Here is a 72,089-nt window from a genome sequence, read left to right as displayed (position 1 = left end):
AATCCTGATGAAGCCTTCCCTGGGTCATTCTGGGGACAGGTTTAGTGGACCCTTTGGGACTTGGATTTGAACTCAAAGCTAGGATATTCTAATTTTGTCACTGTATTTGGGACATTACTGAGAAAGAACCTATAGATGTCTCTTGCGAGAGTAGTTTTAAGGCCAGTTGGAAATACTTCAATATGTATTGAAAAGGTCTCTTCTTCCAAAGAGTTCAAGGTAGTCTTTGTTCAGGCATTTCATTCCTCTGCACGGTTTTCTTCATCCATAAAGCGTTCGTAAATATTTTGACAAGACAAATTGAATAGTGTCTGGAAAGTATATTAATTATTTCTGAATACACGTATTCATTCAGAAATAACATATGCGCTTTATACATATTTATAGCGCGTCTCTCAGAAAAGAGGAAGTGACCACGTCTCCCATTGGAAGCCCAATCTCGCGGGATCTCGTGCGTTCCACAGGCTGGCTGCGGAGTCCTGGGATGAGAAACGCCTGCGTGCAGCGCGTGGTAGCGGCTTCGCTTTCCAGGCTTGTCCGTAAAGAGTTTGGCTTTTGCCACCTGTCTAGCAACCCGCAACGCCTGGCGCCAGCCGCCTCGCCTCAGGAGCCCTGCCAAGGGTGGGAACGGGCTCTGCCCAACGGCTTTGAGTGACTCCTCAAACCAGAGTCGGCGAGTGAACTGCGCGTTTGCGGCCGCAAATCCATAGCCTTCACGGAGGCCGAAGGGGCAGCGCCGCGGACTTCTGGTGAGGAACCCCTGGGGCCCAAGCCGATGTCTGCCAGGTCCAAGGCAACAGCAACCCAAACTATTATCCTTGGGGACAGCTGTTTTTCCGGGCGGCTGTGAGGGGTCTAGAATTCTTCCCAGGAGACTGTGGCTGTCGGTCCCTGAGGAGAAGCCTCAGGACTTTGCTCTCCCTTTCCGACTCAGCCCAAGGCCGGCAGCCTGTGATGGGAGAGCTGGCCCCTTCACCTAAGCCCTTGTCAGGAAATGTTCTCTTTTGAATACCCTGGGGGACGCCCGAGGGCTGGGGCCAAGCTGCGGCCAGAGCTGCTGCAGGGGCCGGGGCCTGGGCCGGATGGATGGAGTGTTGAGTCTCCCAGGAAGGCAAATAGGACGCACGTGGAGCCTGCAGAGTGTGCTCTGTGGCTTGGCTGTAGTGTCTTTATCACGTACTTAATTATTAGTAATAAAATTTGTGGGAGAGATAAGGATGACCTTATAAAGTTAGATAAGATCAAGAGTTGTAGGATGGAAACAAGAAAACAAGATATTAAGAAGTAAGATTATAAAAGATGTTTCAGAACACTTCTCAGTCTCATGACAAACTAAGCTAATACATATTTAGCTCTGCCTCTACAGTACATTACTCTAGTCAAGCTTAAAAGAAATAATGGGCAATTCACGGGGGCTAGAAATAAAAAACAAACTCAGAGCCAGAAAGCCCAGTGTGTTAGTTGGTACTGTGACAGACCAAGATGGCACCTGTGGTCTACCTAAAGGGTAAAGTCCAGGGACTAGGGATTTAACACTAAGGAATGTGGTCCTGGCTAACAAGAGTTGGGGAGTTGCAACTAAAACCCTAGTGTAAAGCCGGAACCATAAAGGGCTTTGCACTTTTAAAAGGTCCCTAAAAAAACTCCTCAGTGGAACAGAGAAATAAGGATGAGGAGAAAATAATTCTTCTGTAAATAATCGAAACCCCAAGCATTATCCACAGATAAAGCCCACGTTCACACTACTTGCGTTGTATGGCAGTTTCAAGCTGAGAAATTAGCATTCTTTCCTTGACCAGTGAAACTCCCGAGATTAATAGCTGAGTTAAATACAAAATGGAAACGTTTGTACAACTCAGAATCGCAAGACTCATAGAAAAGGTAATATGGATTAAGATGAGTTCATAACAACAACAACAAAATACAAGCCACACAAGGAAACAGTTTACTGTAAAGTAGATTCAGTAGAAACACAAATAGGAAGATTACCACCTCAAAGAACTTAAGGAAATGTAAGAATTCGAAGAGATTTGGAAATAAAATCCAAGAGAGAAAGACAGGATGGAAACTACAGTGAGGTAATAGGATCTATATATCTATATCTATATATTTATATCTATATAAAGAACTGGCAGATTTGATAAAGAACCACATAGAACTTCTAGAAATAGTTTTTGAAATTTAAGTTAAAATACACCCTCAAAAATAATTATATAGCAGATCAGACAAAACTAGGACAAGAATTAAGAGAACTGAAAATAAGTTTGAGGAGCTTACCAGAATGCACAGAAAGAGAGAAAAAGGATAGATTGAGATACAAAGGATACAAGAAAAGATTGAGAAGAATTAATGGCAGAAAGGAGATTTTTGAAAAACTGGCTGAGAATTTTCCAGTGTTAAAGAAAGTCATCAGATTGAGGAAGTACACTGAGTCTCAAGCAGGATTTTTAATATGTATATTAGATATATAATATGTGTAAATTTTATGTATAACATCCATCACCAAGAACAGTAAGCATCTTCAACTGAGCAGAGACAGGTTACCTACAAAAGAACAATTATACTCAGTTTGGAACACTCATAAGCAGCAAAAGAAGCTGAAAGAAAATGGAGTAATATCTCCAAATGTTTAAAATTCTGTGCACAGCTGAACTTATATAGGAATAGTGCAGCAATAGAGACATTTTCAGATAAAGTCTAAGAGATTTGACCACTAACAGGCTGTCACTGAAATAACTGATAAAACATCTGATTCAGGACAAATAGAGAAAAAGCAAGAAGATACAAGAAGCATGTGAGTCGATAGAAAGATGCATTGATAAAAATAACAATAGTGATGGGTAATTTTGTGAAGTTTAAAAAGACTTTGAAACCAAATATATATACTAGAAAAAAATGTAATAACATGTCTAGTGGTAAAGTTTTAAGTTTCTTATTCAGGAGAAAGAAAATAATGACAGTTAGATATTGTTAAAGGAAATATGCAGATTAAAATTTAAACCTAAATATTGTGAGGAAAGGACTAAAACCATTTTTAAATAAGAAAGAGTAAAACAAATGACTACACAAAATGTAATCACAGCAACTGAAGGTGGAAAGGAGACAAAAGTCAAGCAAAGAAAAAGTTTGGTAAATTAAAAACAAAAAATGATAGTATAAACAAATGCAAAATAATAGTAATTACAGTAAAAAATAAATAGATTAAATTCACTCAAGACATTTTCACATAGACGTCCTTTCTGAAATCTCAGGGCATAGACTGGACAAGAGCTCTACTTATACTTAGACAAACTCATGTTTGTAGAATGAGTTTATATTACTCAATTTGAGGAACACCATCCTAGTCACTACAGGCTAGGGGTTTCATCTTTTAGAAAGACCAGTGAAAATGGATTGATAATTACTCTTTTTAAACTCTCTGTTAGTGAGTTTGGTTTTGTAAACCAAAATTTGTATCTTCTTAAAAGATAAGGCCACAAGTAATTGATTTCTTTATATGCTAAGGAAGAGATATTGGAAGTAGATAGTTACAACCTATATTTGCAGTAAAGATTTGGAGGCACAGATGAGGTAAGTAATGCCTGTTATAATATGAGGCTGAATTAAGGCCACTGTGTGTGTGTGTGTGTGTGTGTGTGTGTGCGCGCCCATGTGCGCGCACACACACACTCTGAACTACCTTGAATAAAAGCTTTTAAGAATATTCAGTAGAATGAACTTACATGTACTGTTCCCATCATACACATTTATTTTTCTTTTCTAAGATACTTGAATTTAAAACTTGAATTTAGAATTTTCCAGGTTCAGTAATATCTCAGGTATTTATTACTCAGGAAATTCCAAGCAGTTTGGGCTCATTTTCCTACTAAATAAATTTTCCCTCATTGAGTATCTAGGTCTGAGCTATGTTCTGTTATTAACAAAATTTGTTGAGAGCTTACTTTTTTTTTTTTCTTCAAATAATACAACCTTACACCAAGGTCAGATCATGCTAGATTGTTTAAAATATTATGCAAATGTAACTGTCTTCTTTTTCACTTGAAAAATTTTCTTTTCTCTCTCTGGTATCTGATGTGATATCCTTAGATGTAGATCCTAAAAAGCCCTGGAGAACTAGGGCTTTATCCATAGTCCTTTTCAGCTTTCCACTACAAATATTCTCTCTTACTGTGAGCTGAGATTATATGGACTTCAAAAGGGATTTTGCTTGAAGTTTATTTTAACTTCGAGAAACACAGTCTTATTTAGAATATTGTGCAAAATTTGCTCCTTTAATTCAGAGGTTGCAGTTGGATTAACAAAATGTATATTACACAATTTTCTTTTGCTACCACAAACATTTTCTTTGTGGTTATGCAAGTGTGACTTTATATTTTCTTAATGAGATGGAGGAAGGAACTAATGTTTACTGAATATTGGTTATTTTACCAGACTATAACAGGCATATTACATAAACACTTTAACAGTTTCAATTCCATGAGTTAGTTTTAATTTTCCCCATAGTCTAGAGGAGGAAAACAAGTATTTGCTGAAGTCACAATGTTTTTGTCCTCCACATCCTAGTCTAAAAGGTATGACACTGATTTCATTTGTGGAATATTCTGAATAAAATTGTTTTTTCTTTTCTTGCCATAAGTGCCTTTACAGGTGCTTGACTTTAAAGGCAAAGAGTTTATTTTTATAAGGCATTGGTAGTTTAGAGTATTTTCATATTTCTATATCCTGTTCTACTTTCTATAAACATTTAGTTTTGTACATGACATTTTCTATTTTGAGATAGTTTGCCCTGTAATGACTTCTTTTAAGACCTTAAAATTGTATTTATTTATTTACTTTTTTATAAATTTATTTTATTTTTTGGTTGAGTTGGGTGTTCGTTGTTGTGCACGGGCTTTCTCTAGTTGCGGTGAGCAGGGGCTACTCTTCTTGCGGTGCGCGTGCTTCACATTGCGGTGGCTTCTCGTTGCGGAGCATGGGCTCTAGAGCGCAGGCTCAGTAGTTGTGGCGCATGGGCTTAGTTGCTCCGCGGCATGTGGGATCTTCCCGGACCAGAGCTCGAACCCGGGTCCCCTGCATTGGCAGGCGGATTCTTAACTACTGTGCCATGAAGGAAGTCCCTAAAATGGTATTTTAAATAGTTACAACTATGTATTATTTTAGAGAACATAAATGTAAACTCCATAAATGTAGACTCCATTTGTTGGTGTGTGTGTATATGTATAAAATTTGGGCAAAGTTGTCATACAAAAGACTGCAAGAAATTTTTTAAAAAATAAATTTATTTATTTATTTATGACTGCAAGAATTTAAAGTGTACAATTTGATAAGTTCTGGCATATGAACATATCTGTAAAACCATAGTCACAGTCAAGATAGAGAACATATACATCCCCCCGACCCCAGTTTTCTCCTGTATCTTTGTAATATCTTTCTTCAATCCCCTCTCTTCTTTCCTCTCCAGGAAAAAACTGACCTGCTTTCTGTCATCACAGATTAGTTTCCATTTTCTAGAGTTTATGTGAATGGATTATACAGCATGTACTTATTTTGGGGTTGGAGGGATAGCTTCTAGATTCTTTCACAAAACATAATTATTTTGAGATTAATTCATGCTGTAGTATGTATCAATAATGTATTCCTTTTTACTGCTGATTAATATTCCATTATATGAATATACCACAGTTTATCTACTTATCTGTTGTTAATTGGCATTTGGTTTGTTTCCAGTTTTGGGCTATTACTAATGGAATTTCTTTTTTTTTTTTTTTAATTTTATTTATTTATTTATTTATTTATTTATTTTTGGCTGTGTTGGGTCTTCGTTTCTGTGCGAGGGCTTTCTCCAGTTGTGGTGAGCGGGGGCCACTCTTCATCGCGGTGCGCGGGCCTCTCACTATCGCGGCCTCCGCTGTTGCGGAGCACAAGCTCCAGACGCACAGGCTCAGCAGTTGTGGCTCACGGGCCCAGTTGCTCCGCGGCATGTGGGATCCTCCCAGACCAGGGCTCGAACCCGTGTCCCCTGCATTGGCAGGCAGACCCCCAACCACTGCGCCACCAGGGAAGCCCACTAATGGAATTTCTATAGCTGTTCATGTACAAGACTTTGTATGGACATATGTTTTCTCTTGATCACGTACCTAGGAGTGGAATGGCTGGATCATATGGTATGTGTATCTTGAACTTTTTAAGAAACTATCAAAGTGGTTTCCAAAGTAGTTGTGCCATTTTACATTCTCACAAGAAGTGTATGAAAATTCTAGTTTTTCAACATCATTGCTAAACTTGGTATGTTGAGTCTTTTTCATTTTACCCATTCCATTAGGCATGTAGTGATATCTAATTGTGGTTTTAGTTGGGATTCCCCTCATGGCATGTTGAGCATCTTTTCATGTGTTTATTACCATCTACACATCTTACTTAATGAACCATCTGTTCAGATCATTTGCCCATTTTTTATTGGATTATTTGACTTCTCACTGATTTTTGATATTCTTTATTTATTCTGGATACAAGTCCTTTATCAAGTGTACACTTTGCATATTTTCTCCAAGCCAGTGGTTGGGTCTTTTCATTCTTTTAACAAAGTCTTTTGAAGTGTGGGCCTTTTTAATTTTGATGAAGTATAATTTGTCTTGAAATCAAGTAGATATTACCACAATTTTGTTCTTTTTACTCAAAGCTATCTTGGCTCCTTTAGTTCCTTTACATTTTCGTATGAACTTTTGAGTCAATTTGGTGATTTCTACAAGAAGGCATACTGGGATTGTGTTGAATATATATAGATCACCTTGGAGAGAATTGACATTTTAATAACGTTGAGTGTTTTGAGTGACAAACCTGGCTTATGAACCTTTATTTTTCAGACACTCTTTAATTTCTCACAGCAAATGTTTCATATTTTTCAAGTGTACACGTCTTTCATATTTTTGTCAGATTTCCCCCTAAGTAGTTAATATTTTTGATTCTTTTAAAATTATTTTATTAAATTTCAATTTCTGATTATTTATTGCAAGTTTGTAGAAATACAATTGATTTTGTGTATTGATTCTGTATCCTACAACCTTGTTACACTTCCTTGTTAATTCTAGTAACCTTTTTGTAGATTCCATTGGGTTTTCTCCACAGATGATCTTGTTCTCTGTGAATAGACAGTTTTGCTTCTTCCTTTCAGATCTGGAGGCCCTTTCTTTCTTCCCTCCCACTCTTTTTTTGCTTGATTACGCTGGCTAAAATTCCCAGTACATTGCTGAATGGTAGTGTCTTGTTCCCGATCTTAGGAAGAAAATATTCAATGTTTCACCATTATGTTGTTACCTGTAGATGTCCTTTATCATTTTGAGGAGGTTTCTTCTAATCCTAATTTCTTGAATAGTTTTTATTAGAAATGGATGTTGACATTTGCCAAATATTTTATTCTGCTTCTGTTGAGATAATCATGTTTTTTTCTTTTTTAATTTGTTAATGTATGATTTTGGTTGATTTTGGAATGTTAAACCACTACTGCATTTCTAGGATAAATCTCACTTAATATATTATCCTTTTTATATATTTTTGGTTTTGATTTGCCAGACTTTTACTTAAAATTTTTGCATGTATGTTCATGAGGGCTATTAGTCTATAGTTTCTTTTTTTATTGTGATGTTTTTGTCTGGTTTGGATATTAGGACAGTGCTGATTTCAAGGGATGAGTACAAAAAAAAATTATTCTTCAGCTTTCTGGAAGTGTTTGTATAGGATTATCTTTGTCTTAAATATTTGGTGGAATTAACCAGTTATGCCATCTGTTCCTGCTCAGATGTTCTCTTATTATCCTTTTAATATCTGTAGAATCTGGCGTGATATTGATCTTCTCAAAGAATCAGCATTTAATTTCAGTAATTTTCTGTGTTGTTTTTACTTTTCTATTTAATTGATTCCCTTTTTGATCTTTATTATTTCCTTTCTCCTGCTTATTTGAGTTTAATCTTGTCTTCCTTTTGTAGATTCTTAAGGTAGTATCTGAAGTCATTTATTTCTTGTTTTCTAATATTGGCATTTAGTGCTATAAATTTTCCTCCTAAGTACTGTGTTGATGACATCCTACAAATTATGATATGTTATGTTTTCATTTTCATTTGGGTTAAAATATTTAAAAATTTCTCTGTTTAAGTGTTCTTTGACCAATGAGTTATTTAGAAGTGTATTAATTTTTTCCAAAATATTTGGAGATCTTCCAGGTATCTTTCTATTATTGATTTCTAATTAAATTCCATTGTAGGCAGAGATCATATGTTGTATGACATGAATACTTTTACATTTTAAGACTTATTTTATGGCACAGAATATGGTCTAATTGATAAAGCCCCATGTGCACTTGCAAAGAATGTGAATTCTGCTGTTATTAGGCAGAGTGTTCATGTTGGTTGATAGCATCATTTAAGTCCACTATATTATCACTGATTTTCTGTCTACTTCTAATGATTTTGAAGGAAGGGGCATAGACATCTCTAATTCTATTTGTAGACTTGTTTGTTTCTCCTTGCTGTTCTATTAGATTTGGTTCATATACTTATATATTTAGGTATCAGATATATAAATATTTAGTATTATGTCTTGATTAGTTGACCCTTTTATCATTATGCAATGATGTTTAGTTATATAATGATATTCTCTGCAGCAGTGTGGGTGAATCTTAACAGCAGTGATAGGTAAAAGAAACCAGACATAAAAGGCTACATACTGTGTGTGCTGATTTACATCACATTCTGAAAATGGTAAAATTATAGGGATTTTAACCAGATAATTGGTTGCCAGATATTAAGGATGAGGTTAGGGCATTGACTGCAAAGAACCATGAGGGAAATTTTTGAGTCAGTCAAAATGCTCCATATTTGGATTCTGGTGGTGACAGGTACACAACACTGTATACATTTATCAAAACTTATTGACTTGTACACTAACAAATAGTACATTTTACCTCATCTTTATCCTTGAGAAGCTTGCAGCTTATTAATGTTTCAAAGAAAGAGTTCAGACACTTTGGTGTACTTTTTATACTTCAATAAGCTTGACAAAATAAATATCAAGAAGATACAACCACTTTTTCTTCTCATTTGTTCCAATATAAACACAAATATTCACTTCAGTTTCCTAAGTAATTTCCTGATGAACAGTCAGTGGACTATGTGACATATACAGTCGTGTACTCTCATGTAGAGATGCAGCTTTGGGAGAAAGTTTGAGCATGTGAGACCAAGGTCAAGATGAAGTTCCAAAGTTCAGAAAGCACCAAAAATGCCACACCTTGAATATCTCATACCTGAAAGCCCCACTGAGGGCGTAGTGCCACAAAGACAAACGCAGGACACAGTCCTCATTCTAACTGGAAGAAAGGCTGGACATCTAGCAGTGTCTTGGCTCTTTCTCTGACAAACCTCATTTCTTGGAGCAAGAAAGGCTCCGTGTCTCAGGGTTTTTCCTTGTTGGTTTCCAGAAAGGATATATTACACTCTTTCCACAAGTCATCTTGAGTTAGGAGAGTAGCTCTGCCTTACATATGCACTTCCAGTCATACTTATAAGTTCATATCCCTGTAGAATGCAATAAATAAGCAAGCAGTTGTATTTGTGATTAGCCTGAATTGTTAAGAAATGTTTCCATATACTTTGTTGAATTTCCCACTTTGCAAATGTCCCCCAAAGTGGTACAGAATATATGATCTATTTTTTTAGCTCTCTGAAGAAACTCAGTAGGTCCCAAGCAAGCCTTTATAATCTTACTCTCAAATATAATTAGCTCAGTTCAACGATTATTTATTGAGCCTTTATGATGTTCCAGACAGTAGGAATGAAAGGGCAGGAGTTCAAAAGTTGAAAGACTTGGCCCCTATCCTCAAGAAGCTCGGAGTTATTAATATGCATGAAAGGAAATTGTGAGATACTTTCATGTACTTTGTATGGATATGATTATATATGTGAGAGTTTCTTGTTTCACCTCTATCCCTTTGCCTTCTCTTGTTTTTACAGATAAGGGAATAGAGACATTTCTTACATTCCATCTTTGATTCCTTTCCTAACTTTTCTAAATTTTGTTTACATTTTTCAATAAAATATCCATTAACTATTTCTGGAATGGCCAGTATTCATTAAAGGAGAGCCTTATTCCATGTCCTCACATTTCCATTGAGGGAAAGTAATTTCTGATCCAGTCCCCACAGGTGGAAGAACTGGAACGAATACTTTCAAATGATCTATCCACTCATTTAATCTTTTTCCGCCTTAGAAATATGAGTAACTTCTCTGGTTAAATTGGCAAGACCTTGGTATCTTTTGGGTGATGTATCATAGTGGGTAGAATTAGTCCATTGAAAGGCAGTATAGGGTGGAGGCAGGTTCATCCCTTATCTCTGGCTTTATAAGATCTAGTTGCACTCAGGTGAAGCAAGAACTTGTGCTTCAATAAACTATGTTGTAAGTCTTCTAGATCTGGGTCCTCTGTATTGGAAGTGAACCATACTCCAGAATCTCTTCCAGAAACTGAAAAAGTATGTCAGATCATACTTGTTTTATAGCCTGTTATCTTCAATTTAAGACATGAGAGTGCATTCACCAAAGGAGGTACATTCACCGATTTAGCTCTAGGAGGGGGCTTTATGTTTTGGGAGTAATTGCCCCACCATTAATAAAATAAGTAAGTTTATCTTTATTTGATTTTTTGTTACTTTTATCTTTATTTGATTTATTTAGTAAACTTTTATTGAGCATCTACTATGTGCTAAGTGGTGAAAATACAGTGGTGAATGAGACAGGTTTTCTAAAATGGCTTAAAAAAGGAAAAAAGTGAAGAAAATATAAAATATTGAAAATAAAAGGGAGCTATGTGATAGAGAGTGGCCGGGGAGCTCTTTAAATTGCATAGTTAGAAAAGTCCTCTTTGAAAAATGACATTAGCTGCTTAAGATGCAGCTTAATGTGAGGAAACAACTACATATGGGGGAAACACATGAGGGAAGATCTAGAGGAAGAGTGTCACTGGTGGAGAAAACAGACTCTATCAAAACCCATGAGCTTAATACAATAGAAGGATAGAAAAAAACCAAGGATGACTAGAGAGCATTTAGCTGAGGGAAAAAGATAAATGACACCCCATAAAATAATTGGTACTGTCACCACTGACTCTCTTTTTTGTCCCCTTCTTTACTTCATCCTTACTCATTTCCTGTCAATACTTCCAGCTACTCTTTCTTCTGAGCCTCAATTTCTTCATGTAATATTCTAGAATGCTCTGATACAACTTTTTTTTTTTTTTTCAGAATATAACAACTTCACATGAATTCGCAGTGAGTAATATTTTTCTTTTCTGAAAGATTCTAACTGGAGTACAAAAGTGTGTATTTTTTTGAAGTCTTTTTTTGGAAGCCTTTACTTAATATTCATCTGTATCACTGAATCCAAAATTATCTCTGATATTTGAACACAAAATATCCTCTGTTTTAAATTGTTTTTTACAAGGAACCTTTAAAATAGTTACACATTAAACAAAATCTATAGGCTATTTTATGAAACTTTTGCTCTTTGTATTTTCTGTTTTATATACTTAGTGTTTTTGGTTTTTTTTCTTTTTTGTGTCTGTAGGTTTTTCTGGATTTTATTTGAGTTCTACCAATAGTTATTCTTCTCAGCATTCTATTATACAATTATAGTAAGCGACCCTTAACATACTCATAACATTTACAGAATAAATGGTTCTTTATCCAATGATTTCTCAGAAAAAACTAATCCTTGGGTGTGGAAGTGGGAATCCTTGGCTAAATGCATGTTTGACATAGCCAGGTACCTAAATAGACAGTTGTTCCACTACTGAAAATTGTCTGAGTGGAATGCCTAGGCACTCATGGTGGTCTTAAAAGAAAGTAAGAGGCATCTGACAGGATCCTCCAAGCAGTTCAGCTTTCTAATCGGACCATCTGAATTCCTTAGTGAAAGATAAGAAAAAACCCTGCCTACCCATTAGGGCGGTCACTCAATTGTAATAAAGCAGATGTTTAAACAAGGTACGCATAGCTATGTCTGTCAGTCTGTCATGTAGTGAAGAGGTGGAGGTGCACCGGAGGGGGGGGGGGAGGAGGGACAGATGAGGGAGAGGAAGCAAAGAATCCTGCTAGACTTGAGTGTATGAGCAGTAGAGGCAATAGCTTAAAATAACAAGGTGGCAGCGCAAGACACTGTTGCAAGTCTGAAACAGTAGCTGCCATTTGCTGATTTTGAAAGATATCCAGAGAGAAAGACGGGGTCAGTGCTAGTGAACCATGACTGAGAGAGACAACATATTTGACACTCCCTGTCTTTCACATGCCTTATTTTTGTGAGCACTAGGAGCATTTGGCCAGGATATATAAGTTTTTGTGGTGCGTATTGAGAGAATACTTTTCCTAAGGAGCTATTTTTGTTTGTTTGTTTGGCTGTGATGTAATGGAAAGTATGTGTTTTATGTTTGGTACTGGGCATAACATTCGGTCTCTCTGAGGTCTGATTTCCTCAGCTGTAAAATGATGACAGTAATACTTTGAAGAACTAGAAGAACTAGAAATTACGTATGTAAAATGCATGACAGATAGAGCCATCATTAGTTTTGATGGTGTTTTCTCTTGGTAGTTGTTGGGATTGTTGTTGGGATGACCTACTTTGTGGTTAGTGTGGGACTCCAAAGAGAGAACTCTTCCTGACAATTTAATAGGAATACCTAAAAACACGAAAATGGACTCAACCCAGTGTCTTTGGAAGAAGAGATTGTAACTACAGAACAACTGGAGTGTCTACTAAGGGATATTTGCATTTAGGGATATCTAAGCAATGTGCTAGACTGCCTCACAGTCCATTCTACCAGAGGGATGCTCTGGGAGGAGTTAACATACAGACTCACGTGGGTGCACACATGAATGTTTTGTAGGTTGATGGATGTCCATGGGGAGGGGGCTACATCTGGCCTTGTGCAGGCATCTGTTCCATGCAAACTACTTACCTGCTTATGGGAAAATATAAATCTTAAAGTAATAGGACAACTTTCAGGTATATTGTTATATTCAAAATCTGCTTACAGTACAGCCCTAGAGAATCCATAGATGGGCTTGAGAGGGTCCTTGGAACCTATGAACACTGAAATTTTTTGTGTGCATTTTCCTGGCCTGAATTTTCATAGTTTCTATTTTCAGAAAGTTTTCTGATCATAAGAAAGTTAAGAATTTCTGTTCTATGGTATCAAATAAGATAAGATAAAGAAAACTGACTGATCTTAAAAGCTTTTGGATATCTGATATTTAGTAGACAGGTGGTCTCTTTCAATTGGATCTATTTATCCTTTGAATTACCATCACCAGCAAGTGAATAGCAGTAAAACAGGTTGTAAAATATCAACTTGAAATATTCCCTACTGTTCCCATCTAGCATTTTTCTTTCAAGCTCTCTTCCTGTTTGGTTCCTCTTTGGTTTCTAAATTTTCTAAATTGAATTATAATCAGTTTTCAGGTACTGAAACTGATAAAGATGAGTTGTATCAGAGAAAATAGAATAAAAAGATAGCTAGCTGGCTGAAAAGGACTGTAGAGAGTTTTGTGGGAGTTGACAAAGAAATCTGTAACATTAGGCATAAAATAGTTTGAGGACTGATGAAATAAAGGCTGACTCACAGAAGTTCCTGCAAGACAAATTGTGTGCCAGTTCATTACTTTGAAGAATCAAAAGCAGTAATTCCTACATTATGATTTTGGGGTAAATATCTCTTTAAGAATTCAGCACCGAGTGTAGAAACTTGAAAATTAAAAAAAAAAATTGCATTGAGATAGAATTAGAGAACATATATTACATTTAAACCTGTTTTACATATATTATCTTATTTAATCTTCACAAACACGCAATGATAAAAATACTCTTTCATCTCAATTTTAATGATGAGGAAATGGATAATTAAGTAGATTAGGCTACTTGACAGAAGTCTGACCATAAATCATAAAGCCAGGAATCAAACTCAACTGATTCATTATGTTATTGACAAAGAAGGGACTGTAAAATCTCAAACTACATAAGTAGCTAGGGGATATAGTATAGCTCTGTTGATGATTAATATTGATAATGCCATTACTAAATATTATACTAGCTAGTGAATAAAGTATTATTGCTGCAATAATAATACTGACTAGCACTAAGATGTCCAAAACAAGAATCATTCATGATTCTTTGCCTTTCTACCTATGTTTACAAATCATTCTCACCTCCCACAGTGGATACTATATTATTTTTAATTCCCTTCATGGGTTTCAACATAGTATTGTTTAATTTTAAGCAGTTCTAACATTGTTTTTGTAAGATGCATTTGAAGACTTGTACTGGTAAGCTTCAATAAATTTGGGAGGTCATTGTAACCTTTCATTTTGGTCTGGGAGATATGTACTCTGAAGTCTGAGGGAGAGACTGGCATCACAAAGCCAGAGTCATATACATAATGAAATAAAAAGGTAATGAAGTGTCATATTGCTCCATTAGAGAAAAAAGGAGAAACTATTACCTTTCATGATTGGTATATTACAAGGGAAATGGGCGTTTTTCTGATGTATTTTTTATGAAACCTAACTGCTGATTCAGAAGAATGTTTTGAAGTATAGTTAAATATGAGGAAAATAATATGTCTGCAAAACTCCAAGCAATAAAACATTGTTGAACACTGTAGTGAATATTTTTAATATTACTGACGTCTACTTAATTTATTCTTTTACTCATGTATTTACTCAACAGACATTCAGTGACCACATACTATGTATTAGGACCTGTGTTTGACACCACAAATAATTTAAAAATGAAATAGAACACTACCAAATGTAAAATAGATAGCTAGTGGGAAGCAGCCGCATAGCACAGGGAGATCAGCTCAGTGCTTTGTGTCCATCTAGAGGGGTGGGATAGGGAGGGTGGGAGGGAGACACAAGAGGGATGACATATGGGGATGTATGTATATGTAGAGCAGGTTCACTTTGTTATCCAGCAGAAACTAACACACCATCGTAAAGCAATTATACTTCAATAAAGATGTTAAAAAAAAATGAAATAGAGAAGAACTTTGAAAGAGCTTAAAGTTTCTCCCAATCACAGGAAAATAGGCTGTAGATGGGAACATATGTTTCTATGTAACATTGTGAAATTCTGTGACTGCAGAATCAGAGTTGTTTAGCTCCTTCTGGGTTTCTGATAGAAACTGGGTGCATTCAAGAAGATGTGATGTCACCACAATGCTGAGATCCTAATCTATCGATATCTTAGTGTGATGCTTCCACAACCTTCCAACAAATGATTATTTCTCTCTTCCTTTTCTTCGGCCTAATGATAGTAGCATTTATGGTCAGGGTAAAACTAGGAGTGAAAAGTAGATATGGTATTTTGCTTAATTCATCCCTGATTTTTTAAGAATGCTTCCCCCCTTTTCTTTTTGCTAAAATCAGTGAAGACATCTTAGTCGATTCACTTAACTTCTTTGAATTTTGAGACTTTTGACTATGTCGTCCTTTTTCAAATAGTTTTTCCTAGACTCTAATAAACATTCATTCTCCTAATTATTTTATTACCTTCTGGATCCTCTTCCTATTGTCCATTGTCTGAAAACTAAAGTTTCATTTATCTTTGCTTTATGTCAAGAGGTAGGGTAAATCTGGTCCTTGTTATTCCAGCAAGGAGGGAAGCAGAAGTTTGAGTAGTCTTTTAAAGTACTAAAAAACAATTAAATTGGCATTGAAGAAACGTTCAGCATGAATGTACGGTCGGCCCTCCGTATTCCTGGGTTTCACATCTGTGGGTTTGACATCCAGGGGTTCAGCCAACCAGAGATGGGTCTGGAGTTGGTTGATTCCCCAGATGGAAGTCAGGTAGATATGGAGGGCCAACTGTATTCATTATATCAATACTACACCCTTTCATATAAGGGACTTGAGCATCTGTGGATTTTGATATCTGCAAGGGATCCTGGAAGTAATCCCTTGCAGATACCAAGGGATGACTATACTTATTTCTATAGCTACTCCAGCTTTCTTTTATTGGTGTTAGCATAGTATATCTTTCTCCATCCTTTTACTTTTTATCTATATGTCTTTATATTTAAAGTGTATTTCTTGTAGAGAACATATAATTGGCTCTTATTTTTTGATCCAGTATGATAATGTGTCTTTTTTTTTTTTGGAGTATTTAGATCATTGACATTTAAAGTTATTTATTAAAAAAAAAATAAAAATAAATAAAGTTATTTATTGACATAGTTGGATTAATATCTGCCATATTTGTTACTGTTTTCTATGTATTACCCTTGTTCTTGGTTCCTGTTTTGTCTTAAACTAGTTTCTGCCTTTTTGGTTTTAATTAAACATTTTATGATTCCATTTTCTCTCCATTCTGAGCATATTCATTTAACTTTTAAAAAATCTTTTAAAGGTGGTTGCCATAGAGTTTGCAATATACATTTATAATTAATCCAGGTCACTTCCAAGTAACAGTATACCACTTCAGGGTATTTCAGGTACCTTCTAATAATACAGTATTCCTAATTCCTCCTTCTCATCCCTTGAATCATTGCTGTCATTCATTTCACTTATACATAAGCTATACTAGTCAGATACATTGCTGCTATTGAACAAATTATTACCTGTTAGATCAATTAAGTATAAAAAAATAAAAGTTTTAAAAAAATTTAACTTATTCCTCCTCTAATGCTCTTCCTTTCTTTATGTAGATTTGATTTTCTGATCTATATCATTTTTCTTTTCTTTGAAAAACTTCTTTTAACATTTCCGTGAAGGCAGGTCTACTGGAAACTAATTCCCTCAGTATTTGTTTGAGGAAGTCTTTAGTTCTCTTTCTCTTTTGAGGGACAATTTTGCAGGATACAGAATTCTAGGTTTTTTATTTTAATTTCAACACTTTAAATATTTCACTTCACTTTCTTTTTACTTGCATGCATGCTTTCTGAGAATTTGTATATAATCCTTACTTATCTTTGCTCTTCTATATATGTAAGGTGTCTTTTTCCTCTGGCTTCTTTCAAGATGTTTTCTTTATCTTTGACTTTCTGCAGTTTGAATATGATATGTAAGTGTATGGTTGTTTTTGTTTTTGCTTTTTTTTTTTTTGCGTTAATCCTGTTTGGTGTTTTCTAAGCCTCTGGGATCTGTGGTTTAGTCTCTGACGATAATTTAGGGAAATTCTCAGTCATTATTGTTTCAAATATTTCTTCTTTCTCTCTTCTCTTTCTGATATTCCCATTACACATATGTTACATCTTTTGTTGTTATTCCACAGTTTTGGATAGTCTGTTCCTTTTTTTTCTCTTTGCTTTTCAGTTTCTATTGACATGTCTTCAAGCTCAGAGATTCTTTCCTCAGTCATGTCTAGTCTACTAATGAGCCTATCAAAGGCATTCTTCATTTGTGTTACAGTGGTTTTGACCTCTAGCATTTCTTTTTTATTCTTTCTCAGAATTTCCATCTCTCTGCTTACATTTCCTATCTGTTCTTGCATGTTGTCTACTTTTTTCAGAGTCCTTAGCATATTAATTATAGTTGACTTAAATTCTTGGTGTGATAATCCCAACATCCCTGCCATTACGTGCATCTAGTTCTGATGCTTACTCTGTTTCTTCAAACTGTGTTTTTTGCCTTTTAGTATCTTTGCAATTTTTTTTTTTGTTGAAAGCCAGACATAATGCATTAGATGAAAGGAACTGTGGTAAATAGGCCTTTGGTAATGTGGTGGTAAGGTGTGGGAAGAGGGGGAAAGTTTTATAGTCCTATAATTAGGTCTCAGTCTTTTAGTAAGCGGTACCTCTGTGTTGTGATCTTCACAAGTGCTTTTCATGCCTGCACCCCCTTAGATGGGACAGGATGGCTAAAGGAGGCTGGAGTTGCATATTTCCCTTCTCCTAGGTTGGTTACACTCTGATATTACCCCAGTAGTTTAGGTTCTGCTAAAATTCTCTTGAGGTCAGGCCTTGTTAAGACTAGAATGCTCTGATGTATTTCAAAATGGTTACTTTCCCCCTCCCCCTGCTGGAAGCAGGAGGGAATTTTTCTCTGACATTCACTGAGAACTTGGTAGGACTCCTGGCGGTAGAACTCACAAAAGTGTCAGGCCCTTCTGAAGTTTTTAACTCTAAGACTTGTCCATGTTGAGACAACAACTGGCAGTTTGTCAGTTACAGTTTAGGTTTTTCTACTCTGTACTGCTTCCCAGGGAAGTTTCTCTTCATGGGTTTCTGCTCCAGTAAGTTGTGATTTTCTGTTTCTACCTGTCTATCTCCAATCTGGGGGGAAGCAGTTTGCCCTATGTTCTCATTTCTCTAATGGATCTAAGAAGAGTTGCTGATCTTTCAGTTTGTTCAGATTTTTATTTGTTAGGGTGCAATAATCACTTCCAACCTCTTTACCTGACAGAATGGAAACTAGAAGTCTCCAAAAGTTTATATAATTAAATGTAGATTATTCACATCTAATGTTCTTTTGTGGTGCTGATATTTCTAGTTTTACCAGACTTTAGCGTTTTAGAGAATATGGCAAAGAATTCCCTGTGTTGCATGCAGAGGGAATAGCATGACTAGCACTGTCTGCATAATTAAGCCAACTCATATTTTCTGAATGCCTGTATGTATCAGGCATGACTCTAGGTACTTTGACATATATTATCTCATTTAATTTCTATGTAACTCTCCATTTTTACATGAGAAGGACATCAGTTGAGGGAAGTTATGCTATTGTTTTCTATTAAGTTATGCTATTGGTGGATGACAGAGTCAGGTATAAACTTGGTCTTTTTGACTTATGTTATTCCCAATTGATAATCATTCTTCTCATCTGAGTATTCTTTATTTTTTAAAAAATTTTTTAAATTTAATTTTATTTATTTTTTTATACAGCAGGATTTTATTAGTTATCCATTTTATACACATCAGTGTATACATGTTAATCCCAATCTCCCAATTCATCACACCACCACCCCGACCCACTGCCGTTTTCCGCTCTTGGTGTCCATACGTTTTTTCTCTACTTCTGTGTCTCAATTTCTGCTCTGCAAACTGGTTCATCTGTACCATTTTCTAGGTTCCACATGTATATGTTAATATACAATATTTGTTTTTCTCTTTCTGACTTACTTCACTTTGTATGACAGTCTCTGGATGCATCCATGTCTCTGCAAATGACCCAATTTCTTTCCTTTTTATGGCTGAGTAATATTCCATTGCATATATTTACCACAACTTCTTTATCCATTCGTCTGTCGATGGGCATTTAGGTTGCTTCCATGACCTGGCTATTGTAAATGGTGCTGCAATGAATATTGGGGTGCATGTGTCTTTTTGAATTATGGTTTTATCTGGGTATATGCCCAGTAGTGGGATTGCTGGGTCATATGGTAATTCTGTTTTTAGTTTTTTAGGGAACCTCCATACTGTTCTCCATAGTGGCTGTATCAATTTACATTCCCACCAACAGTGCAAGAGGGTTCTGTTTTCTCCACACCCTCTCCAGCATTTGTTGTTTGTAGATTTTCTGATGATGCCCATTCTCACTGGTGTGAGGTGGTACCTTATTGTAGTTTTGATTTGCATTTCTCTAATAATTAGTGATGTTGAGCAGCTTTTCATGTGCTTCTTGGCCATCTGTATGTCTTCTTTGGAGAAATGTCTATTTAGGTCTTCTGCCCATTTTTCGATTGGGTTGTTTGTTTTTTTAATATTGAGCTGCATGAGCTGTTTATCTATTTTGGAGATTAATCCTTTGTCTGATGATTCGTTTGCAAATCTTTTCTCCCATTCTGAGGGTTGTCTTTTCATCTTGTTTATGGTTTCCTTTGCTGTGCAAAAAGCTTTTAGGTTTCATTAGGTCCCATTTGTTTATTTTTGTTTTTATTTCCATTACTCTAGGAGGTGGATCAAAAAAGATCTTGCTGTGATTTATGTCAAAGAGTGTTCTTCCTATGTTTTCCTCTTAAGAGTTTTATAGTGCCAGGTCTTACATTTATGTCTCTAATCCATTTTGAGTTTATTTTTGTGTATGGTGTTAGGGAGTATTCTAATTTCATTCTTTTACATGTAGCTGTCCAGTTTTCCCAGCATCACTTATTGAAGAGACTGTCTTTTCTCCATTGTATATCCTTGCCTCCTTTGTCATAGATTAGTTGACCATAGGTGCGTGGGTTTATCTCTGGGCTTTCTGTCTTGTTCCATTGATCTATGTTTCTGTTTTGTGCCAGTACCATATTGTCTTGATTACTGTAGCTTTGTAGTATAGTCTGAAGTCAGGGAGTCTGATTCCTCCAGCTCCGTTTTTTTCCCTCAAGACTGCTTTGGCTATTCGGGGTCTTCTGTGTCTCCATACAAATTTTAAGATTTTTTGTTCTAGTTCTGTAAAAAATGCCATTGGCAATCTGATAGGGATTGCATTGAATCTGTAGATTGCTTTGGGTAGTATAGTCATTTTCACAATATTGATTCTTCCAATCCAAGAACATGGATATCTCTCCATCTGTTGGTATCATCTTTAATTTCTTTCATCAGTGTCTTAACAGTTTTCTGCATACAGGTCTTTTGTCTCCCGAGGTAGGTTTATTCCTAGGTATTTTTTTCTTTTTGTTGCAGTGGTAAATGGGAGTGTTTCCTTAATTTCTCTTTCAGATTTTTCATCATTAGTGTATAAGAATGCAAGAGATTTGTGTGCATTAATTTTGTAGCCTGTAACTTTACCAAATTCATTGATTAGCTCTAGTAGTTTTCTGGTGGCATCTTTAGGATTCTCTCTATATAGTATCATGTCATCTGCAAACAGTGACAGTTTTATTTCTTCTTTTCCAGTTTGGATTCCTTTTATTTCTTTTTCTTCTTTGATTGCCGTGGCTTGGACTTCCAAAACTATGTTGCATAATAGTGGTGAGAGTGGACATCCTTGTCTTGTTCCTGATCTTAGAGGAAATGCTTTCAGTTTTTCACCATTGAGAATGATGTTTGCTGTGGGATTGTTGTATATGGCCTTTATTATGTTGAAGTAGGTTCCCTCTATGCCCACTTTCTGGAGAGTTTTTATCATAAATGGGTGTTGAATTTTGTCAAAAGCTTTTTCTGCATCTATTGAGATGATCATATGGTTTTTATTCTTCAGTTTGTTAATATGGTGTATCACATTGATTGATTTGCGTATATTGAAGAATCCTTGCATCCCTGGGATAAGTCCCACTTGATCATGGTGTATGATCCTTTTAATGTGTTGTTGGATTCTGTTTGCTAGTATTTTGTTGAGGATTTTTGCATCTATATTCATCAGTGATATTGGTCTGTAATTCTCTTTTTTTGTAGTATTTTTGTCTGGTTTTAGTATCAGGGTGATGGTGGCCTCATAGAATGAATTTTGGAGTTTTCCTTCCTCTGCAATTTTTTGGAAGAGTTTGAGAAGGAAGGGTGTTAGCTCTTCTCTAAATGTTTGATAGAATTCACCTGTGAAGCCATCTGGTCCTGGACTTTTGTTTGTTGGAAGATTTTTAATCACAGGTTCAATTTCATTACTTGTGATTGGTCTGTTTATATTTTCTATTTCTTCCTGGTTCAGTCTTGGAAAGTTATAACTTTCTCAGAGTTTGTCCATTTCTTCCAGGTTGTCCATTTTATTGGCATAGAGTTGCTTGTAGTAGTCTGTTAGGATGCTTTGCATTTCTGTGGTGTCTGTTGTAACTTCTCTTTTTTCAGTTCTAATTTTATTGATTTGAGTTGTCTCCCTCTTTGTCTTGATGGGTCTGGCTAATGGTTTATCAATTTTGTTTATCTTCTCAAAGAACCAGCGTTTAGTTTTATTGATCTCTGTTATTTTCTTTGTTTCTATTTCATTTATTTGTGCTCTGATCTTTATGATTTCTTTCCTTCTGCTAACTTAGGGTTTTGTTTGCTCTTCTTTCTCTAGTTCCTTTAGGTGTAATGTTAGATTGTTTATTTGAGATTTTTCTTGTCTCTTGAGGTAGGCTTGTACAGCTATAATCTTCCCTCTTAGAACTGCTTTTGGTGCATCTCATAGGTTTTAGATCATCGTGTTTTCATTGTCATTTGTCTCTAGGTATTTTTTTATTTCCTCCCTGATTTCTTCAGTGAGCTCTTGGTTATTTAGTAACGTATTGTTTAGCCTCCATGTGTTTGTGTTTTTTACGTTTCTTTCCCTGTAATCGATTTCTAATCTCATAGCATTGTCAGAAAAGATGCTTGATATGATTTCAATTTTCTTAACTTTACTGAGGCTTGATTTGTGACCCAAGATGTGATCTATCCTGGAGAATGTCTGTGTGCACTTGAGAAGAAAGTGTAATCTGCTGTTTTTGGATGGAATGTCCTGTAAATATCAATTAAATCTATCTGGTCTATTGTGTCATTTAAAGCTTCTGTTTCCTTATTTATTTTCATTTTGGATGATCTGTCCATTGGTGTAAGTGAGGTGTTAAAGTCAGCCACTATTATTGTGTTACTGTCGATTTCCTCTTTTATAGCTGTTAGCAGTTGCCTTATGTATTGAGGTGCTCCTATGTTGGGTGCATATATATTTATAATTGTTATATCTTCTTCTTGGATTGATCTGTTGATCATTATGTAGTGTCCTTCCTTGTCTCTTGTAACATTCTGTATTTTAAACTCTATTTTATCTGATATGAGTATTGCTACTCCAGCTTTCTTTTGATTTCCATTTGCATGGAATATCTTTTTCCATCCCCTCACTTTCAGTCTGTATGTGTCCCTAGGTCTGAAGTCAGTCTCTTGTAGACAGCATATATATGGGTCTTGTTTTTGTATCCATTCAGCCAGTCTGTGTCTTTTGGTTGGAGCATTTAATCCATTCACTTTTAAGGTAATTATTGATATGTATGTTCCTATGACCATTTTCCTAATTGTTTTGGGTTTTTTTTTGTAGGTCGTTTTCTTTTCTTGTGTTTCCCACTTAGAGAAGTTCCTTTAACATTTGTTGTAGAGCTGGTTTGGTGATGCTGAATTCTCTTAGCTTTTGCTTGTCTGTAAAGCTTTTAATTTCTCCGTCGAATCTGACGGAGATCCTTGCTGGATAGAGTAATCTTGGTTGTAGGTTCTTCCCTTTCATCACTTTAAGTATATCATGCCACTCCCTTCTGGCTTGTAGAGTTTCTGCTGAGAAATCAACTGCCAACCTTATGGGAGTTCCCTTGTATGTTATTTGTCGTTTTTCCCTTGCTGCTTTCAATAATTTTTCTTTGTCTTTAATTTTTGCCAATTTGATTACTATGTGTCTCGGCGTGTTTCTCCTTGGGTTTATCCTGTATGGGACTCTGCGCTTCCTGGACTTGGGTGGCTATTTCCTTTCCCATGTTAGGGAAGTTTTCGATTATAATCTCTTCAAATATTTTCTCAGGTCCTTTCTCTCTCTCTTCTCCTTCTAGGACCCCTATAATGCGAATGTTGTTGCGTTTAATGTTGTCCCAGAGGTCTCTTAGGCTGTCTTCATCTTCATTTCTTTTCATTCTTTTTTCTTTATTCTGTTTCACAGCAGTGAATTCCACCATGCTGTCTTCCAGGTCACTCATCCGTTCTTCTGCCTCAGTTATTCTGCTACTGATTCCTTCTAGTGTATTTTTCATTTCAGTTACTGTATGGTTCATCTCTATTTGTTCTTTAATTTTTCTAGATCTTTGTTAAACATTTCTTGCATTTTCTTGATCTTTGCCTCCATTGTTTTTCCGAGGTCCTGGATCATCTTCACTATCATTATTCTGAATTCTTTTTATGGAAGATTGCCTATCTCCATTTCATTTAGTTATTTTTCTGGGGTTTTATCTTGTTCCTTCATCTGGTACATAGCCCTCTGCCTTTTCATCTTGTCTGTTTTTCTGTGAATGTGGTTTTTGTTCCACAGGCTGCAGGATTGTACTTCTTCTTGTTTCTGCTGTCTGCCCTCTGGTGGATGAGGCTATCTGACAGGCTTGTGGAAGTTTCCTGATGGGAGGGACTGGTGGTGGGTAGAGCTGGCTGTTGCTCTGTTGGGCAGAGCTCAGTAAAACTTTAATCCACTTGTCTGCTTTCGGTGTGGCTGAGTTCCCTCCCTGTTGGTTGTTTGGCCTGAGGTGACCCAACACTGGAGCCTACCTGGGCTCTTTGGTGGGGCTAATGACAGACTCTGGGAGGGCTGACGCCAAGGAGTACTTCCCAGAACTTCTGCTGCCTGTGTCCTTGTTCTCACGATGAGGCACAGCCACCTCCCACCTCTGCAGGAGACCCTCCAACACTGGCAGGTAGGTAGCCTCCTGTGGGGTCACTGTCCCTTCCCCTGGGTCCCAATGCGCACACTACTTTGTGTGTGCCCTCCAAGAGTGGAGTCTCTGTTTTCCCCAGTCCTGTCAAAGTCCTGCAATCATATCCCGCTAGCCTTCCAAGATTCTCTAGGAATTGCTCCTCGTATTGCCAGACCTCCAGGTTCAGAAGCCTGACGTGGGGCTCAGAACCTTCATTCCAGTGCGTGGACTTCTGTGGTATAAGCGTTCTCCAGTTTGTGAGTCACCCACCCAACAGTTATGGGATTTGATTTTATTGTGATTGCCCCCCTCCTACCATCTCATTGTGGCTTCTTCTTTGTCTTTGCATGTTGGGTATCTTTTTTGGTGAGTTCCAGTGTCTTCCTGTCGATGATTGTTTAGCAGTTAGTTGTGGTCTGGTGTTCTCGAAAGAGGGAGTGAGAGCATGTCCTTCTACTCCGCCACCTTGAACCAATCTCTCTCTTTCTTTTTCATTTGCTAAAATAGTCACAGTTGTCTTTGGCTTTCCAGATGTAGAAGGATTATCCTGATAAGCTTAAGTATAATGAGAAGAAAAAGATTATCACAAAATTCAGACATCTTGTCGTGATTATTAGAATGAGGAATTATAAGGCTACTAAAAATAAGGAGTAAATATTATTTCTCTAAAATTATGATATTAATGGCTCATGCACCTAGAGACACAACTCTCAATATTATTCTACACTCACTGATCCCTAATTAATCTACCTCCCCTGCCTCTCTTTATTTTCTTAAATTACTGAAGGATAAATTACTATATTTTTATTTTTGATTGATATTCTTTCTGTTCTGTATATCTCATGTGGATGCTCAGAAATTAAAAGTTAAAGACAGTTTTAGTCTGAGGAGGTTACAAGAGCTCAGATGAAAAGTGGGAAAGAGAATGTAATCTTCAGTCAATGTATTTTTATGGCCTTGTACATGTTATAGTTCTTCCAAAATTGTCGCCAGGTTGTTCCTGAGTCGTCACCTGCCTTTACTGCCTGATGAAAAGTGTGACCTAGATAATATTTCTTGAAAGTCGCTATAACTCCCTGGTCCATAGGTTGGATGAACAATGTAGTATTTGGTGGCAGATGCACTACTTTGCTGTTGTTGAAAGTCGTCCATGAATGGGGGGTGGCCCGGAGCATTGTCTCGCAGCAAAAAAATGTTAAATGGGACGTCCTTCTCCAAGCAGTATTTCTCTACCTCCGGGATAAAGTGGTGGCAAAAAGAGTCCTGGAAAATGGCCTGTGTAACCCAGGCTTTGGGGTTACTCTTCTACACAGCAGGAAGAGAGCCCTTGGCTATGTTTTTGTTTGTTTGTTTGTTTAAAAGTTTTATTTACTTATTTTTGGCTGTGTTGGGTCTTCGTTTCTGTGCGTGGACTTTCTCTAGTTGCGGCGAGCGGGGGCCACTCTTCATCACGGTGTGCGGGCCTCTCACTGTCGCGGCCTCTCTTGTTGTGGAGCACAAGCTCCAGATGTGCAGGCTCAGTAGTTGTGGCTCACGGGCCCAGTTGCTCCGCGGCATGTGGGATCCTCCCAGACCAGGGCTTGAACCCGTGTCCCCTGCATTGGCAGGCAGATTCTCAACCACTGCGCCACCAGCGAAGCCCCACCCTTGGCTATGTTTTTAAGGGCTCTTGGGTTCTATGAATGATAAACTAAGAGAGCTTCAGCTTTGTATTGCTATAAGCATTGCCACCAAACAACAGAGTTAGCCTGTCCTTTGCTGCTTTATAGCCTGGCATCAACTTTTCCTCCTTACTGATGTAACTTCAGTCTGGCATCCTCTTCCAGTACAGTCCTGTCTCATCCATATTAAAAACCTGCTTGGGTAAATATGCACCTTCATCAATAATTTCTCAAAGCGTTTCAGGAAATTCCTGGGTAGCTACTGTATCTGCACTTGCTGCCTTGCCACTTACTTTTATGTTGTGAAGGTTGGCTCTAGCCTTGAACTGATGAAACCAGCCATGGCTGGCATTAAAAGATGTGCCCTCTAGAGATTCTTCCCTGTGTTTCTTCTTCAAGTCGTCTTAAAGGCTTTTAGATTTCTCTTGAATCAGCATTAAGCTGAGTGGAGCTTGACGCTGATGCTGATCCTGCATCCACACATTGAGAAGTTTCTCCATCTCCTCCATCACTTTTCCACTCTTCTTCGATATTATTGTTGACATCGTTGGCACAGCAGACTTCACATGTTCTATGATCTTGTCCTTGTTCTTTAGAATCTTGCTGATGGTTGAATGATTCATGTTATAAGAACGAGTGACGTCTGTTAGGTGAGCTGACGCGGGTTGTGAAAGAACTCACCCTTAACCCTTAAGTTGCCTTCCTTCCTTGCCAGTGACCTTAAATAAGTAAGGTGGTATAGTAGAAAGAGCATGAACTTTCGTTTAAGGCAAATCTGGATTTATATATCAACTTTGTACATCTGTTATTTCAAAATAGCAGGCATGGTAACTATCTCACAGGAATGTTATAGGGATTAAATAAGATGCTATAAGTAAACTACCTAACATGGTTATTGGCATAAAATAGATATTTGATGAATGTTTGTTAATTAAATAAATTAATGAAAATTTATATAAAAATTAAGGCAGCCATCTTAAGCAGGGTGAAGAGTTAAAGAGCAATGTAAAAAATACCTGCATCGTGGTCTCTGTAGTGAAATGAACTGTTTTTCATAGTCCCCTAAAATGATCCCATATGCCCGGGAGACCTGTCATACCATGATTCCTTCCAGGCCTTTTCCATTTCTCTAATATATGTTTATTGGTTATCTATTCCATGATCAAGACACTGAGAACAACAGTGGGAAACAAAACTGCCCGATTTCCCATCCTTATGGGAGGAGATAGGCATTAAATAATTATAATCACACAGATGAACTATAACAGGCTTGTATATGAAAAAGGAAGAGCAGAGGAATGAGCAAATAAGATTGAGAAGAAGTAGAGAAGTAGGAGAAAAAATAGGAAGTTATGGTGTTATGGAAGTCAAGAGGAGAATATTTAGTACATGTAACTGTGTTGAATATTGCTGAGAGGTCAAGCAGGTGACTAATGGAAAGAGTCCTTGACCTGGCAGCATAGGAGTCATTAGTGACCTTACTAAATGTTGTTGGTGGACAGAGGGAATAAAGACCTGTTTGATGTGACTAGGGACTTAATACTAGATGAGGAAATGAAGACAAATGTCAGACTGTTTCTGAGATTTGGCTGTGAAAGAGTAAGAAGGAATGGTGTATTAAGAGGGTTGAAAAAGGACTTTGCAAGATAGCAGATACGTGAGTATATTGGTGGCTTATGGCATGAGATCAATCAGGAGTAAGAGACTATAAAGAGATAGCGTGAAGAGAGGGGATACCTGCTTTTCCCCAATCAGAATCTCTCCTCTTGCTTTCCATCCCAAATCAAATTTCTAATATCCATATCTCAGTTGAGAATCTTGACAGTCTCAAACTACTGACACAGAGACATGTCTCTTCATCTGAATAGTGTGTGAAGCTTGATAAACTTCATTTCACTGAAAAGGAGAGCGGATACTTGAATAGGGCAGAAACTTCCCTCAGCTAAAATAAAGTTGGACATATATTTTAAAATACACAAGCTTAAATAATTTTGGGGTAGGTAGTATCTAAAACTCATTCCACTCAATTGAGTTTTAAAAAATTTTTACAGATACAGGAAATATTGAGAGAACCCCTGAGAAGCTTGGAATTTTGAAGACTATAGAACCTTACTTCACCTGTTTTAGGATTTCAAATGATAGAAGCCCGTACTGATAATAATATGGATTTTGCCTTTAGACTTGATAAGCCTTGTGCTTCTGAATTCATTATTGATTCATGAAGACTTGAATGGTCTCTGAGGTGTTTAACACTTGCAGTGTGGTGACTACCAAGTAGGGAAAACATATTTGTTTTGTCCCCTTAGTTATTAAACATTTTTCAATTCCGTGAGAATTCTGAAGATACTATAAGAAGAAAATGAATTCAAGAATATGAAATATTATTATTGAACCAAAATGGCTGGAGGTGTTACTTTTTTTGGCCTTATTTTCTCATCCTGTTTCAGAACATTGTTTTTGTTAAAACATGAATATAGACATTATGAATTGTAATCTATCAATAGAGAAAACTAATCAACAGCAAGGTCACGAACTCTAAAGATTCTATAGTTCTGCGTTCATTTCCTCCCGTAGTAGACTTTAGGCACTTCAGAGACTTGGTCTCAGTTTTGCAGATTTGTTTTATGAATCAGGAGGTTTTATATTGATACTAGCATAGAACCATAGAATTTTAAACTAGTAAGAGACTAGTAATCATTTATGGCGCTCAGTCTAACCGGAGGGTTGAAATGCTATGTAAAATTGTGTTCACATGTGCATATATTTCAGATTCTCATAGACTTTATCCAATTCTTAAAGTAACTGACAGGAAAAAAAAGCATCTAAAACTACACTTTATAGAGGAGAAAGCCAGTGCCTTGGGAACCAAGGCCTTTTCCCAAATCACACAAAATTTTAGTGGGAGCAATTTGTATTATTATGGCGTTCATTTCATTCTGAAGTCCATAAAATCAAACTAGAGATATTAAGACTTTTTTTTTTTTACTGTTAAAGTCATTTATCAGGCTCATTGTGTCTGCTGCATGGCTTTACTGTACTATTTGGGTGCTTTGGCAGAGCTTTAAATTTTTTTTAATGAGAAAAATTCAGAAAGTAAGGGGAGATAGATATCTTTGCCTTACTGGGAAAAATAAACAAACAGCTATTAAAATGAAGTTTATCAAATTAGATATTGAGAGGAAAGGTACGTTAGCATTTTGCATTGCACTAACCCCAAGCTAACATGATCAGTTCAAACCTGAGAAGTGGAATGTGTCCACTCTTTTTCTGTTTTTCTGTTTCAGAAGTGAATAGACATCTCGATAGAGCCCAGCTGCTATTTCCATTGACTTAATGAGTTTCTTAGTGCACCCCATTGTGCCTCAGTATTAGAGAAACATATGGCACATTTAACTCTTAACTATGGATTTATCTGACTTTTTATTGTGTATTTTCCACCTGTGACTCTATAGATTCTTTAAGAAATCACATATATATGTATATATATATATATATGATAATATGATTCTATAATACATGCCAGTTGTGCTATTCAAATGGATATATGAATGAAATAGCTTTTTCTTCTTAAATGTTGCCAATAACTGTATGTTCTAGAAGAAAAAAACTAAAAACAACATAAAACCCCTCATTTTAAAGCAATTGGGAATGTTTAAGACTTTTTTAACATCTTTATTGGAGTGTAATTGCTTTACAATGGTGTGTTAGTTTCTGCTTTATAACAAAGTGAATCAGCTATACATATACATATATCCCCGTATCTCCTCCCTCTTGCATCTCCCTCCCACCCTCCCTATCCCACCCCTCTAGGTGGTCACAAAGCACCAAGCTGATCTCCCTGTGCTATGCGGCTGCTTCCTAGTAGCTATCTATTTTACATTTGGTAGTATATATAAGTCCATGCCACTCTCTCACTTCGTCCCAGCTTACGCTTCCCCCTGTGTCCTCAAGTCCATTCTCTACATCTGCATCTTTATTCCTGTCTAGACGTTTTTTTAAAGTAATAAAAATATAGAAAAAGGTACAACAAAAAGCTTTAAAATCAGTAACTTGATCAACTAGGCAGGATATCATGAAATAATTGCATAAATGGCCTAAAAAACATGGGCATTCTTACAAAGATATTGGGTCAATAAAACATGTCTTAAGAACAGAAATGCAGTCAGTCTGGGATTCAGGAAAAATGGGAGGAGAACATGAATAAGTAGATAGGTTTCTTTATTTTTATTCTGATAATGATTTTCCTGAACCTCATTTGACATTGAATCTCAAGTTACAAGTCTTCGTGTAAATCTTAATACACCATTATAGATGACTAATTAAAGTAAAGCTCAACATGAGAATTAAGTCATTCCCTGGGGCCACCTGAAAGAGCCCAATGTTAACTGCATATGGCACTGGGTTTTGATGTGCAGCTATTATTTTCCAAGCTTTGACTTTGAAGACATTGATCAAAAACTGCCACCTCCTACCATGCACAATAACTCTGTCAGAGGCCTGACAACACCTCATAACAACCACCTTATGCTCACAAAGACATGAATTTCAAAACCAAAAGATGTGAATGGCTAGGAGCCAAGGAGGAACTGATTTACTGAATTTACCTCTTATTTAGAATCCTTGTTGTGAATGGAAGCCATTTTCTTACTCACACTGCTTTTTAATTGGAACACTTCTAATGAAAGCTCCAGAAGACAGACTCTGGCACAGGAAAAGATAGAAGAGCAAAAAGCAGACATGTATAACATCTTTCAAAGTTAATTTCATCATATTTTATAACAATAATGAACAAAAAACTATTTTCTAGATCCTGCGGCAATTCCTCATGAATAAATAGGGATTTGAGGATATTTGAGGAATTGACTTACGTATCTTGTTTGTGTTCAGTCATTGGAATACAGTAGGAACTAACTCATTAAAATGTATCTTTTTTTGTTAAGTTAACTATTTTGCTTTCCAAAAAGGGCACATATGAACTTCTCATTTGTCCATTTTTATTTTATGAAACCTTTAACTATTTTTTTTCTAATGCTGAATGGCAAGGTCTCACAATAGTTACCTTGAGAGGAAAAGATCACCTTTGAATAGAATGTCAGGTTTTGACAGGAGTAGACGTTAGTATCTAATCTGACTTTAGTGGTGCTTGAAAATAAAAGGAAAACATGTTTCAAATTTCTAATGGTATAAATAAATAATAGCAAAAATTTTTGCCTTGATTTCTGTCTTATTGTTATTTACATGGTAGGATGTGAGAAAGAAAGGGGAAAACAATAAAAATTCCATCATTAAACTTTACTAAAAGAAGATATGTAAACTGGAATTTTGAATTTCTCTTTTTAATGTCATACCTTTTTTTAAAAATGGAACTGTTGTTAACTGAAAGAATAGTTGCATTTTCAAGATTGCTTATGACTTAGCCAGTAAGCGCCTCTTCTGAGTAACTGTATTACGAACAACTCTACCTAACAGGTTGCTTTGTGAGTCTCTATTACAGTGGAAACTGCTCGCCTAACTTCTGGGGAGAAGCATGAGTGTAAAGGAGTCTGAATATTAGAGTATTTTGAGGACTTATTCTTTTTAAAACTATAATTTTCTCGTTTGTAAAACCAGGATAATATAATTGGCCTCAATAAGCTGATCATGAGAATTAAATGACATAATATATATAGGGCCTGAGCATAGTGCATAACACACAATAACCAGCTCTTAAAGGGTAGCTATAATAATGAGAAAGAGAGATGGTCTTCATATACCAAGATCCTTTAAGGTGGTAGAATTTTATGAAGACTTATTGATTAATGACTTGTTTTAATTAACTTAACAAGGATGCAATTTTTAATTCAACTTCTTACTAAAATGCTTTACCATTTAATATGTGCTATTCATTCTTTTATGATCTTTAACAGCCACGTAAAGGGCTTTCACGTACTTTCTGAGTGAAACTGTATTGCTGTCTGTTTAAAGACTGAATTCTGAGGAAATGTTTCCACATACATTAATTTATGAAGGTGGATTCTATTCAGTGTAAGACAAGTCACAAAGCTTATCTCAGTGCCTGAGCATGAATTTCCTTTAAATATCCTGTGAGTTAAAAAACAAAGAGTTTCATAAGTTCTGAGCCCTATTTACACAGTAGGCTTAGATCTATTAGAGTAAACTAAATAAAGAGCATAGCTTTTGAACATGTGCTTATTCAATTAACCACAATGGCACCAACGTTTCTTGTTACAGTCTTTAAGTCAATAGCACTCCTTTATAAAGAATTGTTTACATCAGCAAGTTCACAAAAGGCCATGTAATTTACTCAAAGAACCATCAGGGTATGTTACAATGATTGGAACTTTTGCAATGTTTTGCTTCAGTTCCCCCCAGTCATACTCAAACAGAGATTTGCAAAATGGTAATTATCTTTCTATGAACTGAAACCTTGTAGAATTATTTTCCTAATGGAACTCTGGGTTATCACTGTTATTTCAGGAGAAAGCGGCCTCAATTTCATAGTTAAAAAAACCACTACCATTAAAAGAAAAAAATACATGGGATAATGATGAAATGAACTGCATATTAGAATTCAAATTCGTATGACCTCTTCAGGAAAAAAGTTAGTAGCGTAAGTCAAAAGTTTAAAAAATATCCATAACCTTTAATTATGTACTTTTATAGAAATTTATTCTAAAGAGATAATTTGTAATTTAGAAAACATTTTCAAGCTCACATATTCATCCCCTTCTTACTTAAAATGGAAAAAATGACACATTATAAATATCCTTTATTAGAAGAATTAAGTAATTATTGTATGACTAAATAATGGAAAATTATATGGCTATTAGAGATGATGTTTGCAAAAGCTATTTAAAATGGAAAATGTTTGTATCACAATATTAAATTAAAAGTGTTATGTATACAATATTATCATAACCTTTTTGTATGAAGAAAAAAGATTACAAGCAAATGCACTGACACGTTAAATTCATCACATTCATAAGCAATTATGTGTTCTTAGATCTAAACATTTTGAAAAACATTGGAATACAGTTACAGTGGCATGAAAGTATAACTGTAGAGTTTCATAAGACTTTTTCTTTAAGAAAAATGTCAGAATACCTTATTTAATATTAAGCAAAAGTACAGAAAACAAAGGAAACAATAAACCATACTTAAAAAGAAATTACACTCCAGCTTGTGTAAACACCATGGACCTAAAACTGGAAAAGATTACTTCTTAGTGCACTGGAAACAGTTTTCAAAAATTTCAGAGTACAAAGGAAAAGTAATGTGATATTAGTGCCTTTTCAGCCAACTGACAAATAAGTCTTGTGGCATCCATTCTTTATTTATTTTCAAAGATATATTGAGTGTTTACTATGCTGGGCATATAGAAATGGATATAGAAAAAAAAAAGGTACTTCTCTGTTCCCTGTCTTTGTTCGTTTCTTGAGTTCTTCATTACAGGTAAGCATCCTCAACTGGTATAAAAAGGGTCATAAAGCAATGAAAGAAAACAGTTCTACTCACTTTTATAGTCCTTGTCCCCTTGATAGTGGGGGGACAATGTGTATGATCTCCAACTGGCTTCTTGCTATCTTAGACCAAGGGATTAGAGATGATGTCCTCCAAGGAAGTCCTGTTTCCTAAGATGTACAGTGCTGTGGGGAGTTACAGCTCTGGGGCAATGAATTATATCTCTCCCCAGCTGTGGGGTATTCTCAGAAGGGAGCCTTTACTGGTAGATATTGGTTTTGGGGGGAGTGACATTTCTTGGCCAATTACTTATATCACCAAATATATTCGTCGTTCCTCCAACAGTACTCCAGGAAAGACTGTGTCCCGGAGGAGGCCTATTTTTTCCCAGATCCGGGATGCCTAGCCATTTGATGGGCCATAGTCCAAGGGCTGAAATTTGTCACTCTGCAGGCTGTGGCCTCTCAATCATGATAACACTCAATTGCCTTTTGAAGAGCCCTGGAGAAAGAGAAGTTCAGCTCAAACTTCCCCTCAAAACCGACAAAAAATATTAGCATACCAGCATGGTTCTGGGAAGCCTTGGAGCAGATGGGCTATATAAGGTGTGCTCACATATATTCTGAAGCCGTGAAGTGAACTGCATATGTTTATGTACAAAAGAATAAGCAATTTAGAGCCTTTCCTTCCAAATCCCCAGTCTTCTTGTCAGGACAAGCTAAGCATGTCCTCTTTAACTTTCCTTTACCACATGTTAGCACAAGATATTCTACCAGGAGGAGAGATGCTTAGACTGAGGCCTTAGTGGGGGTAGTAATGATGTTCTTTAGAGATCAAGAACATTGATGAAAAATAACTTGAGACTAGACTTGGCAAATGAAATGACTCACAGACTTGGAAATATCCTTGTATATGACTTAACGTTTTCAGTTGCCAGTGGGAAAAGTGAAGCTGAGAGAATAAGTGTCTTGCCTAAGATCTTTATAGCTTAGTATAAAGCTAAGAGCCAGGCCTATTTTTCAGTTGCTGATTCACACTTCCACATCTCTGTGCTGAGTGGTTGGCGTGGTGAACCAACGAAAAATGGCAGTTGACTATAAGAGTTTAAAATGAACAAGGAATTGGAATAAAAATGAATAATAATTAAAAAAGGAGATGCATACATGTTTTTGAGCTTGGGAGAAATTCTGTTAGCTTCCCTTCCTTCCTTCTGATATGCTCTACGTTTCCCATTTATCAGACTAGTCTTTTTTTCTTTTACTTTCTTTAAAATAAATTTGTAAATGACATATTTGTGATACTTGTATACAGTTTAATTAAAAATGATGTTTCTTCTTATCACTTTTTCACTTGATGAAACTGTTGCCATTGCTAAATTACAGCTGTTAACATCTTCTTAGTGATTTATAAGAATAGTCACAGTACTAAGTTGCTGTTAGATGGGGTAAAAAGGGGGAAAAAAAGTATACATAATTTAAGAAAAAGAGCACAAAGTACCATTATGAGAGGAGAAGAGGTCAGGCTTTCCAGTGTGTTCGAGAAGAAATACAAGTTTTTAAAATCATTGCTTTAGCTTTGGGTGATAAGATTAGGATTATCTTTGCTCAGAATGCTATTCTATGCCATTCTTCTTCCAGAGGTAACAAGGAGCTTTATTTTTTAATAACAGCTTTATCAGAGTATAATTGAGGTACAATAAACTGCACATATTTAATATACACAATTGGTAAATTTTGATGTATGTATACACAAGTAAAGCCACTACCATGATGAAAATAATTAACATACTTGTCGTCTCCACAAGTTTTCTTTTGGTCCTTTGTAAAGCCTCTTGCCCATCTTTCACTGCCCCTCCACAGCCTGTTCACAGGAGCTGCTGATGTGTTGACTGTCACTCTAGATCTCTAGGATTTTATATAAATTACATAGTATATACTCATTTTGTCTTTTTTTTCTCTCAGAATAAATATTTTTAGATTCATTCATGTCATAGCATATATCAATGTACTTTTGTTTGTTCCGTTACATGGTTATACCAACTGTTGATGGACATTTGGGCTTTTCCAGTTTCCTGCTATATGAATAAAGCTAATATGAAATTTTGTGGTTTTTTATGGACATTTGCTTAATTTCTCTTGGGTTGATACCTAGCAGTGGAATGGAATGACTGGATCATATGATATGAACATGTTTTAACTTTTTAAGAAATTGTCAGCTGGTTTGCAAAGTGATTGTACTATTTTACATTCCCACCAGCAGTGTTTGAAAGTCCTAGCTCCTCCACATTCTCGTCAATACCTGATATGGTCCATCTTTCAAGTTTTAGCCATTCTAATAGATGTGTAGTGGTACTTCATGGTAAGTTTAATTTGTATTTTCTTAGTGACTAGTGGTGTTCAGAATCTTTTGTTGTGCTTATTTGCCATCCATATATCTTCCCTGGTGACATGTTTGTTCAAATCATTAAAAATATTTGTTTTTTTCTTATGGAGTTTTGAAATTTCTTTATATATTGTATATACATGTCCTTTATCAGATATATGTATTACACCTATTTTCTCTCAGTCTAATAGTGTCTTTTGAAGAAGAAAAGTATTTAGTTTTGATAAAGTACAATTAATCAATTAGTTCTTTTCATGAATCATATTTTTGGTGGTGTATCTAAGAGATCTTTGCATAACCAGGGTCACAGAGGTGTTCTCCTGTGTTATATGGTTTTATGACTTATATTTAGGTCTGTGATTCATTTTGAGTCAATATTTATAAGTCACATGAGGTATGGATCAAAGTTAAATTTCTTTTTGCATACAGATGTTCAATTGTTCTAGCAAAATTTGCTGAGAAAAAACTGTCCTTTCTCCACTGAATTGTCTTTGCATCTTTGTCTAAAATTAGTTGTCTATTTATGGGTGAGTCTATTTCTAAACTGTCTATTCTGTCACATTGGTTGATTTTTCTATCTTTTCACCAGTAATGCACTGTTTTGATTATCATAATTTCATAATAATTCTTGAAATAAGATATTGTTAGCCTTGCAACTTTATTTATCCTTTTTTTTTTCCAAGATGTTTTGGCTATGCCACATCTTTCCTTTGCATTTCCAAATGAGTTTTAGAGAGGGTTTGACAATTTCTGCTAAAAAAGTCTGCTGGAATTTTGATTGAGGTTGAATTGATCTATAGGTCAATTTAGGTGGAATTGTCTTATTAAGAATGTTGAGTCTTCTGACCCATGGAAATGTTCTCTCTCTCAATTTATTTCGATTTCCTTTATTTTTATCAGAAAAGTTTGTTTTCAGTCTTTCACACATTTTGTCATTTTCCCTGTCAGTAGACACCCGTTTTATTTAAATATATTTACTTTAAGAATTATTTTCACCTTTTTGAATAAAAACCGATATCACTTGCCATAATTGGAAGATAACTTTGAAAATCAAATAAAACTAGAAAAATAGTGTTAAATTCCAGGTAAACAGTGTTACTTGCTGAGGTTCTTTTAATTTTTTTTTGTTAAAAAGCATAATTGATAAGGCTTAACAAATTATAATGTCATATTTACACCAAGCTGAGCATTTTCCTTTATGTAATCAGGTCTTTAAAAATAATAGAAAAAAGGAATTGTTTTCTCACTAGGTAATTCACTGTACTTTACTGATCCATATAGCACTGAAAACTCATTACTCATACATTGGATGTGAGTTCCACGGTAAGGGAATAACGGGATTTTAGGTAAGTGTGGCTTGAGCAAAGATATAGAGGTGTGAGAAACTTTGGGTGTTACAGAATCTGCAGAGGTTAGGAATTCCTAGAGTGGCAGTTCTAAACCTTGGTTGTATATAATCTTCACTTTGAGAGTTTAAAAGACTCACAGCCAAAAGAATCAGTTTACTTGGTTTGAAGTATTTGTATCTTTTAAAAGTTCCCTAGGTAGTTCCAATGCTTAGGAAGGGTGGGAAACTTCTATGATAGAATGTCAGGATGCCCATATGGGAGGATGGTGATGGTGGTGTTGGTGTGAAGTGGGCAGGTAGGAGAAAGCCCAGATTGATTAGCAGTGTCTGCCCTGGACGTCAAATAGGTGGAATGGTAAAAATGTCATTATTACTTGCCATCTTAGTGCTAAAATATCAATTGCCTGTCAAGGCAGTTGACTATTATCTTGAAAAACTGATAGAGCCCTGACTCTTCTTTTCATTAAGGAACAGACACTCATGAATTTTCTGCCTCAAATGGTCTTTTGGTTTAAAAGCAATATGATCTTTTCTTACAGTTAAAGGCATTAAATGCATATTTCAAGAGTGCATTTAATGATAGCGTGTTTAAAGAATGGTCTACATGACATTCCCCAATACTGTACAACAGAAACGTGAAGTATTTTTGAAATAGTTTTAACACAGTTGCTATGTATAAATAGTTCTAGATAAGAAATTCATAAAGACTTCTTTGGGTAATAACATTTCAAAATATAACGATATATAGAATCCAAATTTGCATCTCTAAATAAACATAATGCATGAGAAGATTCTGAATGTGAATCAGGTCCCTTAAATACTTATCCACTGTTTCGACGCAGCCCTAAGACCCGTTTAAAATAAGGCACCTTTCAGGTGTGGGTGATATTTGCAGCTTGTTAAGCTGTGCTTTCTCATTAATATTGGCCATGCTACCATCCTAAAGACTTCATCTGGGAAAAGGAAAGAAAAGGAGAACTCCATGTCCAGATCTTCAAACTTTCATAAGAAGAGCGAGGAACTGGGGAAAGAACTTCAAATCTTGCTTAATTTAAGAAGGGTAGTAAGAGGCATGGGGGGAGGGAGTGAAGGTTATCTTACAAAAAATATACATTGAGGAATAAATGGGGAAGCAGGTGGGAGAAAGGGGCTTGTGTATGTGTGTGGGGACAGTTTCTTTTGTCTCCCACCGCCTCTCCTCCCAGACGGTCAGGTCCCCACTCTCCGCCCCTGGCCCTCCCTCCCCGGGTTTCAGCCCTTGGCCAGTAGACCCGTGGGCGGGGTAGCCTCTGCAGTCTTGCTTTCTCCTGCTCCGAAGGCGAAGGCGCGCGGAGCACCGGGCATTACTTTAGCGCCCCAGGACTCTAAGAGGCTCAGTGGCATCTGCGCCTCTTAGAGCTTCCAGCTGTGGGGATCGGTTGTCCCCCATTTCTTCACGGGAATTGTGCCAGACTCTGTCGGTGTGTGGGTGGGAAGCAGCGGGACCACGGCTGGTCCTCTCGGCCCTCGCATCCCAGCAGGGTTAGCTGTGGACAGCGCACTTTTCTGTGGCGAGCCCTCACCAGACACTTCTCGGAAATGGAGCAGTCACAGTGTGGCAGTAGAGACCGAACCGGCAGCGGCCCACCCCACCTGGCCCCGGGGCTGGTGGCAGCGGCCCCTCCGCCCCCGTCTCCAGTGTTACCGGTACCCCCGGGGATACCTGTTCCTCCAACTTTCCTGCGCCCGTCCAGCCTCTTTCTGCGGGCAGCCGCAGCCGCCACCGCGGGAAGCGGAGGCTGCCCGCCGCCTGCCGGAGTGGAAAGGGGGGTGGGCGCCGTGGCCGGCTACCCACGGACACCCAAGTGCGCCCGTTGTCGCAACCACGGAGTCGTGTCAGCCCTCAAGGGCCACAAGCGCTTCTGCCGCTGGCGGGACTGCGCGTGTGCCAAGTGCACCCTGATCGCTGAGCGCCAGCGCGTCATGGCCGCACAGGTGGCGCTGCGCAGGCAGCAGGCCCAGGAGGAGAGCGAAGCCCGGGCGCTGCAGAGGCTTCTGTACCCTGGACCCTCAGGGCCCGGGGGTCGATCATCCGGAGGAGGCAGCAGCAGAACGGAGAATCCCCAGACCACAGCAAGCGGCCCTGCGACGGTGAGTGCACTGGGACTGAGTGCCTCGAGACAGGCTAGTGGTCTGGCGGCTCCTGCTTTTGAGATTTTCCAGCCAGATTATACAGAGGAAAAACAAGGTGAGTAGATCTTACATTTGCTCTTTGCAAAAGAAAAACGGTTGTTTTGAAGAAAAAAATCTTTGAAATAGGCAGTTGTGGCATGGAGGAGGGCAAGAAAAGTTGTTTAAAAGAAGCATTTAAGTTCTCGGAAACTGCTCTGCGATATGAATGTTAGTAAGGGTGTTAGAGACCTGACACATTCACTTCAGAAGGGCTTTCTGTTCCCTTAGGACCTAAAGCTTAGGTGATAGGATAAAGAAATAAAGTCAAGTGCAAGTGATCAGTTGAGGAACTCATTCTAGGAATGGAGTTTGTGCCCAAGTTGCTGTGATTTTCTCTGTGAGAGTAGAGAGCGGGCATTGAGTGAAAAGCTAAATGAGAGGAGCTACGTTTTGAGCTTGCTCTGTACTATTTTCAGTTGTACAACCAGAGTTCATCTGATCTTGCATGGAAAACTCACTTATGGTTGGGAGTACAGTTCTTTACCTTTGGGACAAACCAACTAGAAGTGGGGAAGAGACTGAAATCTACCAAAGCATTTTTACTCCCTTCCCTTAAAATTTTTAAGCATTCTATCCCTTTTCTTCAACTGCTTTTCAGCCTCCAAAAGTGTAGAAAACTCTAACATTTGCAGTTGCACCTCTTCTCATAGGAAAGAAATTTAGGTTTTCTAAAATCAGGTTTGTAAAAACATTGGTATGAATTTCAAACTCCAAGAATTTCTTATCCTTGGGGATCTTATCCTTAGCGATTTCTTATCCAAGAAGGTTTTTTTTCCTCTTATTTATTGACTGCAAATTGTCTTCACCCCCTGTGTTAGGTAAAAAAGATTTTCTTTTTGACTAGGGTTATCCCAACTTAACTTTTCATGCTAATGTAAATCTCACTGTATTTTAGTGAATTTCTTAGTCCTAGAAGTAGGTCACTTTGGTATTTTTGTATAAATCTGAGACTGGTTGTATCATATGAAATTATAAGATAATGATATAGTAAGTTATTAATTAGAACACTTCCTTGAATTGTGAAAATTGCAGCTCTTAACAGATCACAGCATGTACTTTTGTGCTTTTGAAAAGAGTCTCTCTCTACTTAAGTAAGGCATATATGATTTTGTTTTCACCTGGGTCACCTTTTTGTCCATGTTCTAGTTTATGTCAGTGGACAAAATGGGCTTTAAACATTTCTCATGAAAAATGAAAGAGGGCTGAAGAACGAAGCTGTTAAGCAAAACTGCTATAAAAAGAAGTAAAAATTAAAATTCTGCAAACTAAATTGACAGATTTGACTGACAGCTCTCTGCTAGGCATTGATTTATTTATGTGATTTTTTGGGGCTGGGTGCTATTTTATGGGGTCAATTATTTTATTTTATTGTTTGCCTCAGTTGACCTTTTTTGAAAAGCTGCTTCTAAACTAACTGCCTCCTCTTATACAATATCCATGAACTGTAGTAGTCTATTTATTCACTAGACCAAGACTAACAGTGATGCAGAGGCGAATAAGATTTTCCTACACAAAAGAACATTATATTCGAAAGAAGGAAAACTATGTGTGTCCCAAAACTACCGTACAAGACATAGCATACAATGATAAAAGTAAAGTAAGACCAGCTGTAGGAGTTGAGGGAACAGAGGTGATGTAAATGATATCACAGTATTTTAAAGATAGCTTATTTTCTAGATAGTCTTATGCAATCAGTATTCCATTACATTATATTGTATTCCATAAATACAATGTAATAACAAAAATTATTTTATGCATAAATTACTGTAGAGGTGAAATTTTGATACCTTACATGTTCAGGGGGTCATATGTGGTGAATCATATATAAATAAAATGGAGTGGCAGACCAAGGCTAATCTATCTTTACTTCGTTAGATAGGTTTTATTGTTTTATTTAAGGTGAAAATACTAGAGTCTTTGTGATTTTGCAGGAGCAGCACCTTTTGTCATATGTTTGATGTAATGACAGCATTTTAACCCTCAAAGTGTTAAATTGTACACACTTTAATTTTAAAATAAGCTGTAGATATTTGTTTAGAATGTAGGACCGCTCCTTGAGAAAACATAGTATTGCAAATCATGTTTGCAAATCACTGCTTTAGGCAATGTATGTTTTGTTACATTCATAAACATTGTACAAAAAGAAAGTTTGACAGTAAAACTCTGAGTACCCCATTGACATTTTACTCTTTCTAATGGAAATAGAGATAAAATATATCTATAGGAAATGTAAACCAAAATAAAAGTTATTTGTTATTATTTTCCTGGCATTAGCCTTGCAAAAGGTTTTTAAAGATAGTATTGTTTTATTAATATTCATATACTCAACATGTTGAGGTAGAAAATCAGGTTTTAGTGTAAAAACATTTTTGGAAAATTGCCCTTAATATTGGAAAGGAGTTGCGATTTAAAGCATACGACCAAAATGTTTTTTTACAAGACACTTTGAAAATATACACAGATTGCAGTAGTGAAAATAGTGTAGTTAATAATTTTATTTTAGAAACAATTTGATTGTAAACTCTTTTATTGATATTTCCTAGAGATTTAAAAAGAAAGTCCATATTTCACAGAGGATTATGAAAAAATACCAACTTTGTATTGTCTCTCACATAAAATGAAACATGCAAGCTCTGGTATGATTTGAGATTGGTACAGCAGTTGTCATTATTGGTTTAGATTTGAAATGAAATCAACAATTTTGTTATTTTCTCACATTATTCAGGTAACTTAATTGCAACCTGAAATGTGAGCATTAAAAAAATAGTTGTTGAAATTTATCATTAGTGACTAAATAGAATATTCATTTTCATACTAAGATTGTTCCTTCTTCTGATTTCTTATCTAAACAATTGTTCTATTTAGTTCTTTTTGCATAGTGTCATTGTGGGAAAAAAAACCCTCCCGCGGATAACAACAAAACTTGGGTAACATTTAGGAAAATCTTCAATCACCAAATGGGCAAATAGTGTGAAATATTGGTGTTAAGTTAACAGTTTGGGGGTAACAATAGACTTTCATCTTCTGATTCCTAAATAACTACAGCATTTGTATATTATATAATTTTGTGATCCTGAAATGACATAATAAATAGCATTTTCCCACTGTTCCAACACCTGCCTTTCCAAATGATCTTTTATAATTCTTGTTCATTAAAATCTCTTACAGTGATTAATAAGTATTATTGATATACTATGAGTAAACAAGTTATTTTATCCAGCATTAATTTTGAGTGGGCAGTACTGTGTTCTCGGAAGTTTTCCCTTTATTTCATTCCTTTTTTTCCTCTTCCCCAGGACAAAAAGAGAGTAAATGTGACTCATGCCAGAGTGGACAAGAAGAACTGGTGTCTAAATCCCATCAATTTACCCCGAGATCATCTCCTAAGTCTAATGATGTCACTGGAAAACAAAACGTCAGGTCATCTATTTCAGAAAACCCAAACAAGGATGATAGCATTCAGTCTCCTCATCCTGGGGAGCAGTCAGGAGGTGAAGAGAGTCCCAGGTCCCTGTCATCCTCTGATTTGGAATCAGGAAATGAAAGTGAGTGGGCCAAAGACTTCACTGATACCACAGTCAGCCTTCCCACTGTGTCCTCTAGACCAAGAGACCCTCTTGATATCCTTACCAAGATTTTCCCAAGTTACAGACGCAGCCGTCTAGAAGGCATTCTGCAGTTCTGCAAAGGGGATGTGGTCCAAGCCATTGAACAGGTCCTAAATGGGAAAGAACACAAAGCAGACACCAGGGACCTAGCAAGCTCAGGAGCATTGGAAAATACAGCTTTTCAGAGAGCTTCGAATTTAAGTTTAGCTGGAATTGGTTTTGGAACTCTAGGAAATAAATCAGCTTTCTCTCCCCTTCACAGTACTTCTGCTTCTTATGGAGGTGATTCAAGTCTCTACAGCTTAAATCCTAGACTAGGTATCAGTCCATTACGGCTGGCATATTCCTCTCCAGGAAGAGGGCTGTCTGGTTTCATGTCTCCCTACCTAACTCCTGGGTTGGCACCAGCATTGCCTTTTCGGCCAGCTTTGGATTATGCCTTTTCAGGGATGATTAGGGATTCTTCTTACCTTCCCATCAAAGATTCAGCAACTGGTGGCAGACTGTATTCAAGGCCAAATCAGAACAACATGTAATGCATCTGCCTACCTCCCGTTTTGGAATATTTCTAGAAGCATGCAATATAACCCTCACACCCACACATACCCACATCTGTTAATGTGTTCACTATGTATGGGAGTGGATTACCGGGCTTTAAAAATGCTATATATATATTTTTCTTTTACGAGCAGTATAATAGATTTGAGATCTAAAGACTCTTCTTTAGCATTTATTAAGTGAAACAAACATTTAAACATTCTTTGTGCCTTGAATAAAGCCATTTCAGGGAATATGTTTACTGTAATGAATTTTTTCCCTAAGATATCAGTTATAAAATTCTTATTTTAAAACTATACTTGTTTTTATTTCATTGAAAAAAATGGAGTTTATAATTATAACATACGTTATAAAGCAGTCCAGCATTATATAACATGAAGCAGAAGGAATAATTGAAAAACTGAGGTAATTCTAAATAATTATTATTTTAAACTTTTTTTTTTCTCCTTCTGTTTCTTGTACACAGGAGAGAAAAAACTTATTCAAAGTATTTTGAAGTATTTTATTCACATATAAGTGATTAGTTGTAAGTTAAACTTTTGAGAAATTTAATTCCTTATTTTTTTCTGAATGTCTTATTTTTCATTCATCTCTGCTATTTGTGATAAGTGCCGTTAATAAAACATTTCTCTTTAAAGTAAACATTGTGAGATACACAAAGGCCTATGAAGTAAATCTTAGGAAATGAGAATGCTCCATCTCCTGGCCACTATCACTAATTGCAACTAAGTTCTGGTAGAGTGTAGGAATTAGAAACAAATGGTTTCCTAATAGTATAAGGTAACCATTTTTTGAAATGGTCATCTTGGATCACGCTATTTTGAATTTTCATATTATAAAGAGAACATCTACTGTGGATGAGGATTTATATCTTTAAATATGCTTATGCTTGTATCTGGGGGAATATCCCTTTCCAAATGTTTGTGGCAGGAATATGGCAGCCATTCTCAAAGGTAAAAATAATTTTATTCTGAAAACTTAAATAGCTGCTCATATAAATATTGATTGACTCTAGATAGATAATGCTTGCTGCATTGAGGAGAGAGAAAATATTTCCAAAGGGGGAAAATTGTCATTAAATTTTAGAGGTTTTCTTGAGATTTTAAAATTACTTTTGTTCTCCATCTAGAGAATTTGAAAGCTATTTATTTCAGTCAGTGGAAAGTCCCTGAGAACAAAACAGTTTTATGAAGTTTTCTTTATATGTCATCATTTCTTTTTTAAAGGACAGTAGCTCTATTCTATTGTCAGGAATAAATGGAAACCCAACTGTGGTGTAAAATAATTGATGAATTAGAGATGGTTTAAACAATTTGAACAGCATGATTTTTACTACGGATTTCTTAAATTATGTGTATGTGTGTGTGTTTATATACCTGTCTGTCTATCTATCTATTATACACATAAGCCCTATTGGTTCTATCATCATGAAGGCTTTTCCATGGAGCCAGATAAAAAATACATCAATATTTCTAAAGTACATTTTACCAGCAAATATCATATTAGATAACTGCATAGTATCTGATGCTGATTTAAGATGTAAATATTTTTAATAGAATATGCATTATTTTTAATGGTGTGAGTGTGAGAAAGCAGATCTTGTAAAGATTTGATACAATCAATATTCATTATTTATAAAAAAAACTTTTAGATTCTAAGCCTAAAACATGGTACAATGCTTGGCAAGTAGTTGATATTCAATTAATATATACTGAGTGAAGGATTCAGTTTGGATGGTAGATCTCTTTGAGACTCTGATAAAACCAAAGAACTCTGCAAAATAGCCTACAGACACAGTTTTGAATACAATTTCATGGGATTCTTGAATCTCCTAAATGCCATTGGCCAATCAGGTTGGAATCCTTGGTGATTCTTAAGATGTTTCCATTGCATTAATTCATTTATCGAATCCTATTTTTTAAAAAGTACTAGATGCTATTAGAGGATACAGAATGTAAAATGTGCCCTCAAAGAAGTTACATTATACAGTAGAGATCTGATATAACAATACAACAGTGCTAGAGTTGCTGGATTCTTTATGTGGTTTATATAATGATGTGCACGTATCCATTTGCTTTTTGAATTGGGGAGAACATCCATTTGGGGCAGTATTCAAATTTTTAAAAATGTTTTATAATTTTAAAACTTAATTTACATAATGCTTTATACATTTCATACCCTTTACAATAAGTTTAGAACTTAAGTAATCTTACAGATTATTTTGTCCAACCACTAAATCGAATGTGAGGAAATTGAGGTTTGGTAGTAGTGTTGTCCGACATCCCTAAGGTTGAAATAATGGTGTCAATCGTCAGGAGTGGAAGTTACTTCACCAGTTTCAATTAGACTATAAGGCCTGAGGAAGGATTCATGCCTGTTTGTCCACTCACAGCTTTGTCTAGTATCTGGTACATAAATAGGTGCTCAAGTAATCGTTTTCCACTGACTGAATTAATGAAAGATAAAAATATTAGCTTAGAAATTCATTTATTCAGCTATTTATTAAGCACCTACTTTGTGCCAGGCATTGTGCTAGACCAGAAGATAAAGAGGTGAATAAGATACAAGACCTGCCCTCAAGCTGCTCACAGTCTGTTACCCATGTGTACAAAAATAACCAACCAACCAGTGATGGTACTATTTGACAATGTTGGTACTTCAGTGAGTTCTTTGTAATCTTGCAGTTTTTGCTCATCCATGCTGCTTGAGGTCTGAACTCCTAAGCCACTAATTAGGGGTGAGAAGGAAGAGGGAGAACATCTGTTTCCATGTTGTATGTTTAGGCAAGTCCATTCTGTTTGTCTGAGAGGTAAGCAACTTCCAGGTCTATGGTGAAAGAAGTGGGCAAAGAGGAAGTTTTGTTTGCTTGAATGGAGTCTTGTGTGGAAATCACCCTGGTTTCTCATGGCCTCTAGATCAGAGTTACTGTCCAGTCTTCCCGCGGTTGCTCTTTTGGAATTCCTCTGATTCAGTGCATAGATCTCATGGTGTAAGCTCTCACCTAGCTATTCTGTGAAAATGGGTTAGGGTTGGGGGGACAATTGAGGAACATGTGAGTCAAATCTGCTATTTTTTCTCTTCAACTTCTGCTGAAACAAAAAGATTCTGGGGATTTTAAGACCTTCCCCTCTAGACATTCCTAGCTGTGAACTTGGAACTAAGAAAACTACTTATGAAGTGGCCTATGCATTCAACTCTTTTTTAAAATGCATTTTCCTTAGACATTTGTTTGTCTTTGAAAGTGAAAAGCCTTCAGAATACAAGAGAAGCTTGGAATAAAGCACCTTGTTGTATACCACTGTAAAGAGAATCATTCTCCCAAGCACAGGATGAGATGAAGTGCATCATCAGCTTCATAAAGGCAAAGCTTTCCTCAGGGCAGCCTGATTCTTAAGCATAGATGCTCATCCTTTAGGTCAAGGCTAGTGGGAAAAGTTCTTGCTCACATCCATTCCTCCCACCCCCACATATCTCCACTTAATCTTGTTATTAATGCCTGCGTTGCAAAGCTAGACCCTTAATTATTTGGCATCATCTCCTCTAAAATTGAAGTTATTTTGATGTAGCACTTCAGAGCAGCTGTGCCAAACATTAAAATACCTTTTTTTGGTTTTTGCTTTGGTTTTTGGTTTTTTGTTTTTTGGTTTTGCTTCTCTCATTTTCAAATGAGAGAAATTCATTGGCATTTCCCCTTTCTGAACTCCATGCTAATGATGGGGGTTCAGGGAAAAACAAGATGACAAATATGAGAACTATGAAGATGTCTGTTTCTCAGTTTTGTCTAACTGGTAATTTTAAAAAATGACATTTTAATTTTTTTAAGACTGTGTCACAGTATCCTCAAGTCAAAAATGACCACATTATGTAGTCCTATGAGGATGTACATAATTTTAAAATAGGTACACAAATGTGGCCTTATCAAAACATCTATGTCAAAAAGGTTCTTTAAAATATCAAATGTTTATTAAAATCCATCCTAGAGACAAGTTCAGTAAAAAAAGTGGACTAGATGTTGATACAGTTAGGAGGAAATGTATAGAAAGTTGAGCAAGTGTGCCAAAGAATGTTGACTAGAAAATCCAAGTCAAGCAGCAGGTGTTTTAGATTCCTGTCCTTGACCTTTTATAAAACTTCTGTCCATCAGTTAGATGAAGGAATAAAGATATACAATTCATTGTTATCTTATTCATGGACAGCACACATCTGTGGATCGCAGCTAATCTTTTGGTTGACAGAATCAAGTTTTAAATGATTGATTCTTACCCTCTAATTTCCATTCCAGTGAGCTGATACAACATTCAAGATCTTAGGGTTAAAAAAAATCAACTGCACACATAGATAAGAAGGAAGAGAGACCTGGATTTATAACAACTTTTTGAGAAAAAAGTAGTATTATTTATTGGTAAATCCACTATGAGATTACCATGTAACATGGCTGTTCTAAAAGTCAATTGAAATTTAGGTTACATTACTAGGAAAAAATATGTAAAAGGAGGGAGGTGATAGTACCATGTACTCTGAAATATCAGTTCGTCAGATATTAGCTAAAGTAGTGTGATCAGTTCTGTGTGCCATATACTAGGAGTGATTCTAAAACATGGGATATAAGCAAAGAGGCATCAGATGCTAAGTGATTGTGGTGGTGGTGGTAGGGTTCTAGGAGAAAGATTTTTAAAAGTAGGAGAAATGAAAACGTTTAAAGAGCTAGCATATGACAGAAATGACTGTAAGGGGCATAGGAGGCAAAAGTTACATAGATAATTTAGAGGAACATAAAGAAGGGTACTGTAATTGCATTTAATACACGGACTTGGAACCCCCAAAGGCAGACATCACCAGAGAAATGTACAATCTTAGATCTAGTTTGTTTGTTGCTGTTTGGTTTTTCATTTCATAGGTGAGCCATTCTTTCATAATTTATTGCATGTTTTTTTTTGGATTCTTTTGAGGGGTATGTGGAGTAAATGAGCAGCTTTGTGTTCATGCTACATTTATCAGTCAAGATTCAGCCAGGAAAACAGAGTCCCTTTAAGTGTATATGGAAATGAGGGACTTATTTTAGGAATTTGACTGAACACAAACAGAAGGAGCTGGGAAGACAAAGTTTGGAAGAGGGAAATAGGCAGATCAAAGAGTCACTAACTAATCTGCCTAAAGCATTGGTATGTGTAGACAAGTGGGGAAAAGTAGAAACTTGCAGGAAATCTGTGAGGTCCAGCATGTCAAGTCACTCAAATGGTCCCAAGGGAAGGTGTTGTGAAGGGGTATAAAGGAAGTTAGTGCCTCTGCATAACTTCTAATGCTGTGGGTCTGCAAGCAGGTACCAGGTGGTGGGCCTGCTGCCACTGTTGATCAGCAAGGTCAGCAGTCCAGTGCACCCCTTGTCAACATGGCATTCATACTCACCCATAGTAGCCATATTTACCTCCAAATAAAGGCAAAAACAAATTCATTATTTCACCTAAAATTGATTCTTTGTACAATAAGAACATGCTAGTCCTCTCCCTAAAAGAGGATACAAAGTGACTTACCCATGTTTGAGGGATGCTCATTCCTCTTCTGGCTTAGTCAGATCCCCCTTTGAATATCCTATAATTTTAATCCCAAGGTACTATTATAACCACTATTAGTAAATCTTACATTAGAGTAAGGAAATGGGAGAGAGGGAAAATTGGTACACACACACACACACACACACACACACACACACCCCTAGAAGCAAGGAAGAAATAAATTCTCCTGTCAGTGCCCTCATGTTTGCAACTGGTCATGGAATCTAAGATGGTATTTGTAATTTTCCCACTCTCCATTTCATATTCTCTGTACTCTTTGCAAGTGTATAAGTCAATTGTGGTTCCTTACTTGGTGGATGACCCAAATCTTCTTTCTTGCAGAGTCTGTGTTATTACAGTCCTGCCTTTATTGGGTTGTTCTAGCTTCCATTAACTTTTACCGCAAAATATGGGAAGACTAAGTGACACTCTGGAGGATCTCCTGCATGCTGGAAATATTTTCCTCACCCTTTCTTCTTGTTTCAGAGGTATGAGGTGCTCAAAGTAGCCAATGGTAGTCTCAGGTTCCAATACAATGTTGTATTCTTTGGTGAAATCATTTCTCCTTTGCGAAGTAAGACTTCTAAACCCAAAAAAGCTGTAAGGAAAGGAAACAAAACTGTTGCTATTGCATCATTATCGTTAATATGAGAGGAGCTGTTTCCATATCTGTCCTGTGATTCCTAAACTCCTGAATTCTGGGTATAGGAAAAACATCACTACATATTTATAGCTTACTCAAAGCATATCTTACATCCAGGATGATATTATTTCAGCCCCATAAAGTGCTGTCACCAGCTGGTGCCGCAACAGTCTTTCAAAGGCCATTCCATAATTTTATTAGGCCAGCTGTTTCAGGATGAGAGGAACATAATGATACCAGAGAAGTCCATGAGCATGAGACCAATGTTGCACTTCATTTGCTATAAAATGTTTTTTTTTCTGTCAGAAGCAATGTCGTGTGGAATACTGTGAGGGTGAATATGGCATTCTGTAAGCCCACAGATGGTTTTAGCAGAAACATTTGAGAGTAGGAAAGGCAAAACCATATCCAGCATATATATGTCTTTTCCAGTGAGAACAAAAAGCTGGTCCTTCAATGGTGGAAGTGATTCAGTATAATCAACTGCTACCAGGTGGCTGGCTAGTTCCCTCGGGGAATGGTGCCACTTTAGGGGCTCAGTGTTGATATTTGCTCTTGGCAGGTTGGGTACTCAGCAATGGCTCTAGCCAAATTGGCCTTGATGAGTGGAAATCCATGTTGCTAAGCCCATACATAAGATCCATATCTCCTTACATGGTCATTGTCTTCATGAGCCAATTGGGAATAAAATAATGGGAAAAGAATGGGTTACCTTATGCATATATTTATTAAGATCTCCTCCTCTAAGGTTGCTGTTTGGTGAACATTTGTATGGGACAAAAATATTCTCATATTTGTACCCATTTGGAGAAGTCTTTCCACATATATCTTCTCTAAATCATACTTCTTCATGTTTCTTCCAATCCTGTTTCTTCCAAGTTGCTGGCCATGCAGCCAAACTGTTAGCCACTGCTCATGATTCATTCTAGATATGTACTTCTATCCATCTCTACTTCCAGGCAAAATGAAAGCTTGAAGTTCTTCCCATTGAAAAGATTTTTTTCACCACGATCTTTCAGGGCCACACCTGAAGTGCTGCAGCTGTCCACTTCAGCTAGCGCCAGAATAGTGTGGGGAATTGTCGGTGAACAAAGACCAAATTGTTCTTTCTCATTCTGCTGTCATAGACAACTTCACATTAGAGAAAAAGAGAGGTGGCAGTGCGACAGGAGTACTCAAGCCATGGAAGTTTGAGCCACTTTTCGTGCAACTTATTTGTGACTTCAAAACCTGTGGAGAAAAACCTATCTGTTACTTCCACTTGACTGAACACTGAGGGCTTTTGGGGCAGACGACACCTTGTTCATAGGCGTATTTCAGGAAACGTCATTATTTAATGACCAGTAGTAAGTGTTAGCACTCAGGTAGGACCCAGTAAGGAGGCAGAAGCTGTTTCTCAGTTGAGAATAATTATCTGCAGAGAAAGTATAACTTTTCTCCAAAATCCAAAAGAGGTATACTGTGATTTATCTGTAAGGTTCTGCCTAAGGTTCCTTCAGGATCCCCAACTGCTATAGACACTTCAAGCACTATTGAATATGCTGGGTCCTGTGAACCAAGTGGCAAGACTGGTTGAATGGAATCCTAGTTCTGTTGCAGAACCTTCTTTTGATCTGGACTCCAAACTGACAGCTTATTGGGTAATTTGGTAAATAGGTTGAAGTCAGATGCCCAAATCATTTATCTTTTGCAACCAAAATTTAGAGGTCCACCTCTAAGAGGTAGCAGGTATCAGATGCAGAAACACATTCACCATTTGATAAGAGAAATTTTGACATGCACCACTGATGATGAGAACCTTAGGCAGAACCTTAGACCATTGATGCCTAGAAATTTCACATATATGACATATCTCTGATTTTCTGTGGTGTTTATTCTCCCATTCTCTGGCATGCATATATCTTAACAAGATATTTAGTGTATATACTACTTTTTGCTTACCAGGTCCAATCAGCAGCATATCATTTATGTTGTGGGCTTGCTTGATGTCCTGTAGAGTAGAGAAACAAGTTCCCAGTGGACTAAACTACAGAAGATAGCTGGAGAGTTGGTAGGGCCCTAAGGAGGGATACTAAAGTTCATCACTGTTTCTGATGGCTTTACTAACAAGTACAGAGTAAAAATATGTTTGAGATCAATAGCTCAAACTGGAGAAAAGGGGCAGTGTCTATTTTCTCCAACAAAGCAAACACATCTGGAAATACAGCTGCAGTTGTAGTTACTACCTAATTTTATAATAGTAGACTCTCAGTCCTGAAGATCTATATGCCTTATCCACAGGCTAAATAGGTGAATTGAATGGGGATGTGCTAGGAATCTTTAGGCTTCTAATGGGGACAGAAACCTTGGCAGTCTCTCCATGATGTGCTGTTACATTTGTTTCACTACTTCAGTGGGGAGTGTAAGTTCTAAAGATCTCCATTTGACATTTTCTATTTAATCATTCTCAGTACATAGGAAACCTAATTGTCACAGGTCAGGGATCCAATTTGGGGATTCTCCCAGTTGCTGAGTATGTCTTGACCAACTGTGCTTTCCAGAGTTGAGGAAATAAACATTGGGTAATTTGGGGTACATATTGGACTCACTATGAGACTGACTTGAGCCAAAATGTCATTAGTGATTAGACCTCATTCCTCTTTTTAAACCTTATCCAGCCTGCTGGATCATAGTGGCAGTTTGGATTCCAAGGGAATAGCCATTATCCAATAAACACTGAAAAATATTTCTCTTTTCCCAATGTACAGTCACCTGGTAAATTGGCTCAGGTCCTTTTGGAGAAAGCTGGGAGAAAGATTTACAGTTTAAGTTATTAGAAGTACAGCAGGGTCACTACTCAAGGGGATCCATCCTCAGTTTCTATAACAGGTTCAAGACTAGAAATTTGTTGAGGAGCCATGACTCTCTATTATTGATTCAAGAAAGACTTAGTTTCATCAGACTTAGGACTTTCCCCCTTATACAAATAAAGTGTGACTTTATCAGACTTCCCACCTATTTCAGTCCTAGAAACACAATGATTGAGTAGTCAATGCCAAGATCTCTGCAGGTCAAATAATTCTAGCTATTGCTTCAGCTCAGTGTTTTTGTTTTTTAAATAATATTCATGCCAATCCATGGATGCCTGAAAAAAATGTGTATTCTTTGTTGTTTAGTGGAGTGTTCTATATATGTCAATTAGATATTGTTGGTTGGTTGTGTTGTCTAGTTCTTTATCCCTTCCTGATTTTTTGTCTGGTAGTTATATGAATTACTGAGAATGGGGTATTAAAATTGCCAACTAATTGTGTTTTTTTCTCACTGTTGTAGCAAAACATGTACACACACACCACACATGTAACTTGACCTCCATGTAGAAAAGATTACTATTAGTACATTAAATAATCAGGAATAGTATAATTTGGTGACTGATGAAATTCTGAGTTTTTGTCATTTACTTTCAGGTTTTCAAAACTAAAGCAGATACTTTGCTTCATATTTCATATTCCAAAATTTATAAATTATTGATTCTTTGATTTGAAAATTTTCATTTTCTAACATACTTTTTTTTTTTTTTTTTAAAGACAATGAGATGTTTTATTTATTTATTTATTTATTTATAGCTGTGTTGGGTCTTCGTTTCTGTGCGAGGGCTTTCTCTAGTTGTGGCAAGCGGGGGCCACTCTTCATCGTGGTGCGCGGGCCTCTCGCTATCGTGGCCTCTCTTGTTGCGGAGCACAGGCTCCAGATGCGCCAGCTCAGTAATTGTGGCTCACGGGCCCAGTTGCTCCGCGGCATGTGGGATCTTTCCAGACCAGGGCCCGAACCCGTGTCCCCTGCATTGGCAGGCAGATTCTCAACCACTGCGCCACCAGGGAAGCCCCTAACATACTCTTAATACTTTCTAAAAATATAAAGATAAATTAAGTCTTATAATTTTTAGTCCTTTTAGTCTTCATAGACAAATGTGGAAAGCTATGATTATTTCCATGGGTGGAACACACTGGGGGTCTTATTGCATTAAGATTACTTTGATTTAAAACTGGTGTGTCTTAAGATCTTATCAAAAAGCAGCTATGAATCACAGCTTAAACCATTTTACCCTTCTTGTTGAATACACATAACAGTGACACATTTAAAATATATTTATTTAAAAATTAAAAAGGCATAGCCTTGCCCCAAAACAAGATAAATATCTCCATAGATAAGAAATAGAATAGGATCTGACAGTAGTAAACAGAGGGCTAAAGGTACATGTATCTTGGTCTTTAGGAACCCAAATTGTCAAAGGCGATGGGAATTAGAATGCTTTGGACTAATATCAACCAGCATTGCCTTCTGTTCATGGGTAGTGGGAGAAAAAAATTGATGAATGAAACTTGGGAAATGTGACATAGGAATTGCCAAGGAAAGCAGGCTGAAAAAGGCTGCCACGATTGCCTAGAGTTGTACCTTGGTTGGGATGATAGAAAAGTGAAAACAGTCATGTAACAAAGATCTGGATCATGCTCTGTTATGGCCTTTGATATCACTCCAATATGAATGTGAAACAGGATCCTTGAGGTGCCAGGGTAATGCATGGTTCTGGTCTGGAGATCTTGAGGGTGCAATGTAGGCAAGTACAAGACTGCTAGACAGGGAAGAATTAACACTGGGAATAAGAAAGGAAGAAAAATGAACTACCCCTAAAGATAGGCATGCAAATTAAAATTCTAATGCACATGAGGAAATCTACTTCCAAGACAGCCATTTCAAGGAACAATTGAGATACAAGTACATGTCTATGAAATTCAAATAATAGAATGATTTGTAGATGACTTTAAAATAGATATATTTAAGAGCCTCAAAGATATAAAAATAGGAAAATTCGTTAAAAGGAAATTAATTTATGAAACAAATTCAGACTGATATGTATTTCTACAAAACAGATATGGTAAAAACCAATTAAAAATCTTGGGAGTAAAAAGTACAGAGATGAGAGTTAGTTGGAAAATTATACTAAAAATTCATCTGGAACCTAGCACCAAGAGATGAAGAGATGAAAAAGATAAATGGGTATTTAAAATGCTGATGGGAAGTAGATTGAGAGGCTCCCACATATGTCCTATGGGAGTTCTAGGAGTAGAGATTTAAGGAAATTGTATAGAAGCAATAATAGCTAAAATATTTTCAGCTGTGCAGTAGTCAGGAGAAAGAAAATAATTTAAAAAGTTAAAATATGTCAGTAAATATTATTGGTTACTATATGTCTACTTTTTTTAAAAATTTTTTTTAAAATTAATTAATTAATTTATTTATTTTTGGCTGTGTTGGGTCTTCGTTTCTGTGCGAGGGCTTTCTCTAGTTGCGGCAAGCGGGGGCTACTCTTCATCGCAGTGCGCGGGCCTCTCACTATCGCGGCCTCTCTTGTTGCGGAGCACAGGCTCCAGACACGCAGGCTCAGTAGTTGTGGCTCACGGGCCTAGTTGCTCTGCGGCATGTGGGATCTTCCCAGACCAGGGCTCGAACCCGTGTCCCCTGCATTAGCAGGCAGACTGTCAACCACTGCGCCACCAGGGAAGCCCTATATGTCTACTTTATTAAAAATTAAAAAAAATTGTGGGAGTATAGGTCTAGGCAACAACAAAGTGGAAATTATTAGTGGAGGAATAGGTATTTGTAGGTGGGTAAAACCTACTGTTAAGATTCTTGTCTTTTTGAGAGAAAAAAAGATGTTGAATGATTTTAGGGCTTATTAGAAAAAAATGTTTTCTTATGCATGCATACTGAAAAACCTAAAAATTATCACCAAAGAATAATAATAAAATTGTTAACTTCCAAACCATGAGGTGAGATACACACTTTGAGTCATTTTTCTTCAGATGTTCCACTGCTTGCATAGAGTCATGACCTTACTCTCCTCCTTCTGTCTGATCTCCTTCTGGGACTCCTCACCGAGTAAACCCGGTTGGAAGCCAGAGGCAAAGGAGGCTAGTTGTTGTGTTCATACACGTCAGCCTCACACACATCAACAGCTTGGTTCACAGAATAGAATGGAGAAACAGATCTGATCTGGAAGTATAAAGGAACATATCTAGTACAGCCCCATTGCAAAAATAAATTCCAGATAGAATAAAGGCCCATATGTGAAGAACAAAACTTTGGAATTATTAGAGGATAATATGAAACTATCTTTATATCTAAGGGGTATGGAAATATTTCTTTACCAACATCCCCAAAACATACATCCCAAAAGACAGATAAATGGAACTGTTGTAAAATTAAAATTTTTAAATAATAATGCACAAAATAACCAAAGATAAATTATATTTATTTATCACACAAAGGATGAGTATCCAGGCTATATAAATATTATGAATCAATAAAATTGGCCAAATAATAATAGAAGACCTGAACTATTACACAGTAGTTAAAGTGAACTAGTTGAATCTTTATGTATCAATGCAGATAAATCTCAGGACAAAGTACTGAGTTAAAGAACTCATGAAATAATTATACCATTTATGATAATTCCATTTATGAAAATTAAATTAATTCTATTTATGAAAATTAAAAATACAGAACATGCTACAAATTGTTTATGGGTAGATATGTAATAAAAGTACAAGCATATGGATTGGCTATAGTAAAGAAATCATGTTCCTCCATTCCTTCTAAGTAGGAATGGAGGGAAATGGGAGTGGGGAGTGTAACATAGGTGCTTGAACATAATCTCTAATGTTTTGTGTCTTAAAAACATCTTTAATCCAATTCAAGGAGTGTAAATGCATTTCATTATCCTATTTTATTTTCTGGGCTTTAAAACATTTTTAAAATAACAAGGAAACACATCATTCATCCAATACAAAAATATTCTTTCGGATATATGAGAGTGATTAAGATCATCATTAGATTATGCTAATTTAATTTCTGTAGACCAAGTTAACGGCTGAAGTTAAGGAATTACTCTGGTGTTTATTCCAGTTCCACTCTTTCTCTGGTAATGGATCTGAACAAGCAAGAAATGTTTCTCTCCAGTCTTTCTCTCCCATAGCAAACAAAAGCCTTCAGTATTAAAACTATTCCCAGGAGTTTTGGAACTGAGCAGCCAGAAAGGGGTTCTTAATTTATGCAGAGGTGTTAATTGAATTTTTGATTCAGTAAGCAACATGCGCAAAACAGTATTCTGGGCTATATGGATAAATACAGAAATGACCTTAAAGGAAAAAAAATTAGGTGGCAGGAAATTAATATTTACTAAACAGCTCTTGTGTCCCAGACCATAAACAGGAATTTGGGGGCACAGTCAGGCTATTAACATGGAGTTCCTTAAATCTGATGTTTAAAAAATGTATACTTAATATTTATTTAATTTGGCAGTTAGAAACTTGTTTCCTATTAATGAAAATAGAATATTTATGTTCGAAATAAGGAATTTATTTCATTAAACCAATTACCACAGCATTTAACTTGTTTGGAATTGTATTTTGTTGCATTCATTTTGTCATTTAAACTCTAAGGAAAGAGGCACCTTGCGTGGACAAAGGCACGGGAGCTTCAAATTTTGTTTAGATTATATTTGAACTTTCTTTTATTTATCTTTTCTGTTAGCAGAATGTTTCCTATTCTTTGGGGACTTTTGTTCTTTCTTTAGTTTCCTTTTCTGATTTTCTGAACCGCAAAATTTATTGGGTGACATCAAAGCTAAGAGCAAGGTCCTGATGTTAACTCTCGATTTTACTCCTTCCTGTTTGACCTATCTTGGGCAACATAGCTGACTGTAAAATGTCCCAATCTCCTCATCTGGCAATTGGGATGATAATAATGATACCTAGCTCAGAGGATTGTTGGGTAGGGAGGGAGGTAGATTAAAAAATAGGAGAGAAGACGACTACATTGCTTCAACAATGAGTAGCATTAAGCTTCTACAAATGAAACCTATGAATTTTTTAAAGATTTACAATTTAGATGATAAAACAACTCATTTGTTTTTGGAAAATAGCACTATACCATACAACCCTGTGCTTCAAACTTGCAGATATGACGTCCTTAGGTGAGGTCAGCTATTTACTCTCCAGTCTGTGGTGTTCTCATATCAATACTTGCACTGTGCCATTTACACCTTCCTCAGAATGGGTCAGCTCTGTAAGGAGTGATTTTTAAAGCTTCCATTTAAGGGCGCTGCCTACTTCTGTGGGAATTGAAATACCACAAATGTCCAGTTACACAAGGAACCTTTTTCCAGAACTTGATTTAAATTGTACCATGTTTCCAATGTATTCCAGTGACGTGGCAGCTCTCCTTATTGATTGGCACCCCAGGCAGATGCCATCTTGACCTATGCTGAGCACTTTATATTAGACATTTCATTACATTGCATTAATCTTCTCAAATATCTTGAGAAGAATACTTAACACCAATTTTATAAATGAGCAAACAACCTGAAAAAGCTTAAGTAATACTCCCAAGTTGTCTTAACTGGTGTGTGGTATAAAACTCAAACTTCAGCCTCGATTAGTGTAACTACAAAAGTAGTTTACATTCATCCATGTTGTCTGTCTTTCTAAAGTATATATGTTACATTTTATATATATATGTGAATGTATATATGTGTGTATCAATAAGTATATGTGTATATGTACAGAATATAAATATGATTTTACAATTAATGGGCAAATATATATGTTATATTTGGATTATATTTTAAAAATTACATTTAGATTATATTTTAAAACAGGTCCAAATTAAATATCTTGATGAAGAAAATACACAGATACAACTGTTTGCCTGCAGAGGAAGTTCTGTTTTCTTGCTGAATAATGCAATAAATGTGCTAAAGCAGAGCCAGCATGCCCAACTGTTTTATCAGGTTGGCAAGCCAGAATAAAACACCAAATTACTGTCTAGAAACAAAACACATTTTTAACTAGAGCTGTTTTAACTAAATGGAAAGCACCCTGGCCCATTTAGTATGTGAGGTTTTTTCCCCATTTCTTATAAGATTGAATTAGGTAAAGACTATATTATTATTTGTATTTATAAGGAATCAAATCCCCTGAGCAGACTAAGCTACTAATTTACATAAAGTTACTCTTTCAAAATATAAGTAAAAGCAAAAGGGGTAGTATGCATTATTATTTCATTTCTATGCAAATATATAAAAATTCCTCCAGGTAACCCAATTGATGTTTGCCATCTCTTCTTTTTTTAAATGCTATCCAGATTGAATGCTCTTTCTTCAAAATTTTCAAACTTGAGCAATCTCATTAACAGAATGGTGACTGAAAAAAAAAAGGATGGAAATAATTATCACTTAAACTTTGTACAAGTGAGCACTATCTTCATAATCAATAGGAAGCATTTATTGCATGCCTCTTGTGTCTGGGGTATTGTGCTGAACAGGAGTAAAGCATGTTTCCCACCCTTTTTGAAAGTAGGGCTTCACGGGGGAAGGACAGAGGTCTTCCTAGTCTGAGAGGGAGGGATGTGGGAATGACGGAGGTGGACAGCACAGAAAGACTAGGCCCTGATCTAGATGGCCACATTTCTCAAAACTTTGCCTACACAGTGCTTTGTTACATAAAATATAGCTAATATGCTCCAGGCATTTCAAGGAGAGAAAATGGTCCTGGATAGCCATGGAAACACATTTCTTCCCATCTTTTGGTAGTTCATCAAGAAGCTGGTTCAGCAGGTCTGAGTTGTTCTAGAGAACAACAGAATGATACTAGAGGCTGAACCCCTTCCCCATTCCAATCATTTCTAAGAGGGCCATGTCCCTTACCAGGAAGCCATGTTGGTTTTTGGGAGCCTGTGCATTCCTTGTAGTACTGTTTTATTTCCTTTTTCTCTATATAGAGAGTTGTGGAGTCAGATTCCTTCTCTGGAGCTTTTCCATGTTGTGTACAATATAGCTGTACCTGGCCTAAGCACAGCTACCTCTGTGATACAAACAGGAGTTTGAGAGTTTGTGTGTGCTCTGCTACTCCTCTGGTTTAAGTTAAAAAAAAAAACGAAAAAAAAAAAACAAAAAACATCTTACTGAACCGTGCTAATGCTATGTGAGATTGTGCTCCCTTCACGTGACACATTTATTTGTAAAATGCCATGTGTGAGCAAGTAGGGCAAAGAGCACCAAATCAGTGACAATTAGAGTCGTAGCAAAAATAATCTTTTCTTCAAAGTCTGGCATGTCACCTGTGCTCAGAACCAAAGGACCAACTAATTCACAACCCGTGGATGTCTTGCTTTCTATGAAGGGACACATTTAAGAACCCAGATCATGAAACAAACTTTGATTCAGGCACATCAAAGTGGAAGTTTTTTGGGAATACATCAGCAGAAGTGTTAATGTTAGATAACAATATGTTATAAATTTTAACACTGACCTTTAACATTCCAAGAGCAGGAATTGCCTGAGGCTTGCTACTGTCTTTGCCTCAAGTTCTAGCTGAACAAGCTTTCATTTGGCTCTCCAGGCGCACTACTGATGAAGTCACTTTGAGAAATGTCAGATATGGATAAAACATTTTCACACACATTACGCCTGACAGGAAAACCTGGTGGGCTGATGTCAAAAACATGAAACCACATCCTGGACTTTTTTGAAATGCTTTGCCTGTCCCTTCTACAAATATAGAGCCATTTAAGATTACCTTCCTGGCTGAGACCTGGATGTACTTCAAAGGACATGTAGGGTTGATAGCATTGATCACTGCTGGGGCTCTGAGATAGAAATGTTGCTTTTCAAAATCTGGAGACCAAAAGGAAAAATTATGACGTTTACTTCCCGCAGAGTGGTATAGTTCTATGAAAATTGCAAGCAGAGGGTAAAACAAAAAATAATTATGCAAAAAAAAATTGCTTGGAGTGTAAAGGCTCTTTGGCAATGACAACCATTTTAGCTCAATGAAGTATGTAACTAGCCAGTTGAGTGCTTTCCCCATATTAAAATGTACTTGTTTTAAAAAGTCAAACAATATAAAAATACATGCAATAAAACAGAACAGAACTGCTTCCTTTTCTTAGTCCCCTTTATTAGTTTCTTTGGTATACTTACACAGTTTCTATATGCAAATATAAGGAAATAGGCATGAAATTTTATTCTTATCCCCATGCTTCTTTTATATGATTCAAAAGATAGCTCCTTGCTTCTTTCATTTAACAATGTATACTGGAGTTTTTTGTGTGTGTATGGTGTTAGGGAGTGTTCTAATTTCATTCTTTTACATGTAGCTGTCCAGTTTTCCCAGCACCACTTATTGAGGAGGCTGTCTTTTCTCCATTGTATATTCTTGCCACCTTTATCAAAGATAAGGTGACCATATGTGCATGGGTTTATCTCTGGGCTTTCTATCCTGTTCCATTGATCTATATTTCTGTTTTTGTACCAGTACCATACTGTCTTGATTACTGTAGCTTTGTAGTATAGTCTGAAGTCAGGGAGCCTGATTCCTCCAGCTCTGTTTTTCTTTCTCAAGATTGCCTTGGCTATTCGGGGTCTTTTGTGTTTCCATACAAATTGTGAAATTTTTTGTTCTAGTTCTGTGAAAAATGCCAGTGGTAGTTTGATAACGATTGCATTGAATCTGTAGATTGCTTTGGGCAGTATAGTCATTTTCACAATGTTGATTCTTCCAATCCAAGAACGTGGTATATCTTTCCATCTGTTTGTATCATCTTTGATTTCTTTCATCAGTGTCTTATAGTTTTCTGCATACAGGTCTTTTGTCTCCTTAGGTAGGTTTATTCCTAGGTATTTTATTCTTTTTGTTGCAGTGGTAAATGGGAGTGTTTTCTTAATTTCACTTTCAGATTTTTCATCATTAGTGTATAGGAATGCAAGAGATTTCTGGGCATTAATTTTGTATCCTGCTACTTTACCAAATTCATTGATTAGCTCTAGTAGTTTTCTGGTAGCATCTTTCGGATTCTCTATGTATAGTATCATGTCATCTGCAAACAGTGACAGCTTTACTTCTTCTTTTCCGATTTGGATTCCTTTTATTTCTTTTTCTTCTCTGATTGCTGTGGCTGAAACTTCCAAAACAATGTTGAATAATAGTCGTAAGAGTGGGCAACCTTGTCTTGTTCTTGATCTTGGTGGAAATGGTTTCAGTTTTTCACCATTGAGGACAATGTTGGCTATGGGTTTGTCATATATGGCCTTTATTATGTTGAGGTAAGTTCCCTCTATGCCTACTTTCTGGAGGGTTTTTCTCATAAATGGGTGTTGAATTTTGTTGAAAGCTTCTTCTGCATCTATTAAGATGATCATATGGTTTTTATTCTTCAGTTTGTTAATATAGTGTATCACATTGATTGATTTGCGTATATTGAAGAATCCTTGCATTTCTGGGATAAACCCCACTTGATCGTGGTGTATGATCCTTTTAATGTGCTGTTGGATTCTGTTTGCTAGTATTTTGTTGAGGATTTTTGCATCTATGTTCATCAGTGACATTGACCTGTAGTTTTCTTTCTTTGTGACATCTTTGTCTGATTTTGGTATCAGGGTGATGGTGGCCTCGTAGAATGAGTTTGGGAGTGTTCCTCCCTCTGCTGTATTTTGGAAGAGTTTGAGAAGGATAGGTGTTAGCTCTTCTCTAAATGTTTGATAGAATTCACCTGTGAAGCCATCTGGTCCTGGGCTTTTGTTTGTTGGAAGATTTTTAATCACAGCAAAGGAAACCATAAACAAGATGAAAAGACAGCCCTCAGAATGGGAGAAAATAGTTGCAAATGAAGCAACTGACAAAGGATTAATTTCCAAAATTTACAAGCAGCTCATGCAGCTCAATATCAAAAACACAAACAACCCAATCCAAAAATGGGCAGAAGACCTAAACAGACATTTCTCCAAAGAAGATATACAGATTGCCAACAAACACATGAAAGAATGCTCAACATCATTAATCATTAGAGAAATGCAAATCAAAACTACAATGAGATATCATCTCACACCAGTCAGAATGGCCATCATCGCAAAATCTACAAACAATAAATGCTGGAGAGGGTGTGGAGAAAAGGGAACCCTCTTGCACTGTTGGTGGGAATGTAAATTGATCCAGCCACTGTGGAGAACAGTATGGAGGTTCCTTAAAAAACTAAACATAGAGCTACTATACGACCCAGCAATCCCACTACTGGGCACATACCCTGAGAAAACCATAATTCAAAAAGACTCATGTACCACAATGTTCATTGCAGCTCTATTTACAATAGCCAGGACATGGCAGCAACCTAAGTGTCCATCGACAGATGAATGGATAAAGAAGATGTGGCACATATATACAATGGAATATTACTCAGCCATAAAAAGAAACAGAATTGGGTTATTTGTAGTGAGGTGGATGGACCTAGAGTCTGTCATACAGAGTGAAGTAACTCAGAAAGAGAAAAAGAAATACTGTATGCTAACACATATATATGGAATCTAAAAAAAAAAAAAAAAAGTCATGAAGAACCTAGAGGCAATATGGGAATAAAGATGCAGACCTACTAGAGAATGGACTTGAGGACATGGTGGGGCGGGAAGGGTAAGCTGGGACAAAGTGAGAGAGTGGCATGGACGTATATACACTACCAAATGTAAAGTAGATAGCTAGTGGGGAGCAGCCACATAGCACAAGGAGATAAGCTCGGTGCTTTGAGATCACCTAGAGGGGTGGGATAGGGAGAGTGGGAGGGAGGGAGACACAAGAGGGAAGAGATATAGGGATATATGTATATGTATAGCTGATTCACTTTGTTATAAAGCAGAAACTAACACACCATTGTAAAGCAATTATACTCCAATAAAGATGTTAAGAAAAAAATGTATACTGGAGATATTTTCATATCAAACTCAAAGAGGTTGCTTTTTTCCCGTGCAACTTTAAAAATTAACTGCATAGTATTCCAGTCTATGGATGGGTAACAAGTTAAGTGGACTCCTATTGAAGGCCATCTGTGTGATTGATAATTTTATGTGATTGCAAACAGTGTTGCATTGGATGACTGAGTATTTGTTGTTTTGCTTGTGTACAATGGTATCTATAGGATAAATTACATAAAATTGAGTCTAGATTAATATATAATTTTGAAAGGTTTTGCCAAATTGCTCTCAATAGGTTAAGCTATTTTGTGGTCTTAGCAGCAGTTTATGAATATCATTAATACAATGTGTCAAAAATATTTTGGACTTTAATAGATTAAAAATGTTTGGGTTTTTTGGATAAAAATCATATCGATATTGTTTTAATCTGAATTTTTTTATGATAAGGTTAAACATCTCTTCAGATGCTTAGGGGACATTCATATTTTCTTATTTCTTTTTCTGTGAACTATGAACTGTCTGTACTTTTGGTGTATTCATTTTTCTATTGGATTGCTATTCTTTTTCTTATAAACTTTCTTAGGAACTCTTTCTATTTTAGGGAGGTTAGAATTTTGTTTTGGGGATTTATGTTTTTCTTCTTACTTTTGACTTAGGGTGATTTTTTTGTACTGCAGAGTGTTTATTTTTCATTATAATCTTTACATGATAAAATATATTAATCTTTTCTTCTATGGCTTCTGAACTTTGAGTACAAGTTAGAGGGGCCTTGCCTACAATGACTGCTTTTTAAACAATAGAATAATTGTCCCAAGTTTTATTTTAGTGGTTTGTTATATATTTTAATTATAATTATTAATAAGTAAAATTATTAATGGTATTAAAATAAATATATAAACAATGTAAAATAAAATGATAAAACATTAATAATAAAAATGAATTAAAAATTAATATGCAATCATTAATATGCAACTATTAATAAACATCAAATATATATATTTACACCTTTGACACAAGATTTTCAAATTTTATTTTTTAAATTTCCAAGTGAACAGGTCTTTTTGTTTCTGGTTTTAAAGTTATTTTCTATTTTTTGATCAGAGAATATTGTCTGTATTCTCTCTATTTTTTAATATTTATTGTGTTTTTTGTGTGCGGCCTAATAATGTCCTACTACTAATATATTTCAATTTTTGCTTATATTTCCTGTATTATTTTATCCTTTAAAAAGTTGTCATGTGAGATGTGTAGATATTAACGATTCATTGTGATTTGTATCCTTTAGACTGATAAAGTGCCCTTTTTGGCTTTTTGTTGACTTTTCTAATACAGTGGCTTGAATTCTACCTCATTTGATTTATCTGATAGTAATATCACAATACCTGTTTTTTTTTTTTTTGTATTATATCTGTGTATGCCTTTCACTATTCTATTATTTTAAAACTTTCTGAATCACTTTGTTTTAGCAGTATCTGTGCATACAACACAGAATTAGGTTTGTATTTGTAGTTCCATTTGAAAATTGTTTTCTGTTTTTCAGTGACTTGTAGTCTTTTATGTTTGTTAAAATGGGAGATATATTTGGTTTCATTGTAGCTAATGTTAGTCGGATCTCTTTTGATTTAGCAATGGCTATTTAAATGAATTAGCTGTAGTCTGACTTACGGTGAATCATGTGCTGGCTTGTAAACCCTTCTGCTTGGATGTAGTAGGCATCATTTTGACTCACATTTCATTGGCATAAACACATTATTACTATGTTTAACTTAAAAGCAGGGGATGGGTAATACGATCCTATTTTTGACCTGGAGACATGAGACCAGGCATATTTGTGCATAGTTTGATTACTACATGAAGCTGTTTGACATTTTGATTTGTGATTTTAGGAGGTTATTTAGGAGGTCTTGATTTGAGGACTAAATTATGCTAGAGAAATATGGTCCAAATACTTTTTGACATTTTTACTTGGATTATATTTTTGCCTCTCTGAACAAAATATGTTTTCGATATGAAGAAATTTTGAATATCTAAAATACTTGGCTAATGGGGATAATGATAATTATAACAATGATTATGATTATGATAATAACAATGGGGAAAATAATAATAGGAAAAATATTGCCTGAGAAGTATAATTAAAGTATGACAAATGGCAGAACTTCATTTAAAGGCCAATGACATTTATTGTATGGTAGATATCTTTTTGGAATAACAGCTTGGGGCATCACTGACCAGAATTTCACTTCTGGTTTATGGAACAGTCTGTTTCTGTGGGCTCACTTTCTTACAATATATAATTTGTCTTTTTTAATTCACATTTTAAAAGTCATTTTAAGTACTTTTTCGAAGTTTATTTGTTGATATTATTTTAAATACAAGATCAATTAAAACTGTACATGTACAGCCTTGAAATTGTAGCAACCTATATTAACACTTTGCATGGTGCCTTAACCATAGTAAGTGTTCAAATTATATTTGTTGAATGAGTCACTGTAAAAAGGATTTTTATAACTGAAGAGAAGTCATACTCTATGCCTTCCTCTCACCTTCGACATAACAAATAAGCAAGAAAGAACTGAAATTTCAGAGAAAACAGATGTTTGTTCCTTGTGTTTATTAAATGAAGTTAGTCATAATATTACTCTGGTTTAGATCAGACTTACATATATATAAGGATACAGAGAAATATTTTTCTCTGGTGAACTTTAAAGGAACTTAGGGAAAATATCAATTGCTAATATTTATTGAGCATTTAATATGTGCCAGTAATCTTATCCTATCAATAACTTAAGTAGAAATTATTATTATAGTCATATTTTATGATGAGACAACTTTCCTGACTGTTTAGCTAGCAGAATAATGGAAGTATGATTTGCACCCAGGAAGTATAACTCCAGACCCATTATGCTAGAGTTGACTTTGCCACCATGGTTGAAAAAGTTTCCATCATTGCATTCAAAGTGCATTTTATTCCAAGATAAAAAACCACAAAGAAATAAAGAAGAAATTCTATGGGGAATAAGGACCTTACTGTTAACTTTGTAGGTTTGAATTTATAAAGCTAGTTCTCTATTTTTTTCCTATGTATTTAACATGCAATACTATCTCAGTGCTACTCTAATTATGTACCAAATGCTAAGTTCCTGATAGCTAAGAATCTGATTAGTTTAAGAGAATATCATACACTTCCACTCACTGAAATCTAATCTAGTAAATCAATAATCTCTTTTATGGGTTATAAACTATTACATTGGAAAAAATCATACCCATTTTATTGCAGATACAAACACTTAGGAAACGTTCTCAACTATAATACACTGTTATCAATCATGAGTCAACTTAACCTTAATACACTTTTCATGACAGACAAGAGTTAATTTTTGTACATTGTATGAGATAGAAATCCAACTCATCATATAATTTGCCCTCCAAGGACTTCTAAAACTACTTTCCAACTCAGTTTTCATCTGTTCATGCACAATGGCGTAGGGATCTTGGTTTTTAAACCATATAGAATATGTCTGTTTTCCAAAGAGGATCTTGAGTCAAGGTCATTAACTCATTTGGGCCCTATGGAAAAAAAAAACAATGTGCGGATTATTTCCTGCTGAATGAGGAACCACAAGCCACCCACATGGGGTTGGCAGGTAGCTCTCTCAGCACCTGAGCTCCCACTTTGGGGAAGTGAAAACCCCAGGGCCATTTTGATTGAAGGCACAGTTTCAATACACTCACACAAAAGAAGTAAAGTCACAAAATGTATTACTTACAGATCCCAGAAAGTGGGAGAGGGGCACACAATAAGCTGGGGGAAGTATAGTTCTCTGTCCCAGCTAGCAAGCACCTGTTACTTATAAGGTAGTTAGGGTGGAGGTCACTAACTTTTTGCAGACTCAACTCTAAGTGTTGATTTTAAAAGGTGACAGGAAAAGCAAAGTGGGAACTTGTGGTGCGAATCCCAAGCTTGGGTCCTTATCTAAATGTCCAGACTGTAAAATGCCTAGGCAGCAACTTGAAATAGCTGTTTTCTCATCATAACTTTTAATTCTATTGGATTGATCTATATATCTATCCTTATGCCAGTACCACACTATCTGGGAAGTATGAATCCTCCTTTATCCTTTTTAAAAAAATTTTTTTTTATAGGATTGTTTTGGTTACTCTGGACTCCTTGGAATTCCATATGAATTTTAGAATCAGTTTGTTAATTTCTAAAAAAAAAAAAAAATAACAGTTGGGATTTTCATAGGGATTGCACTGACTCTGTGGATCAATTTGGGATATATTGCCTTCTTAACAATGTTAAGTCTTCTGATCCATGTTCATGGAATGCTTTCGCATTTATTTAGATCTTCATTTCTTTCAACAATGTTTTATACTTTTCAGAGAATAAGTTTTGCACTTCTTTTGTTAATTTTATTACTATTTTATTCCTTTTGATCTTATTACAGATGGAATTTTATTATTTTTATTTTCAGATTGTTTATTGCAAACATATAGAAATACAGTTGATTTTTTCATATTGATGTTGTATCTTGCAAACGTGCTGAACTCATTCTGATAATTTTTTAGTGGATTTTTACGGATTTTCTCTATGTAAGATCATGACATCTTTGAATAGATATTGTTTTACTTCTTCCTTTGCTTCCTTCCTTTACTTCTTCCTTTGCCTTTTATTTCTTTTTCTTGCCAAATTGATCTGGTGAGAACTTCCAGTATGAGGTTAAATATAAGTGATGAGAGTGGCTACCTTGTCTTGTGCCTGATATTGGGGGTAAGCATTCAGTCTTTCACCATTAAGTATGATGTTAACTATGGATTTTTTTCTAGATGTCTTTTATCAGGTTGAGGAAGTTCCCTTCTATTCCTAGTTTGTCAAATGTTTTTTATCAGTGTAGGGTGTTGGATTTTGTCAAATGCTTATCTGTGTTTATTGAGATGATGTGTGATTTTTACAATTCTATTAATATTATGCATTACATTAATTGATTTTCATATGTTGACACCAATTTAGTATGATGGGGTAAATCGCACTTGACTATAGTGTGTAATTCTTTTCATATGTCATTGGATTCGGTTTGCTAGTATTTTGTTGAGGATTTTTGCATCAGTATTCATAAGAAATATTGGACTGTAGTTTTATTTTCTTGTGTAGGTTTCTTTTCTTTTTTTTCAGTTTTCATTGCTGGATTTAGAATCTGGGTAATATTGACCTCATAAAATGAGTTGGGAAGTGCGCTCTCCCATTTTTTTGAAAGAGTTTGTGAAGAATTGGTATTAATTCCTCTTTGAATATTTGGTGGAGGTCAGCAGTGAAGCCATATTGGCCTGGGCTTCTTTGTGACTAGCTTTTTAAATTATAGATTGAATCTCTGCACTTTTTAAAAGTTTATTCAGATTGTCTGTTTCTTCTTGAGTCAATTTTAGTAGTTTGTGACTATCTAAGAATTTTTCTATTCTGTCATCTAATTTGTTGATGTGAAACTGTTCACAGTATTTCATTCATTCATTCATTTATTTATTTATTTATTTATTTATTTATTTATTTATGGCTGTGTTGGGTCTTCGTTTCTGTGCGAGGGCTTTCTCTAGTTGCGGCAAGTGGGGGCCACTCTTCATCGCGGTGCGCGGGCCTCTCACTACCGCGGCTTCTCTTGTTGCGGAGCACAGGCTCCAGACGCGCAGCCTCAGCAATTGTGGCTCGCGGGCCTAGTCGCTCCGCAGCATGTGGGATCTTCCCAGACCAGGGCTCGAACCCGTGTCCCCTGCATTGGCAGGCAGATTCTCAACCACTGCACCACCAGGGAAGCCCCACAGTATTTCTTCATAATCTTTTTATTTATGTAAGTTTGGTAGTAATGTTTACTCTTTCATTTCTGATTTTTGTAATTTGATTCTTTTCTCTTTTCCTCTTGGTAAAACCAGGTAAAGATTAGGTAATTTTGTTGATCTTTTTGAAGAACCTAATTTTCTATTCTCTATTTCACTAATTTTCGCTCCAGTATTTAACTTTGTTTTTGCTTGCTTTGCTCTTCTTTTTCCAAAATTTTAAGGTAGAAGTTAAGATTATTGATTTGAGATATTTGATATTTATTTTTTAAAATATTGACATTTGAAATTATAAATTTTCCTCTAAACATTGTTTTTACTGAATCCAATATGTCTTCATATGTTATGACTTTATTTTCAATCATCTATTTTCTGATTTACTTTTTAATTTCTTCTTCTTTGACCCATTGGTTCTTTAAGAACGTGTAGTTTGATTTCTACATATTTATGAGTTTTCTTAAATTTCCCTTGTCATTGATTTCTAATTTCATTACGTTCAGAGAACATACTTAGTCATTTTAAATTTATTGTTTCATGGCATAGCATATGGTTTATTCTGGATAATGTCTCATTTGCACTTGAGAAAAATATATATTCTGTTGTTGGGTAGAGTGTTCTATAGATGTTTGTTAGACCTAGTTGGTTTATAGTGTTGTTCATAGCTTCTGTTTTCTCTCTTAATTGTTTTTATCTATTATTGAAAGTCGGATATTGAAATCTTCAACTATTATTATTGAATCATCTGTTTCTCCCTTCATTCTGTCAGTTTTTGCCTTTTATATTTTGGTGCTCTGTTAATAGGTGCATATACATTGATAATTTTTTATATATTCCTGATGGATTGACCCTTTTATCATTATAAAATGTCTCTCTTTATCTCTAGTAACATTTTTTTAAAGTCTGTCAGAAAGATTAGAGATAACTTACCATGTGTTCTGTATTTTATTTTATATTTTACATTTATTTTTAAGCTTAATTAATTTTATCTGTTATATTTTTTTAAAAGTTAAAAATAATTTAAATATGTTTAATACAATTTCAAGATTATAACATTTGCATAGTCTATACAGGGGACTATACAGTCCATATGGCCTTGGACCAGATCCAATCCACCACCTATTTTTGGTAAGAAATTTTATTGGAACACAGCTACCTATATCTTTTCTTTTAGTATTTTCTGTGACTGTTTTTGCAATGCATGGCAGTGTTCAGTGGTTGTGACAAAGGCAGTATGGCCTGCAAGCTGAAAATATTTACTATATGACCCTTTTTAGTAAATGTTTACAATTCCTGTTCTATGACAACAGAAGATACCTTGATCTTATCTTTCTGATTAGGTTCTTTTTTTCTATTGAAGTATAATGGACTTACAATATTCCATTAGTTTCAGGTTTACAACATAGTGATTTAATATTTTTATACATTTCAAAATGATCACCATAAGACTAGTTACCATCTGTCACCATACAAAGTTATTACAGTATTATTGACTGTATTCCCTATGCTGTACATTAGATTTCTGTTCAGAACTAGAAGTTTGTACCTCTTAATTTCCCTCACTTATTTCACTCATCTCCCCATCTTCCTTGCCTCTGGCAGTAACCAGTTTGTTCTCTGTATCCATGAGTCTGTTTTTGTTTTGTTATGTTTGTTTGTTTGTTTTGGTTTTTAGATTCCACATGTAAGTTAAACCATACAGTATTTGTCTTTCTTTGTCTGACTTATTTCACTTAGCACAATACCCTCTAGGTCCAGCCATGTTGTCACAAATGACAGGATTTCATTTTTTTTTAATCGATGAGTAATATTCCATTACACACACACACACACAAACACACACATATGCATACACAATATCTTTATTCATCTGTTGATGGATGCTTAGGTTGCTTCAATATCTTGGCTATTGTAAATAATACTGCAGTGAACATGGAGTGTATATACCTCTTCAAATTTGTGTTTATGTTTTCTTCAGGAAAATACCCAGAAGTGGAATTGCTGGATCACTTGGTAGTTTTATTTTTATTTTTTTGAGGAACCTCCATACTATTTTCCATAGTGGCTGTACCAATTTATATCCCACCAAGAGTGTATTTGGGTCCCCTTTTCTCCATATCCTTGCCGAGACTTGTCATTTATTGTCTTTTTGATAAAAACCATTCTGACAGTTTTGAGGTGATATCTCATTGTGGTTTTGTTTTGCATTTCACTGATGATTAGTGATGTTGAGCATCTTTTCATGTGTCTGTTGGCCATCTGTATGTATTCTTTGAAAAACGTCTCTTCAGGCCCTCTGCCCATTTTTTATTTGGGTTGTTTGTATTTTTTTTGATTTTGAGTTGTATGAGTTCTTTGTATATTTTAGATATTAACCCCTTATCTGACATATCATTTGCAAATATCTTCTCTCATTCAGTAGGTTGCCTTTTAGCTTTGTTGATAGTTTCCTTCACTGTACAAAAGCTTTTTAGTTTGATATAGTCCTATTTATTTTTGCTTCTTTTCCCTTGCCTAAGGAGACATATCCAAAAAAAAAAATATTGCTAAGATTAATGTCAAATAGTGTACTGCTTGTGTTTTCTTCTAAGATTTTAGGATTTTAGGTTTTACATTTAGTTCTGTAATCCATTTTGAGTTTATTTTTGTATATGGTGTGACAAAGTACTTCAGCTTGAATTCTTTACATGTAGCTGTCTAGTGTTACCAACACTATTTATTGAAGAGGCTGTCTTTTCCCTATTGTATGTTTTTGCCTCCTTTGTTGTAGATTAA

General features: G+C 36.0%; 1 protein-coding gene across 1 annotated transcript; it reads left to right on the top strand.

The window, feature by feature from the left end:
* Positions 1–38,720: 38,720 nt before the first annotated feature.
* DMRTA1 (DMRT like family A1) lies at positions 38,721–43,497 on the top strand. The gene is made up of 2 exons (XM_059926383.1): positions 38,721–39,369; positions 42,650–43,497. Exons 1-2 carry the CDS (start codon positions 38,721–38,723, stop codon positions 43,495–43,497), a joined length of 1,497 nt encoding a protein of 498 aa, XP_059782366.1.
* Positions 43,498–72,089: the final 28,592 nt, after the last annotated feature.

The sequence above is a fragment of the Balaenoptera ricei genome, chromosome 6 (genome assembly GCF_028023285.1).
Source record: "Balaenoptera ricei isolate mBalRic1 chromosome 6, mBalRic1.hap2, whole genome shotgun sequence".
Taxonomy (NCBI): Eukaryota; Metazoa; Chordata; class Mammalia; order Artiodactyla; family Balaenopteridae; genus Balaenoptera; species Balaenoptera ricei.
The sequence above is the reverse complement of the archived record's forward strand: the minus strand, read 5'-3'. Positions and strand labels throughout refer to the sequence as shown.

Excerpts from the sequence above, each read along its gene's own strand:
- DMRTA1 (XM_059926383.1), top strand. The coding sequence starts at position 38,721 with ATGGAGCAGTCACAGTGTGGCAGTAGAGACCGAACCGGCAGCGGCCCA. Across the intron at positions 39,370-42,649 it reads TTATACAGAGGAAAAACAAG|GACAAAAAGAGAGTAAATGT; the intron begins GTGAGTAGATCT and ends CCTCTTCCCCAG.